General features: G+C 35.9%; 1 pseudogene; it reads right to left on the reverse strand.

Annotated features, from left to right (window-relative positions):
* Positions 1–26,456: 26,456 nt before the first annotated feature.
* Positions 26,457–55,585, reverse strand: LOC129512858 (glyceraldehyde-3-phosphate dehydrogenase-like; annotated as a pseudogene).
* Between the last annotated feature and the right edge of the window lie 16,504 nt (positions 55,586–72,089).

The following is a 72,089-nucleotide window of genomic DNA, read 5'->3' on the forward strand; positions in this document are numbered from 1 at the left end:
CAGAAATCAAAAAGAAAAGAAAAAAGAAAAAAAAAAAAACAAAAAACACGGGGGAGTATCTTCTGATTCTGTAGACTTTAAGTCCCTTGACTTCCCCTGGAACTGGTCCGTCCAGCTGGTCTTCTGGGGGAGGGGCCTGCTGTGCTGATTTTCAGGTGTTAGCACTTGGGGGATCTGCTCTGCCCCTGCCTGCTGCAGGGCTCAGCGGGGGTTGTTCACCCCGTGAGGCCCCAGGAGGAACAGCCACAGTTGCTATGGCAGCTCTGGAAGCCTGGATTCAGCCCCCGCAGGAACTACGGGGCTCTCCGTCCGCAGGGCCTGGAGGCTCCGGAGCGGGGCCGCTGATCTGCTCAGCTCGGGGCAGGAGCGTCCTCGCTGTCCTGGGCCCTCCCGGCCTCTGCCTGTCCCGGGGGAGGCCGGATCCTGGGCTGTGTCCTGGCGCCCTGAGCTCCGGGGCCTGCGCTGTTGGATTTGCGCTCCCGCCCCGCAGCCCCCTCCGCGGAGCCGCCGCCCGAGCCCCTTCGAGCTGCTCCGGCCCCGCCGTGCGCGCTGCGGCCCTTAGGGAGCTCGGGGCACTCTCCCGGGGCGCAGGTGTCTGTTAGTGTCCCCGGGAGCCCGAGGGCATCCCCGCCCTCCTGGGTCCTGCTCCGCCTCCCTGCGAGCCCCTTTCCGCCCGCCCGGGAAGGTTGGTGCAGCTCCTGCTTCTCCGGGACGGGGCTCTCCGGTCCTGGGGACAGTTGCCTCGGCCTCAGCCCGGCTCCTCGCGGGGCCCCTCCCCCTCGGAGGCCTTTTGTTTCTTTATTTCTTTTTCCCCGTCTTCCTACCTTGATAGAAGCGCGAACTCTTCTCACTGTAGCATTCCAGCTGGTCTCTTTAAATCTCAGGCCGAATTCGTATATTTTCAGGATGATTTGAGGGTTATCTAGGTAATTTGGTGGGGACAGGTGATTTGGGGACCCTACTCTTCCGCCATCTGCCCTTCCCTAGAAACAAATTTTAAATAGACTAATAACCAGCAAAGAAATTGAAGCAATAATTAAAAACTCCAAACAAACAAAAATCCAGGACCAAATGGCTTCACAAGTGAATTCTACCAAAAATCTAAGATTTGATAACTATTCTCAAACTGTTCCAAAAAATAGAAGAGAAAAACTTCCAAATTCATTCAAGGAAGTCAGCATTACCCTGATACCAAAACTAGATTAAGAAATCACTATGAAAGAGAGCTACTGTCCAATATCTCTGACAACACAGATGCAAAAATTCTCAACAAAATACTAGTAAATGGAAACCAACAATACATTAAAAAGATCATTCAGCATGAACATATGGGATTTATTCCTGAGTTGCAAGGATGGTAATATTCACAAATCAATCTACATGATATATCACATCAATAAGAGAGAAATGATAACAACTATATGATCCTTTCAATACATGCAGAAAAAGCTTTAGACAAAGTGAAACATCCATTGATGATAAAAAAAAACCCTCAACAAAATTTAGAGTGAACATATCGAACATATCTCCACATAACAAAGGCCATATATGAAAAATCCACAGCTAACTTCATACCTATTGGGGAAAAAGTTGAGAGTTTTTTTGGTCTAAGGTCAGGAACAAGACAAGAATGTCCACTCCTCTTAATCGCATTCAACTTAGTACTGAAGTCCTAACCATAGCAATTAGACAACATAAAGAAATAAAAGGCTTTCAAATTGGCATGGAAGAAGTAAAATTTTCACTATTTGCAGATGATATGATATTCTACACAGAAAATCTGAATGTCTTCACCAAAAAACTGCTAGAACTGACATACAAATTCAGTAAAACCACAAGATACAAAATCGATGTACAAATTTTTTTTTGCATTTCTATACACAAATAATGAAGCAAAAAAATAGGAAAATAATACCATTTACAATTGCACCAAAAATAATAAGATACCTTGGAATAAATCTAATAAAAGAGCTGAGAGACCACTATTTTGAAAAATATAAAACACTAATGAAAGAAATTGAAGAAGACACAAAGAAAAAGGAAAAACATTCCATGGTCACAAACTGGAAGACCAAATATTGTTAAAACATATATAATACCCAAAACAATACACAGATTTAATGCAATCCCTATCAAAATACCAACATCATTTTTCAAAAAACTAGAACAAGTAATCCTAAAATTTGTAAGGAACTACAAAGACTCCAAATTGCCAAAGCAATCTTGAAAAAGAAAAGCAAAGCTGTACATATTACAATTCTGGATTTCAAGTTATATTACAAAGCTGTAGTAATCAAGTAAGTATGCTACTGGCACAAAAAAAATGGACACATAGATCAATGGAACAAAATAAAGAACCCCACAGCTATGTTCAATAAAGCAGGAAAGAATATACAATGATAAAAAGACAGTCACTTCAACAAATAGTGTTGAGAAAACTGGACGACATGCCAGAGAAAGAAACTGAACTACTTTCTTTCACTATATACAAAACTAAATTCAAAATTAAAGACCTAATATGAAACTTGAAATTATAAAAATCCTAGAAAAGAGAACATGCAGTAATTTCTTTTACATTGGCTATAGCAACTTTTTTTCTAAACAGGTCCCCTGAGACAAGGGAAACCAAAGCAAAAATAAACTGTTGGGACTATATCAAAATAAAAAGCTTCTGCACAGCAAAGGAAATAACAATACTAAAAGGCAACCCTATCCCAACAGAGAAGATATTTGCAAATGACATATCTGATAATGGGTATAGTATCCAAAATAACTTCTAAAGGTCAACACCCAGAGAACAAATAATTCAATTAAAAAATTGGTAAAAGATCTGAGTAGGCATTTCCTAAGGAAGATATCCAAAGGGGCAATAGATACATAAAAATATGTTCATCACTTACCACAAGGGAAATGCAAATCAAAAGTACAATGGGATGATTACTTCACACTTGTCAGAATGGTGAAAATCAACAACACAAGAAACAACAAATGATGAGGTTGTGGAGAAAAAGGAGCACTCGTGCATTGTTGGTCAGAATCCAAACTGGTGTTCCCAACTGTGAAAGACAGTATGAAGGTTCCCTCAAAATTAAAAATAGAGGGACGCCTGAGTGGCTCAGTGGTTGGGCTCTCTACCTTCAGCTCAGGGTGTGATCCCAAGGTCCAGGATCGAGTCCCACATCAGGCTCCTTGCGGGGAGCCTGCTTCTCTCTTTGTCTGTGTCTTTGCCTCTCTCACTCTCTCTCTGTATCTCTCATGAATAAATAAATAAAAATGTTTTAAAGAATTAAAAATAGAACTCTCCTATGATCCAGCAATCTCATTACTGAGTATTTACCCAAAGAATAAAAAAACAAAAAAACAAAAAAACAAAAAAAAAACCAACTCACTAATTCAAAGGGATACACATACCCTATGTTTATAACAGCATAATAGCCAAGTTATGGAAGCAGCCCAAGTGTCCACTGATTGAGGAATGGATAAACAAAGTTATATATATATATAATGAAATCTCATATATATATACATATATATATAATGAAATATCCAGTCATAAAAAAGAGTGAAATTATGCCATTTGTAGAGGCATGAACAGAGTATGTTGCTAAGCAAAATAAGTCAATCAAAGACAAATACCATGTGATTTCACTTATATGTAGAATTTAAGAAACAAAACAAATGACCAAAGGGATAAAGGAGGGGGACAGGGACAAGGACGGGGAGAGGGACAGGGAGACAGAGAAGGAGGGAGAATGAGAGAGAGAGAGAGAGAGAGAGAGATCAAGAACTCAAGAAAGAGACTCCTAATTATAGAAAAGAAACTGATCAAACTAATGGTTACCAGAGGGGAAGTGGGTAGGCAGATGGTGAAATAGGTGATGAGCATTAAGGAATGCACCTGTCATGATGAGCACCAGATGATGTATGTAATCACTGAATCACTATATTATACACTGAAATTACTATAACACTGTATGTTAACTGGAATTAAAATAAAAATGTAAAAAAATGGAACACAAAACATTGTCTCCTGTACTCTAATAGCCATATTTTAAAAAATCATTTTTATATAGAATTAGGTGGTGCACTCAGTGGGGAAACTGTCATGAAAATGTGAGGTTATTTTCTTTTAGAAGGAACAGGTTCTGACAGAAAGAGACCTCGGCACAGAAATGATCTTAAGCTTAGATGAAAATTCCGTGGTAAGCATAGTAGTAAAAAGATAAGCAAAATATACAATTCAAGAAAGAATAAAAAGGTCTAAACATGTATTAAAATATTCTGAAAGCAATCTCATATGTGGATTTTGAAACACTGAGCTTTTTTTTTTCATCCTTTAACTCATAATATGGAAAAGGAAAGATTGGTAATGTCCAGTGATAGAAAAATATGTGGAAAATATAAATTACTATTCCACTATTAGTGGAATTTCACATGAGTCCAATGATTTGGTTTGAAATTAAAATTTCTACCAAATTATAAAGTACAAAATTCATTGATTAGGCAATTTCACTATGGCAAATCAATTCTAACAATATGTTATATATGTGAACAAAAGGGGGGATGTTCATTGCATCTTTATAAAAATATTTAAAACATACATGCTCATAAAATGAGGTTTGCATAATGTCAGTATTATAATATATTATGCAACAAGTAAAAATTGAGATAAGTCTATACATACTAACTTGTAAAAATATTCAAGGTGTATTTTAATTTTAAAAAATTAATTATGCAATGATTTAATTTTTAAAACAACAGTGATGCAATCGATATAGGCAATGTAGGTTTTTTAATTGTTTTAATGTCTAGAAATACACACATTTGCATATATACAGTGATTACAGTAACAAATTGTGAACTGGTATGGAAATATAATTTTATTTTTTTTATCTATATACTTCCATACTTCTTCTTTAAACTACTTTCATTAAAGTATATGTTGTGTAATTTCATACAAAGGATCTGTATCAGTAGGATAATTTCGACCAAGAAAGTTTATACCTGGAAATGTATGGACAGACTGATGGGGAAAGTATCAGATAATCATAGTCTGATCTAAAAGAGCAGGGAGAGGTTGGGGCATCTGGGTGGCTCAATTGCTTAAGCATCTGCCTTTGGCTCAGATAATGATTCCAGAGTTTTGGAATCAAGTCCCACTTTAGACTCCCTGCTCAGTGGGGAGTCTGCTTCTCCCTCTCTCTTTTTCTCTCTCCTTCTGCTCCCCTCCCTGCTTGTGCTCTCTCTCCTAAATAAATGAAATCCTTTAAAAAAAATAGAAATGAATAAAGAGATTAGGGAGAGGTAGCAAAAGGTGGAGTGTTGCCTCAGGGATGATTAGGGGGCACTAGGATGAATTTTAACACTGGGGTAAAGACAAAATTCCTGGCAGACTTGGTCCAGGGATTTGGAGGTGCCTCTGTGCTAATTCATTTGAAGTTTACGTGAGACTATTAAATTACTGTGAGAAATACACATATCTGCATATATACAGTGATTACAGTAACAAATGCATTTAATTCATCTAACCTTTGAAGACGCTTATAATGTCTTGAACTTGCTCTACTGGCTTTCTGTTAAATCCTTCCTTGTACTTGATTCAATGCTCTCCTTCATTCTGATTCCAGATGGACACGTGTCCTGCTTCTAGACTAAAGTGAAAAAATTCTTTCTTTCTTTTCCACCTCTGGATTAAAACATATGAAAACAATGCTAGTTGCTTTCTCAAGTCAGGGAAGTTTATGAAGAGATAAGACAAGTGGGAGAAAAATCCCATGTAACAGAGTAGCAGGAAAATGGGCAGGTGCAAGTTATCTATGCACTAAGATGAGACTGCAGGAAGAATAACCTGCCTGCAGGAAGAAGTTTAGCATGGCATAAGGTTAAGAGGAAATGAAGTATTGTAATAAAGACTCAGCCATAAAAAAATGAATGAAATTTCACCACTTGTGACAACATGGATGAACTGAGTGTTATGATAAGTGAAAATGTTAGCTAGAGAAAGAGAAATAACATGATTTCACTAATATATGGAATCTAAAAAACAAAACAGAAATAGATCCATAAATATAGACAACTGGTGGTTGCCACAGCAGAGAGTGTTGGGGGGTGGGCAAAATAGGTAAAGGTGATTAAGATAGTCTTCCAGTCATAAAATAAATAAGTCATGCGGATGGAATGTACAGTATAGGGTATATAGTCAATAATACTGTAATAACTTTATATGGTGATATATAGTAACTAGATTTCTTGTGGGGATCATTTCACAATGTATAAAAATATCTAATCACTATGATGTACTGAAACTAGTAGGATATTGAATGCCAATTATACTTAAAAAGAGAGAGAGAGACTTCAGTTCTACCACTTCAAAGACAAATTGTGGCGTCCAGATTCCTTACGACTATTTGCACCCTCTGAAAATAAGGTCATCTGTTTCATATTCTCAAAGTTAACCTATACATTTCTCTACCTCTTCTTTTCCTTTCCATTTTCCCCCTTGTTTTGACTGAGGGGTTATAGATAATCTATAGTGCTATATTTAGCTGTGTTCTCCATTCATGTAGAAGTCTTGTTGGTGTAAAATTATTCATTCACTAGGAAACTGGCGAGGTAGTCACTATTTACCCTCTGAGGACTTTTGGTACCTGCTTATCCTCAAGTGTTATGTGGTTTCCATAGTGGATTGTAAAACACTATTTTAATGACACCATAGTCTTCATATTTTCGGTAAGTTGGCCTTACAAACTTGAATTTCCATCAATTTATATTTTAGGATTTAGTCTGGGTTGGAGTGCTGAATAAAAGGAATAGTCATGTTAACACCTTGTCAAAGTTCAAGACATATAGAAATAGGCATGAATTATATTTATTATATTATGAAACTTTTTTTATTCTATCTCTCAAATTTTGTTTGGCATTTTTGGAACAATATATAGAGAGGAACTCTGAATGAAAATGCTGTAGATTAGGTTATTATGAAAATAATGCAAAATAAAAAGAGGATGCATCACATGCAAATGGAAGTAGATGTGGAAATTTTACAGCTAGATAAATCTTAAATGATTAAAGATTTTATTTTGGCTAAATAGAGTTTAAAATTTTCCTCTTAAAGCATAGAAAGTAACCTTATCCTGACTTACAAGAAACTTTCTCCAATGAACAGGACAAATACTATGCTTGGCCTAAAAACACTTCAAAACAGGTGACTTCTACTTTTTGATTCAAAATTCTTTTCAGAAAAGCACTCTAAAATGAGATTTTCTTAAGAGATCATAAATAGAAGCAATGACAAGTGGTGTCATGTCTTTCTTTTAGTGTTCATTGCTATTGTCTGACCTTCAAGCATATGGAGAGAATCTGGATTTGTGGCCTGTACCTTTTGACATAAACTATACTGAACACATGGCTTTTCCAAAAATACTTCAGAGAACAGTCCTCTGAGTATCATTCATCATTTCTTGCCACAATGACACCTCATTGCAAAGAAAAGTGAAAATTGTTGCTATAAGATGGAAAGCTGACAGAGATGGGGAATAGAAAAAGTTTCCTTGGTAGCTAATAAAGGATGTTTAGAGATACTCATCAATGATAGTAATAAATTGTATTTATAATTCAGGCACTAGAGTTTATGTGGAAACAAGCTTTATGAACACAAGTAGAGGGGCATGTATCCTTTCTTTCTTGGGACTTTATCATTTATGTTTGTGATAATGCTTCTGGTGACAGAATATTTTCAAACATATTAAAATTAGTTCTAGCATCCTTTTGTGGGTTTCCATATGTATATAATGTACAGCTCGATTAGATCAATAGTATGTCATATACTACTATCCTTTAGATATTCAGTGGACAAAGTAAGAAAAAAAGTATTATTTCCTTTCAGTTTCAATTAAACACATAAGTTTAGTTTGGATGTACTTGATAAACTAGACTTATTTTTTCTACAAAAGTAAAAATTATTTTCAAGTAATTATTGTGTGATAGATATGTGATATATTTATGTGATATGTATATGTGATAATGTGATATATATATAGTCATTATATGCCTTCAAGTTAGGGATCAAAACATTAAATAGGATCAAAGAGGTTGCCAAAGAACTAACAGGTACTAATGCAGTAGAACTTGAACCTAGGTCTGCCTGGTGCCTAAATCTTTACTCTGTCTATAATACCACAGAGTGGCATAGAGGCTGATCTGTGAAACTCTGTTTTGTGTTTATAATAAATCTGATTCGGAGTAATGTTTTATCCAAGGGACAAAACATAAGAGAAAATATTAGTTCTCATTTTGAAAGAGAATTTAAAATTAGAGAAAATTATAGGTCCAATAACTGTATCCAGAACAATTTTTTCCCGTGATGGACTTGGAACAAAACCATACAATCAGTAGCAATTACAATTGTTGCTTAGGCTTCCTTTCTTCCACCCCCTTTCCCCCATTTGATTATACCCACCAATTTCTTCATACATACTTCTTGATTACATTTGCAAATGAAGTTAAAATACAAACAACTCTGCAATCACATAGACATCAATTTAAACATTTCTTACTGAGGTATCAACATCATATTAGATCCTTAAATGCGAATACATGTTGATGGAGAACTGATTATAGTGTTTTGATATTTTCCATGGTTCAGGAGTTTGCTAGAACTGAGTAGGTAGAAAGATATGCATTTGGAAAGAACGCAAACATCATGCTACCCAATTATTTCCATAAAAAAAAAAAAAACTTATTCTCAGAATACCCTACCTCTCAAGATCAAGCTTTATAGTCATCAGTATAAATGGTAGTGATCCAGGAATCTCACATGTCCTAAAGACTAGTGAGGGAAAAAGTAATATTTACAGACTTTTATCAATAGTGGAAAGGATACATACAGAGTAGCCAAAAATTGCACTTTAAGTGCCAATTCAGGAACTAAAAAAAAAAAAAAGAGTACTGAGCATTGTCATGAGTTTCTCTAAAATCCAAGTTTTTGTATACTAGAGGTCAAACCAAAGATATTTCAAATCTTTTTAAAATAATTTTTTCTTTTAAAATTTTTATACTTATATAATTTTATATTATTGGCTTTTCCTCTTGACCAGTCAATTAATCATTCAACCAAAAAAGAATGACTAAGAGGTGCCTGAGTGGCTCAGTCAGTTAAGCTTCTGACTCTTAATTTTGACTTGAGTCATAATCTCAGGATTGTGAGATTGAGCCCCACACTGGGCTCTGTGCTGTGTGGAACCTGCTTAAGATTCTCTTTCTCCCTCTACCACCTGCTCCCCCTACCACCTGCTCTCATGCTCTTCTAAAATCAATCAATCAGTCACCAAAAACTAGAAAAGTCTGAGAAACTACCAGTCTAGTGGAACATAAGAGAAAATGACAACCAAATATAATATAGTGTCTGGATAGAATCCTGGGACAGAAAATGGACATTGGTAAAAACTAAAAAATATATAAGAAAAAAAAATACAAGTAAATTGTGAAACTTTGTTAATAATAATGCATCAATATTGGTTCATTTGTTGTGACAAGTGAACCATAGTTATGTAAGATATTAATAATGGGAAAATTGAGTGCAGGGATATAGAACTCTATGTTTTCTTTATAATTTCATCTAAATCTAAAACTATTCTAAAATTAAAATTTTACTATAAAGAATGACTAGTCCAAGTAGGGAGATATAGTGGGAGAAAGAAAGTCTATCTAGATAGAGCAAAACTAAAAATGTTGCAGTAAATCTTTCCTCCTCTTAAGTTTCCCTCTCTCCACCCTTTCAAATTACACTGCCTTTCAAATTAATCTGCTGACTCAGGTCAAAAAATGGTACATGTTTAATTTTTTCCCCTACTCATAGATATAGTTTGATAATGATCCAATTGTTCCCTTACTCAAATTGCGATAGTTTGCACAGCCAATGCTCCTCAGATGGACATGGAGTCAAGTGGGTCAAAAGACTGGAAATAAAGGGCTACTATGTGGAAGTCATTTTTGAGTTCTCAGCATGAAAAGCAAACAGCTCTAAAAGGCTAAGCTAACAAAGGGTCCATTCCAACTTCTCACCCTCACAATTAACAGGTAGAAACATCCAAGTTCAAACTTGAAAAGGCTGAAAGAAAAAGTGAGTAGCAAAATTACTTCTTTTAAATCTATAGCCTTCTACCTCCAATCAACAACTTTACTCTGAAAAATGGCATACTTTCACAAAACTAATTTGACCTTTTAAAAAATCTATAAACATACAGGAAAAAAAGCAAAAAGCAAAGTGTTTGGGCAAGCATTGTTTTAGGAAGTAGTCACTCAGAGTATTTCCTAAATATAATTTGGCATAAATTGATATTCTGAATAAGGGAATATGGGGAAAAGAGGAAAACTAGATTCTCCTCATCTTTTGTTCAAGATGTTTTTTTCTTTACTAAGTAGGCTCCATGACCTACCAAGTAGGAACTCACAACCCTGAGATCAAGACCTGAGCTGAGATTGAGTCAGATGCTTAACTGACAGAGCCAACCGTGTGTCCCTATTCAAAATTATTTTTTAGGGCACCTGGGTGGCTCAGTGGTTGAGCATCTGCCTTTGGCTCAAGGCATGGGGTCCTGGGATCGAGTCCCACATCAGGCTCCCTGCATGGAGCCTGCTCCTCCCTCTGCCTATGTCTCCGCCTGTGTCTCTCATTAATAAATAAATAAAATATTTTAAAAAATTATTTTTTACTGTTTTCTTCTTAAAAGGAAGAAATGATTCACTATCAGTCTGTGTCACTTAATTTGGAATGATTTCATATTACTTACAAGTGTTACTTATAACATGATTCAATATAGACAATGCTATTTCTTTCTTTCTTTGTTTTTTTTTTTTTTTGCTTTTTTGTTTTTTTGTTTTTTTGTTTTTTTTTTTGAGAGCGAAAGAGACAGTGAGAGGAGACGCAGAAGGAGAAGGAAAGAGAATCTTAAGCAGACTCCATGCTCAGCATTGAGCCCAATGTGGGGCTTGATTTCATGACCCTGAGATCATAACCTGAGCTGAAATCAAGAGTTGGATGCTTAACTGACTGAGCCACCTGGGTAAGACTATTTCTGATGCCTTCTGACCTCCAGTCAGTCAGTTTAAGCATGGTAATGTCTATCTTCCAAAGTCCCCAATTCTGTTTTTCTCCTTGCCTTCTGCTCAAATATTACCCTTCCTCATTACTCACCTTCTCTGAATTTACCCATTAGCAACACTAAACATTTTTCTCTCGCTTTAGGACCTTTTGTTTTAGGATGACTTATGTAAACCAGAAAGTGGTTCGTGATGTATTTTTTCCCCTCATAATTGTTTTCAGTTCCATCAAAGCACATTAGACCTCAACTCAAGTTTCACACAATGGATTGAAAATTTCATGACACGAGTCTTTTTTCATATTATTATATGTTCAAAAGGATTATTTTATAACATCCTAAACCCCATTATTAACCATTTGGGTAAGAAGGTCCTGACATTTTGATTTGTAGCATTCCTAATTAGGGTGTTTGAAAATCCAGGTTCATTAAGTGCTCTGATATTTTTAAAAATACATTATATACATCTCATACAGGAAAATTATAAAGCATATCTTTACCTATTTCCTATTCTATGGGGTTGAAACCAGTATTCTGCCTAATAATCACCTCGAAAAGCTTATTAAAAATATAGATACTATGAACACACCCATGGGGATTTTGATTAGATTAGGGTAGGGTGGAGGAAATCTGGATTTTTATAAGCATCCGAGGAAATTACAAAGCAGACAGTCAATGGAATCAGCTTTTGGGTTTTTCCTCCTTTCTGATGTCTTACATCCAAGGTAAAAGAAAATTTAAAATGTTTCCCAAATAGTTTTACTTTTTTAAGGCCATGATACAGTAAAAAGCATACTTAACCTTTCCAATGAGCAACTAAAAAAATTGGGGAAAATGCTAAGAAATATATTTGTTCAGAGTTTTGACGATAGGTAAAGTAAGACTATAAATACTAAGATAATAGAAATAAACCCTATGATATTTTGTTTTCTTCCTGGAAGCAATTTTTGGATGATGGATCAAGGGAGGAGGGACACAACCAGACCTGACCTTCTGGAATCTCAAGAGATATAAATTGAAGTTTGGAATGACTGGGCATTGTGGAATGGAGTTCCAGAAACAAAGGGGCTATTCAGAAAATATATCCCCAGAAATCTGTATAGAATCTCTTTTAGATTCTGCTAAATTAAAGAACGCATATTTGTCGTATTAACCTGCACAAAGCTAGGTAGATACTCAAGTGAATGAGCCATCCAAATGGCCCTTTTTAAAATTATTTTTAATTCTTTTATGTTTCAGTATCTTTTAAGGGTCCAATATACTTTTATTCTCATTTTTATTTATTTATTTTTTTAGTCTCTGGTGTTACAAATGTTCAAGCTTCATATTTACTCTTTAGATTTCCTTAGGTTCCCTTAACATCTACTTGAATATACTTAGAAATACTACTTAAAAACTTAAACCTGCCTGTTCTAAGTTTACTCTACTAGGTCATAGATTCCACATTCTGAAAGATTTACAAGGTATCTGATGCCGTGAAGACTAGAGATACTATTGAATCTATGTATTTTCCTCTTTAGGTTTGGTAGAAGTGTGACCCTGAGGCCAATATTTCATGATCACCTTACCTTTTGGCCTGGTCTCCATCTCAGGATGTGATGGGGCCAGCTCAATGCTGAAGCTATGGGGTTGTGATAGAGTTCTGCTGCATTAGGGAGAATAAACTCAATATCCATGCCCTCCACACACTTTTATAATTTGTGCACTCACAGTTTTTCTTTGGGGTCCCAATATAGCTCCTTTCAAGTGCTATTGATTTACAGTGGCAAAAGCTGTTACATGTGTCTCCCTAATAGATGATCATGAGTTTCTAGAGGGCATGCATCATGTCTGTTTATTCCTTGAATACTTACCCACTAGCATATTGCCCTACATGGAGAAAAAAATTATGTGTCTGCTAAATGGTGACTGCTGAAATAAACACATTTTTCCTATAGAATTGAGAATTTAATGTTTCTTAGTAGTGTTGAGAGTAAAATCAATACGAGTCAGCCAGTTGGTGCTGAGGCTGTTCTTGTTTTTTGTTTTCTTTTTTTCATTGTATGTTTTCCTTTGTTGTTTTTTAGTTTGTTTTTAGTTTTGTTTCTCCTGGGTAGTCCAGTCCATCACAATTGTTATTAAAAGTATTAGAACTGAAACTAAGTGAATATATTAAAGTGTATGTTTTTAAAGGTAGCCTATAGCTTCCTAAACCTTAATACTTGTAAATAGCCAGAATTTGATATGAATCCTTTTTTATTGATCCTTAATATTCATTGTTTCCTGAGTTCAGCAAAATTAATTGCTAAATATGTAGATGTTCATACCCAATAAAAGTATTTTACTGCCTTTGAAATATTATTGTATTGTCACATAACTGAGGGCCAAAATTGGAACAAAACATCCAATTAATTCCATGTCAGTTCAGCCTAAAATATATTGGTGACTTGCTATAATACATCTGGCATCCCAAAGGGAATGAGAAGAAAATATTCATGGTATACCTGCAGAGAGAGGAAAGGTTATGAATAAGCTGACTAATGACTTGTCTGTAATTCTCTCAAAAACATCTTAAAGTTATGCACTTATATTATTCCTAACTTTGTATGCCAAATAGTAACAATTTCCAGAGTATAGAGAGATTTACCATTTAAATATACTGAATGCAGAAAGTTCTTAATAGTAATTTTACTACTGCAAAATATGAAACTATTCTATGTCTGTTGAAAGAAAGCAATTTCAAAATATTCCCCTTATAATCCTCTTTAATGATAGTTTGTTACCATAGGAATTTAATCAAATTTACTATATTAAATTATTTTATAAATAAAATAGTTAAATATTGATAACTTCTTGAATTGAATACTTCTCATTTAGTACCCTGAATATATCCTGCCAGCCCTTTCTGGCCTGCCAGGTCTCTGTGGAGAGGTCTGCTATTAATCTGATATTTCTCCCCATATTGGTTAAGAATCCCTTGTCTCCTGCTGCTTTAAGAATTTTATCTTTGAAATTTGCAAGTTTCACTATTAAATTTTGAGGTGTTGAATTATTTTTATTGATTTTGGGGGGATCCTCTCCATCTCTGGATCTGAATGCTTGTTTCCTTCTCCAGATTTGGGAAGTTCTCAGCTATGATTTGTTCAAATATACTTTGTGGTCCTCTCTCTGTCTCTCAGCCTCTTTTGGAATCCCAATTAGACATGTATTCCTCCTTCTCAAGCTATCATTTATTTCCCTAAGCCTTCCCTCATGGGCTCTTAAAGTTTTTCTCTTTTTTCCTCAGCTTCCTTCCTTACCATCAACTTATCTTCTATGTCACTCAGTCTCTCTTCCACCTCATTAACCCTAGCAGTTAGAGCACCCAGTTTGGATTAGATTTCATTTAATCTATTTTTAATTTTGGCCTGATTAGATCTCAATCTTCAGTGACAAAGTCCTTTATGCTTTTTTTCCAGAGCCAACAGTAGCTTTATAATTGTACTTCTGAATTGAATTTTTGACATCATACTTAAATCCAAATTCTGTAACTCTGTGGCAGGGTACTATTTACAATTCTTTCTTTTGTGGTGAATTCTTCCTTCTAGTCATTTTGTCCGGTGCAGAGTGGTTGTATGAGGAGGGTGGGTCAAAAATATCAATCACGACCTAAATAAAATACTTCTTGGATTCTGAAGAGGCCTGAGATCAGAAAATAAAAGAAAAAGAAGAACAGAACAAAATAAAACAAAAGGACCACTAAAGTGAAAAACAAATTTTAAAACAAAGTAGAAAAAATAAAAATCCAGAAACCAAAAACAAAGAAGAAGAAGAAAGAAAAAGATGAAAAAAAAAAATAAAGTAAAGAGGAAAAAGAAATAAAGGGGGGGGGGGGGAATGGTGGTGTTGAAAAAGTTGTAGTGGAGAGAGAATGCACTCTACCTGTAGGGTCCTAGAGGGTGATCCTCTTGGTTCTGTGTGTATTTTGTTCTGTGTGTTAGAAGATGCTCAATCCCACATTTATATAAAGCAGCAACACTTATAGAAAGCCCCAACATTGACCACAGAAAGATAAACCAGATAAAATAATGGGGCAGAATGGGAAGGAAGAAAGAATATAATCTCACAGAATGAACCAACATGGTATTCCACGTGGTTCTGGGTGCATGCTGGTCATGTTTTAGAAGGTACTAACTTCTGCCATTGTAAAACAAAATGAGGCAGAAAAAACAAAAGACAAATACAAAAACCCATATCTCGTATATCTACTAAAACTAAACTGAATACAATGTATGGAATCCAGGAGTGAAAAATATATCTAAGACATGTAATTGTAGAAATATGGAAGTCATAAAGGAAAAAAATTAAAAATGAAGGGCTAGTACAATATTGTAGCTAAGGTGGGAAAAGAGAAAGAGTACTGAAAAATTTTAGTCTGATATAAAAACGAGTCATAATGGAAAAAGAAAAAAAAGGACCCTCTAGTTCTATATACTATTTACCCTCATTCCTATAGCTTTCCAGCGCTGCTTGGTCACTAAATTTGCTGTTCCCCTGTTCTTCCAGCGGTTCTTCTGGAGGAGGGGACTGCTGTGCTGATTCTCAGGTGTGTGTACCTGAGGGAGCTGCCCTGCCCACACTGGTGTTTACCCCATAAGGCCTCTGTTCCCTGGCGGCCCCACCCCTCCCAGGCACAAGGTGAAACAAAGAGGAACAACACTGGCAGTGGCCAGCTCTCCAGCTCTAGGGTCAGCTCCCCTTGAGTAACTGCAGTTTCCCAGTCCACACTGGCCTAGATGCTCCTGGGAGCAGGCACAGGTGCAGTGATCTGCACAGCTTGCAGTGCGCCCAGCAGCAGGACAGTTCTCGCTTCCCTGTGCTCTCCCTACTTCTGCCTCTCCTGGGGGGAATGCAGGATCACTGGCTTTGTCTGCTTGGGCTCCCTGGGATCTGGGGCTCTGCACGGCTGGGCCTGTGTTCCCAGGGACGCCTCTCCGGAAAGGAATGGGGCACAGCCCCCTCGTCCAGAGCGGTGCTCTAGGGTAAAGGCCGCTCCGGAGTCTGCCCACCTAACTGACTGGCTTCTTCCAAATGCCCCAGAGGGCTGTGGCCCTCCGGCCCTTTACCCACAGCAGACCTTGGTTTGTAGTAAGCTTTCCTCCCTGGCACCCCTCCTCTTACAGTGACTCTGGGGATCTTGAGGCGTCACTGCCCCTCCTGCAATTCTGCTTGATTTCCCTGCTGAGAACTTTTCTGTCAGGGAAAACTTTGCTGTGGATTTTTAAAGTTCCCACTTCTCCAGGGCAGGGCTTTCCTGCCCTGGAGGCTCTTGCCGTTTCCACTTTAGCTTATTTATTTTCTGGCTTCCTACCTTGTTAAAAGTGAAAAATTTTCTCTCTGTAGCATTTCAGCTGTTTTCTCTTTAAATCTCAGGTCAAATTCATAGGTGTTCAGGATGTTTTGAAAGTTATCTAGGTAACTTTGTGGGGCCAGGTGAGATGAAACCCTACTTTTCCGCCATCTTGGCGCGCCCTCCTATAAATTTTACTTAAAATAAATTCTGATAAAAGGAAACCAAGTTAAATATCTTTTTTTCTCCTATGATTTATAGTCAATTGATTTTATGCAATGACCTATCACCATTACCACCACACATTCACAAATTTACCTTCTTTGATAAATTGGGAAGTGTGGTTCCCTTGCATTGCATTTTGGGCAAGTGATATCTGGTACAAGGTAGGTTGCAATTAAATGAGAATCACAGAAATAGTCACACACACACAAAAAAAAAATGTCAGGAACCTACAAGACTAAGGCATCAAATAGAAGTTCACATCTGACATTAGACCAATTGAATAGTTTATGAAGGACTGGAGATATAATTAATAATAAACAAAAGGAAGAACTGGGGAAATAGAAAAAAGAATCTTTGTCCTATATTAGTAAGTGTTTGTAACAAAGTTATATGAGACAGAAGATAAAGAACACACGTTTGCTGCAGGAACAGATAGTGGTTTAGTGCTAGTGGAAAGTGATATATAATGTGAAATAACAAATGCTCAATTCCCAGTTTGCATTATATGAGAGAAAAATTAAAATAGATTCTAGTATGATGAAACATGCTTTCTCACCTTTACTTATAAGAATTTGAGGCACAGGTAACCTAGATGATCACCCAAATACAACATAATTAACTAAAAACTGCTATACGGAAATATATCACTAGAATACCTCAGTCTGGAACTCTTTCTAAAAAGAAGAAGTCTTTTCTTCCCTAAAGAATTTTGGTAGAAGTTTCAGATGTTGATAGAGTTTAAGACTCTATAAATGACCCTGTGACACCAGACTGCTGACCTCCAGGGATGAGGTTTTTTTTATTTTGATCAAAGCCTACAGAAAGCTGAATTTCATGGTCTATTTGTAACACTTCTGGAAATACTTGGGAGTCATTACAGTTCAATGTGCCTGTAGTTTTGAGACCCCATCTATTATTGCCATAACTTCTATTCAAGTATATTGCTTTCTGATCTTGTCAGTAAAGACTTGAACTGTAGTCTAATCAAAGCAGTATTTGAAGAAAGGGTAGGTGATGCTTGACCTGAGTAACAATGACACTCAGCTGTGGCCATCTCAGATATGCCTTTTAGATTTACTAATCTAGGTGATGTAGAGTCATACAAATCTTATGACAACTTCAGGAACTGAAATTATGCTCTCAAAAAAACTAGAATCCAAAAAAAAAAAAAAAAACTTTGCATACAGGCACTTGAATTGATATATATCTCTTTAACTTCAAATAAAGTTAAATGTCTCCAAATGATTCTCTGCTTGTCTCTTAAATTTTGGTTCTCCTCTGAATAAAACCACAATGTACAGTAGTCTGAATTGAGTGAATGTCTCATTCTTGATATATGAAAACACCTGGACAGGGAGTGAAGAACCCCCTTGTTCTAGAGTCAATTTGGTATGCAGAAATGAAGATGACCCTCAAGATTCTCATTCCTGATGTGCATACCTTATATAATTTTCTCCCTTTGAGAGTGGGTAGCTCTGACCTAATCAAGTAAGCCTTTTTAAAAGCAGGTCCAGAGGTCACAGTAGGCAGTCTAGAAACTGTCATGTTCTGGAGAGAACCACATGTTTGGGAATCACAGGCAATTGTTAAGAGCTGATAATGGCCTCTGATAGTCAGCAAGAAAGTACTGATCAAATAAATACTGATATAAAAGAATCAATGCTGGCAATAATCCATGAACTTGGAAGAGAATTTAAACCTCAGATAAGATTGAATTCCTGTTCAGTCCCTTGATTTCAGACTTTGGACACCTTGAACAGAGAACCTAGTCATATGTTGTTCCCTTATTTCTGATCTATAGAAATTGTCAGATAATACATGGTTAGTATTTTGACCCACTAAGTTTTTGGTAATTTGTTACACAGCAGCAGAAAACTACAATTAACTGCTAATTAGATATCAAGGGAGTTTTGCATTAAAATTCCAGGAGACTTTTCGGTCAAAAAGAGATGAGAAAAGTGTTTATATTTTGATCCATTAAAATTTCATTTTATTAACAGTGTGCTCTGGCATAGATCTTCTTTGTAAGACACATATTTCATTTTTATTTTTTTAAAGATTGTATTTATTTATTCAAGAGAGACACAGGGAGAGAGGCAGAGACATAGGCAGAGAGAGAAACAGTCTCCCTGTGGGGATCCTGATACAGGACTTAATCCCTGGACTCTGGGATCACAAACTGAGCCAAAGACAGACACTCAACCACTGAGTCACCCAGGTGCCCTTCATTTTTATATTTTACTGTGCTCATTGGGTTGGTAATTTTTTTAAGTAGCCATGTTTATGCACACTAGTGTGTTTTTTAGTATTATATGTAATAAATGCTATATACAAATTAGGGTTTTTGTCAACTTTTTGATGTAAAAATCTTACTAAGTGTGTGAGCTTTGTTATTATTTCATATGCAATAAACTATCAATGATAACAGGAAAATCTTTATCTTGGAATAAGCCCAAAGTCATTGCTATGACATCAGATAAACGAGTTGGGTCACTGAATCAGAGCAGCTGAATTGATGGAGCAAGACTTTCTAGGATCAAGATATATTAGCAATAGAATAGATATGAAATTTGGTAATTGCCATTTTGCCATGAAATATACAATGACCCAGACACATTTGTGTGACACATATAACAAAAATATTGTTTATTCTTCTAGTGTGGGATTGATTAATCACATATTAGCCTTATGAACATGCCACTGACTGGGATTTTTTAAGTTACTTAATAATTAAATTAAATTTTCTCCAAAAATAATGACATACAAAAGCTGGCATAATGAAAAGAGTTTTAAGCCTATGAGAGATGAGATATTCATTATGAAATCCATCAACTATAGCTATTTCACTTTCAATAAATAAATATTTTAAAAATATTAGTCATTCATGAATAATTAATTATTAATTATTAATTTATTTATCCATGAGAGACACAGACTGAGAGAGAGAGGCAGAGACATAGGCAGAGGGAGAAGCAGGCTCCTCGCAGGGAGCCCAGTGTGGGACTCCATCCCTGATCCCAGGTTCATGACCTGAGTCAAAGATAGATGCTCAACTGCTGAGCCACCCAGGTGTCCCTGGATAAATAAATATTTATTTTACTTTAATTCCATAGGATATGGTCTGAGTCCTCATAGAATTCACAATGCCCTTACAAATGAGCAAATATTTGATTGATGCATAGAAAGCATAACAGATAATTATTAATAAGTGACAACTTACATACCTCATTGTTAATTCAATTAATGCCCATTTGTTGTCTGTAATATGTTTTGGAGAACATACAATTAACACAAAGTACATTTTTTTCCATGTACAACATATGGTATAAGTGGGGACGGACTAGTTGGGGAAACGTGGAGAAATGACAGTTCATTTTTATGAATTAATAAAATACATTTTGATTAAATGTTAAAAAAAAGCAGAAACCTCTCTAACTTTTATTCACTAAATTGATTGCTAATCCCAGCTAAGTTGACTTGCAAGAAGTGGGGAATCTGAGACCAGAATTGACATGAACATTTGGTCCTCAAAATAACTTGTAAATCATTAAAAGAGTCATAAAAGATGCCACTATAAGATACATCACCTTAAAACAAATTATCATTAAGTGTTTAAAACATGGAATGTAAAAAAAAAATAAGTACTTGTTGATAGGACTATTGTCAGGCACAGGAGGAAGAAAAGGAAACCATATTTAAAATATCATTAAGGATTATAAGGAAGAGAAAGATTCCAGAATAATCTGGAATTCAAGACTTTTTTTTAAGAAAAATCTGGTCAAAAGTAACCAAATTTTGCAGAAAAAATAAAAAAAAGATTGCAAAAAGTCAATAATTTAGAAGAAAGAAGCATGGAAAACAAGGCAGTCATATTATCTTCCCAGATGAGTTACAGTAGACTGAAAGCTGATTAAAGTTTAGAGGAGAGGTTAAAATGGAAATGATGTGAAAGCTGGACAGGGGGTTGAATGAGTTCCTCTCCTGTGAAAGCTGGACAGGGGGTTGAATGAGTTCCTCTCCTCTTCCCCATGCCAAGTGTGGAAGGTGTGAATAAATTGCAAATCAGAGGTATCACAAAGTAAGAAATTATATATAATAGAGAAAAGGAAGAAGAGTCATGATAATATTTTTGTGTGTGAATGATATGAAAATAGGATTTTCTGGCTGTATTACAATATTGGCTATTGCTAGAATTAAGTAAAATAAGCAATAAAAAGCAGCACAGTTCCCAACACAGAGAAGTCATCTAATAAATGATAACTTAGATTATTACTCTTATTTATTTATTCTGATCCTTTAATACTTAAATCCTATGTCTCACATTATTTGATACCATGTTGTAATCTCCAACTATTGTCCATTTCATGAGTGGTAACCAGAGACAATGAAAATAAAACTTATGCATCTACCCCAACAGTAATACTCCATCACCAACAAAATTGGTTCACAGTCTTTCATTAAAATATTCTTAAATCTAAAAAATTCAAAATTGCCACCTATGCAGAATAAGGAAGGGCTCAACAAGTGGGATGGAATCAGTAAAAACCCATCTGTGGAAAATCTATAAGAATCTCGATTTCACCCAATTTATTTCACCAAGAATTGAGTTTTCAAACTAATGTTTTCCAGAGATTCCAGGAATCTTGACAAGAAATGAAAACATAATAATCCTATTGCTAATGCCTAAAAACCTGGTGAACAGAACAAAATAAAAACAAAAGCCTTCAGTTAAAAAATGGTTCAAAATTGATGGATTTTTAAGTTTAATTTTCCAGTCTTCTAAAATATGACTGCTAATTTCGAGTATATTTCCTCATACTGCACAGAATTTTGAAACTTATACTTTTATTTACAACATCTCTAATTCATAAAAAAAGCTATGACTAAGATCATAGACAAAGTGAATCTAAAATATAAATTATAACTGTAATCATTTTAACACTAATATACACCCAGTTGAATATTTTGACAAGCATTTCCTGATGGAATGACTACATGTCCAAAACTGAATTCATCCCTTTTTTTTTTAATCCCTTCTTTAAAAACACAATCTTTTCTCATTTCTTTATAATTTTTCTAGCAAACTAGTTCTAATTGGAGCAATTTTAATTATTTGTCTTTGTTCCCTACATTCAACTGACTACAAAAACTGATTATTCCACATTCACAATATCTCTTCACTTACTCTACTTTCTCTTCTTTTTACTGACATGATCCTATTTTGAGTCCCTGATCCCTTTGGCTAATGCTGTTCAATAAACTTCTATACAACATTGGAATTCCAACTATAGAAGTGAACTCTTCTTGAATGTAGAGTTTTGCAAGATTAGTATCTCATTTTTCCTATTCCTCTCATTCTGTTGCCTCAGAAGAGCCAATTGACAATAAATGACAAAAAATAATAGAGGTCAAAGCCTGGTAAAGTTTTCCGAATCATCTATTCAGCTTTTTCAAATTACCCATTAAATTTGCTTTCTTACCAACATATGTTATATAAAATATTACCAAAATGAGATGTTGATGAAACCACCATTTGAGAGATTAGTGAAAACATTTTATTGCAACCATGATTACATACATCTTTTACACAATCTTCTAACTCAATTCTTAGTCATAAAGAATGAGCAATTCATGAAATTTCTACAAAGCTTTTATATCCCATATGAGTTAAATATTATGATAAGACAATATAATATTGTTTTCATATTTAATGTTTTCATCATTCTGGCTAGCTCTAAATCTGTTTTTTTTTCCAGATAAATTGATTTTTTCATTCTCAAAGAATGATAAATAAAAAAAACTATAAATGAAGCTTTGAAGTTTGATTCTATAGTCAAATGTTACATAAAATTTGACAAATGTCTCCATTAAACCAGGGATATTTAATAACGGTAACAGTCTAATTTATTAAGAATATATCAGAGTCTTAAATATATATGTGCCTAACATATATGAGAGAATCCTGAGAAAAATAAAAGGAGAAATTAGTTCAACGACAATGGCAGTAACATATATCAAAGCAGAGTTAATGCAGCTAGAGCAGAGCTTAAAGAAAAAAATATATTTTAAATGACTATATCAGAAAAGAAGCTGTATCAACAATGATGTGAATTGTGAAAAGTTTATATTTAGGAAATGTAAATTAAAATCTAAAGCAGAAAGCAGAAAAAAACTACATAAGTGTAAAACATTAAATAGAATATGGATAAGCAATTTTAAAAAGTCAAAATACTAGTGAAAACACTAAACTAATATATAAACCCAAGCAGACATGATCAAAGAGGAGAGAAATTTCATTTCATCAATATCAGTTAAAATGAGATATCTCTTAAATCCCACAAAGACTTAGAAGACTGTAAGAGGATACTATAGGATACCTTATACAAATAAATTTAACAGAGAAACAAATTCCCTGAGAAACACAACAGAAAACTGATAACAAAGTGAATATAAAATAACCTTATAGCTATTTGAAAATTTAATACTGTAAGTCAAAATGATTTCCACCAAAAACTCTAGGCTCAGATGCCTTTAACATTTCTCACACACACACCCCACCCCCACACATACACGATAAATATTTAAGTCAATGGATATGTTAACTAACTAGATGGTGAGAATCTTTTCAGTATATACATATCTTATGACTTTGTCAATTATACTTCAATAAAACTTAAAAAAATTAAAAATTGATTGCTATCAAACCTATAAGAAAGAACACCATTACTACCTAAACACTTTCAAAAAACATTTCTCAAGTTACCTTTTATAAGATCAGCATGATATTTATATTTTTCTTCAGCATTTTAAGCTATAATTAGAATATATAAATTAACATGGAATATTGTAATACTCTACATGCATAAACACAAAATTCCTTAACATATTACCAACTTATTCCTCAAAATGCAATTTTTTTAAAGATTTTATTTATTTATGCATGAGAGACAGAGAGAGAGAGAGAGAGAGAGAGGCAGAGATACAGGCAGAAGGAGAAGCAAGCTCCATGCAGGGAGCCCGACATGGGACTCGATCCGGTGTCTCCAGGATCAGGCCCTGGGCTGAAGGCGGCGCTAAACCGCTGAGCCACCAGGGCTGCCCTGCAATGTTTATTTATGATTCAAAAGTAAAATAATATCATTTGCCACATCAAAAGAATAAAGGACTAAAATTATGTGATAATCAAAGTAGATAAACAGTGGAATACTTAATAATAAAATAAATACAATAACATCATTGATAAAATTCAATCGCCCTTCGTGATTTAAAAAATAATTTTCTCAATACATTAGGATTGGAAATACTTTTCTATATGATAAAGAACACCTGGAAAACCAAAAGCTAAAAATTATAATAGAGAATTGTTGAATCTCTTTTCCTACAACTAGGAACAAGACACACGTATGTATTTTTACCACTTACTTTCCACATTTGACTTAAAATTCTAGACACCACAATAAGTAAAATAATGAAGATTAGAAAGACAAGTAAAACTGATTTCAGAGTATGCAACTGCACACATTTTTAAATCTACAGAAATTATTCAAATGAACATGTGCATTTAGCACTATGGCCAGCTACAGGGTCAATATTCAATAGAAATTATATTTATGATGATGGCAATTATAAATTTGTACAAAAACTTCAAAAGCACTTTTTAAAGATGTGAAATATCCCTAAAAAACATAAATGATACTTAAATAAATGCAGAAACATGCCATGTCCATGTATGAGAAAATTGAACATAGAATCAATCCTCTGGAAACTATTAGTTATCTTCACATTTCTGTAGTTTGAAGGTAATATGAGTAGATATAGCTTTTTCAGCTTTTATTCTGTGTGGTGTTCTTTAAATTCCCTAATCTGTGATTTGGCCTGAAACTTGGAGAAATTTTTAGTCATTATTTCAAATATTCTGTTCCTTTCTTTCTTCTTTCTGTAGTTCTCCCATTATGCATGCTACACCCTTTATAGTTGTCCCATAGTTTTTGGATATTCTGTTTTTCTTTTTGTTTTCTTGCCTTTTGCATTTTGAGGATTCTGATGATATATCCCCTAGCTAGTGATTCTTTCATGGACCTTGTTCAGTTTACTAAATGAGCTCACCAAAGGTATTCACTTCTGTTACAGTGTTGTTTTTTTGGTTTTTGTTTTTTAATCAGTAGCCTTACCTTCTGGTTCTTTCAAAGGATTTTTACCTCTGCTTCCATTGTCCACCTGTTTTTCCATGCTGTTTGCTTCATCCATTAGAGCACATAGCACATGAATCAGAGTTGTTTTGAATTCCTGTTCTGATAATTCCAGTATCTCTGCCCTCTCTGGTTATGATATTTGTTCTTTGTCTTCAGGTTGTGGGATTGACTGATTTTATTCATTTATTTTGTCTTTTAGTATGCTTTGTAATTTTTTCTTGCTATTCAGAAATAACATACTGCATAAAAGGAACTACTGTGAACAGGCGTTTACTAATATGGTGGTGGTTGTGGGGGGAAGAGAAGTGTTCTATAGTTCTATCCTTAGGTCTGAGTCTTTTAGTGAACTGTGCCTGGACTTCACAAGTGTTTCTATTTTTTTCCCTCCTTCTTTATTTGGGACAGTTAGTCTAGAACTAGCTAGAATTGAGTATTTCTTTTCCCCCAGTCACTTACTCTGTCATAATACTTCAGCAGTTTAGGTTCTGGTTAACTAGTTTCCCTTGGAGGCAGGATTGTTAAGAATAAGAGTGCTCTAGCATATTTCAAAAGGGTTCCTTTTCCTCTCCTCGTGCCAGAAACCAAAGGAGATCTTTCTCTCAAATTTACTTTAGGGATCTGGTCAATCTCTTGGAGTTAAATCTCATGTATTGAGTCCTTCTGGAGTTTTTAACTTTCAGGTTTCTCTATAATGAGCCTGTGGCAATTTTTCAGTTACAGTTCTGATTTTCTCAACTGGACACTATAACAGAAGGTTTTAACTTGTTACTTTCTGTTCTGTGTGGTCATGACTCACTGTTTTTGCCTGCCTCTCCAATTTGGGAAGCTACTATTTGCCCTATGTCTTCCACTCTTTTGGGGACCCAAGAAGAGCTGTTGATTTTTTCATCTGTTAAGTTTTTCACTTGTTGTCTGGATGGGATGACAATTTCCAAGCTACTTACATGTAGAACTGGGGACTGGAAGTCTTGATTCAGCATATTTTATACAAGGTTAACTTATCAAATAAACGCTGTTTTAAGCAGAGATGGTAAAATAACTGGATATCCAAATGAAAAATGATGATTCTATTTAACTCTGTATATGAAAGATATTTTGAGATTACTCATAGGCTTGTATCTCAAAGTAAAAATTATAAAGTTTTTAGAAGAAACAGGAAATTTTAATTGTGACCTTGGCAGGTAGCCAAGTTTAATAAAAGACTATGTCAAAACAGGTAGTATTAAAGAAATAAATAAAATAGATAAGAATAAATTGGACTCCATACAAATTAAAAATTTATTCTTTTAGGGCAGCCCAGGTGGCTCAGCAGTTTAGTGCTGCCTTCAGCCCAGGGCATGATCCTGGAGGCCTGGGATCAAGTCCCACATTGGGTTCCCTGCATGAAGCCTGCTTCTCCCTCTGTGCCTCGGCCTCTCTCTCTGTGTGTCTCTCATAAATAAATAAAATCTTTAAAAAAATTTATTCTTTTTAAAAAATGTAATGAAAATGAATTAGTAACCCACAAACTGGCTAATATATATATATATGTTTGATAATCAAGGATATGTCAAGTATAGGCATAGAGAGGTTAAGTAACTAGCCCAAGGTCACAAGACTAGTAAATAGTAGAACCTAGATTTTGTTTGTTTGTTAGGGTACAGTACACTTTATTGGTGGTACATGACAATGTAGGGCTCCCCAAACCCCTCCCCTTCTTCGGGGGATGGAAACTGTGAAGGTCCAGAGATTCTCAAAGTGCTGGAGGATGAGTTGGGGCAAGGACTCCCCAGCATCTGAGGGCCTCTCTCTTCCTTTTCCTGGGGCTGGTGCTCCAGGGGCCTCTTTCTCCTTGGATACCATGTGAACCACAAAGTCTACCACCTGGTTGCTATAGCTAAATTCATTATCATACTAAGAATTAAGCTTGACAAAATGGTCATTATACCAGGAATTAAGCTTGACAGAATGAGAGCAATGCCAGCTCCAGCATCAAAGCTGGAAGGTGGGTATCACTGTTAAATTTGCAGGAGACAACCTGGTCCTCAGTGTAGCCCAGGATGCCCTTGAGAGTTCTCTCCAATGCCTGCTTCACCATCTTCTTGATTTCATTGTATTTGGCAGCTTTATCCAGGAGGTCGGTTAGATCCATGACTGACATGTTGGGGGTGAGGACACCAAAGGCCATGCCAGTGAGCTTCCCATTCAGCTCAGGGATAACATTGCCTACAGACTTGGTAACACTAGTAGAGGCAAGGATAATGTTCTGGGCAGCCCCTCAGCCATCACACTATAGATTCCCAGAAAGGTTGTCCACGATCTTCTAGGTGATAGCGATGGCATGGACTATAGTCCTGAGTTCCTCCACATTGCTGAAGTTGTCAGGGATGACCTTGGCCAGAGGGCCCAAATAATTAGTGGTGCAGGAGGCATTGTGGACAATCTTGAGGGAGTTGTCAAGCTTCTCATGATTCACACTGATCACAAAGGTGGGGACATTAGTAGAAGGGGCAGAGATGATGATACTCTTGGACCTTCCTTTCAAGTGAGCCCCAGCCTTCTCCATGGTGGTGAAGACCCCAATGGAGTCCACAACATACTCAGCTCCAGCAAGACACCATTTGAGGTTGGCAGAATCTTGTTCCTGGAAGATGGAGATGGACTTTCCATCGATGACACATTTCCCATTCTCAGTCTTGACTGTGATGTGGAATTTGTCATAGGTGGAATCATACTGAAACATGTGAATCATGCAGTAGAGGTCAATGAAAGGGTCATTGAGGGTGAGAATATCCACTTTGCCAAAGTTAAAATCAGCCAAATAGCCTGATTAAATCTAGGTTCTACTAGGCTCTCTTCCTCCCTATTGGACAGATAGCTGCATCTTCTAGTGCAGGGTCAGCTGTATCCCAAAACACAATGGTGAAGGTTGAAGTAAATATATTGGACTTTATTGAATGCCTCATCACCAGGTTGGTACCAACCCTGACAATTAAAGTAGAGGACTGAATTAAAGTAAACCATTATCCCCAGGCACAGTATTAAAAAATTTTCTGACTCATTAATGTGTTAATGGGTTTTCAGAGATCATAGCTTATCTATCAAGGAACAAACTACAAACTGAAAAATCATTTGTTAGAGTGGGCAGCAAACTTGAACCAAAGATCACTCAAATGGAGAAAAACAAAATATCTTCTGGTTCATGAGCCTAACTATGATGACCTTGAGCCAGGCACAGAGAGATGGAATTGCCAAGCAACTGAGGGGAACAAAACGAGAATTTTAATTCCAGAAGACATGAACAAAGCCTTCTAGAATATCTACAAGTATTTTGGGAGTGAATGTTTCAGAAGTGATTTGATCATTATTATGTTTTATTATGGGTTGGAAAACTCAGTTTATGGGCCAGGTTCAGTCTGCAACATATTTTTGTAAATGGAGTTTTCTGGAACATGAAAAAAGTCAAGTATGTTGAGCAAGAATGTATAACTTAATAGTGAAAATGAGATATAAAACTCAATTAAAGAAAAATAGGTCAAATACATGAGCAGTTCTCAAAGGAAAATAGGTGAATGGCCACCAAGTACCTGAAAAAGTGTACAACATCTTTAATCATCAATGAAATAAAAATAAAATCCATATGAGACACAATTTAGAACTATCAGAATGAACAAAATACCTCAAAAATAATATCAAAATATCCCAAAATACTAGATGTTGATGAGGGTATTAGCTAATTATAACTTACTATTTTATCCTGACAGTTTAAAATGGCTTATTTGGAAATTTTACTATTTTCTTTTTTTTATTTTTTTATTTTTTTATAAATTAATTTTTCTTGGTGTTCAATTTACCAACATACAGAAAACACCCAGTGCTCATCCCGTCAAGTGTCCCCCTCAGTGCCCGTCACCCATTCACCCCCACCCCCCGCCCTCCTCCCCCTCCACCACCCCTAGTTCATTTCCCAGAGTTAGAAGTCTTTATGTTCTGTCTCCCTTTCTGATATTTCTCACACATTTCTTCTCCCTTCCCTTATATTCCCTTTCACTATTATTCATATTCCCCAAATGAATGAGAACATACACTGTTTGTCCTTCTCCGGTTACTGTGGCCAAGTTCAAAAAGGGTGTTGCCTGAGTTCTCCTCTGGGATTTTGATGGAATCTTGTCTCACATTTAGATCTTTCATCTATTTTGAGTTTATCTTTGTGTATGGTGCAAGAGAGTGGTCCAGTTTCATACTTCTGTATGTGGATGTCCAATTTTCCCAGCACCATTTATTGAAGAGACTGTCTTTCTTCCAGTGGATCGTCTTTCCTCCTTTATCATATATTAGTTGACCATAAAGTTCAGGGTCCACTTCTGGGTTCTCTATTCTATTCCATTGATCTATGTGTCTGTTTTTGTGCCAGTACCACACTGTCTTGATGACCACAGCTTTGTAGTACAACCTGAAATCTGGCATTGTGATGCCCCCAGATATGGTTTTCTTTTTTAAAATTCCCCTGGCTATTCGGGGTCTTTTCTGATTCCACACAAATCTTAAAATAATTTGTTCCAACTCTCTGAAGAAAGTCCATGGTATTTTGATAGGGATTGCATTAAATGTGTAAATTGCCCTGGGTAACATTGACATTTTCACAATATTAAGTCTTCCAATCTATGAGCATGGAATATTTTTCCATCTCTTTGTGTCTTCCTCAATTCCTTTCAGAAGTGTTCTGTAGTTTTTAGGGTATAAATCCTTTACCTCTTTGGTTAGGTTTATTCCTAGGTATCTTATGCTTTTGGGTGCAATTGTAAATGGGATTGACTCCTTAATTTCTCTTTCTTCAGTCTCATTGTTAGTGTATAGAAATGCCACTGACTTCTGGGCATTGATTTTGTATCCTGCCATGCTACCAAATTGCTATATGAGTTCTAGTAATCTTGGGGTGGAGGCTTTTGGGTTTTCTATGTAGAGTATCATGTCATCAGCGAAGAGGGAGAGTTTGACTTCTTCTTTGCTGATTCGAATGCCTTTAATGTCTTTTTGTTGTCTGATTGCTGAGGCTAGGACTTCCAGTACTATGTTGACTAGCAGTGGTGAGAGTGGACATCCCTGTCTTGTTCCTGATCTTAGGGGAAAGGCTCCCAGTGCTTCCCCATTGAGAATGATATTTGCTGTGGGCTTTTCGTAGATGGCTTTTAAGATGTTGAGGAAAATTGCCTCTATCCCTACACTCTGAAGAGTTTTGATCAGGAATGGATGCTGTATTTTGTCAAATGCTTTCTCTGCATCTAATGAGAGGATCATATGGTTTTTGGTTTTTCTCTTGCTGATATGATGAATCATATTGAATGTTTTACGAGTGTTGAACCAGCCTTGTGTCCCAGGGATAAATCCTACTCGGTCATGGTGAATAATTTTCTTTTTTTTTTTTTTGGTGAATAATTTTCTTAATGTGTTGTTGGATCCTATTGGCTAGTATCTTGTTGAGAATTTTTGCATCCATGTTCATCAGGGATATTGGTCTGTAATTCTCCTTTTTGGTGGGGTCTTTGTCTGGTTTTGGAATTAAGGTGATGCTGGCCTCATAGAATGAATTTGGAAGTACTCCATCTCTTTCTATCTTTCCAAACAGCTTTAGTAGAATAGGTATTATTTCTTCTTTAAACGTTTGATAGAATTCCCCTGGGAAGCCATCTGGCCCTGGACTCTTGTGTCTTGGGAGGTTTTTGAAGACTTCTTCAATTTCCTCCCTGGTTATTGGCCTGTTCAGGTTTTCTATTTCTTCCTGCTCCAGTTTTGGTAGTTTGTGGCTTTCCAGGAATGCGTCCATTTCCTCTAGATTGCCTAATTTATTGGCGTAGAGCTGTTCATAATATGTTTTTAAAATCTTTTGTATTTCCTTGGTGTTGGTAGTGATCTCTCCTTTCTCATTCATGATTTTATTAATTTGAGTCTTCTCTCTCTTCTTTTTAATAAGGTTGGCTAATGGTTTATCTATCCTATTAATTCTTTCAGAGAACCAACTCCTGGTTCTATTGATCTGTTCCACAGTTCTTCTGGTCTCAATTTCGTTGAGTTCTGCTCGAATTTTAATTAACTCTCTTCTTCTGCTGGGCTTCGGGTCCATTTCCTGTTTTTTTTTCTAGCTCCTTTATGTGTAAGGTTAGCTTTTGTATTTGAGTTCTTTCCAGTTTTTGAATGGATGCTTGTATTGCGATGTATTTCCCCCTCAGGACTGCTTTTGCTGCATCCCAAAGATTTTGAATGGTTGTATCTTCATTCTCATTAGTTTCCATGAATCTTTTTAATTCTTCCTTAATTTCCTGGTTGACCCTTTTATCTTTTAGCAGGATGGTCCTTAACCTCCACGTGTTTGATGTCCTTCCAAACTTCTTGTTGTGATTGAGTTCTAATTTCAAGGCGTTATGGTCTGAGAATATGCAGGGGACGATCCCAATCTTTTGGTATCGGTTCAGACCCCATTTGTGACCCAGTATGTGGTCTATTCTGGAGAAAGTTCCATGTGCACTTGAGAAGAATGTGTATTCAGTTGAGTTTGGATGTAAAGTTCTGTAGATATCTGTGAAATCCATCTGGTCCAGTGTATCATTTAAAGCTCTCGTTTCTTTGGAGATGTTGTTCTTAGAAGACCTATCGAGGGTAGAAAGAGCTAGATTGAAGTCACCAAGTATAAGTGTATTATTATCTAAGTATTTCTTCACTTTGGTTAATAATTGGTTTAAGTATTTGGCAGCTCCCACATTCGGGGCATATATATTGAGGATTGTTAAGTCCTCTTGTTGGATAGATCCTTTAAGCATGAGATAGTGTCCCTCTTCATCTCTCACTACTGTCTTCGGGGTAAATTTTAGTTTATCTGATATAAGGATGGCTACCCCTGCTTTCTTTTGAGAACCATTTGAATGGTAAATGGTTCTACAACCTTTTATTTTCAGGTTGTAGGTGTCCTTCTGTCTAAAATGAGTCTCTTGTAGACAGCAAATAGATGGGTCCTGCTTTTTTATCCAGTCTGAAACCCTGCGCCTTTTGATGGGGTCATTGAGCCCGTTTACGTTCAGAGTTACTATTGACAGATATGAGTTTAGTGTCAATTTAGTCATTGTTTTTGTGGATTGTTCCACTGAACTTCTTCTTAAAGGGGAATTTTAAGAGTCCCCCTTAAAATTTCTTGCAGAGCTGGTTTGGAGGTCACATATTCTTTCAGTTCCTGCCTGTCTTGGAAGCTCTTTATCTCTCCTTCCATTTTGAATGAGAGCCTTGCTGGATAAAGTATTCTTGGTTGCATGTTCTTCTCATTTAGGACCCTGAATATATCCTGCCAGCCCTTTCTGGCCTGCCAGGTCTCTGTGGAGAGGTCTGCTGTTACCCTAATATTCCTCCCCATGAAAGTCAGGGACTTCTTGTCTCTTGCTGCTTTAAGGATCTTCTCTTTATCTTTGGAATTTGCAAGCTTCACTATTAGATGTCGAGGTGTTGAACGGTTTTTATTGATTTTAGGGGGGGATCTCTCTATTCCCTGGATCTGAATGCCTGTTTCCCTTCCCAGATTGGGAAAGGTTTCAGCTAGGATTTGTTCAAATACATATTCTGGCCCTCTGTCCCTTTCGGCGCCCTCGGGAACCCCAATTAAACGTAGGTTTTTCTTCCTTAGACTGTCATTTATTTGCCTTAATCTGTCTTCATGGTCCCTTAATTGTTTGTCTCTTTTTTCCTCTGTTTCCCTCTTTGCCATTAACTTGTCTTCTATGTCACTCACTCGTTCTTCCACCTCGTTAACCCTCGTCGTTAGGACTTCTAGTTTGGATTGCATCTCATTCAATTGATTTTTAATTTCTGCCTGATTGGATCTAAATTCTGCAGTCGTGAAGTCTCGTGAGTCCTTAATGCTTTTTTCTAGAGCCACCAGTAGCTGTAGAATAGTGCTTCTGAATTGGCTTTGTGACATTGAATTGGAATCCAGATTTTGTAACTCTGTGGGAGAGAGGGTTGTTTCTGATTCTTTCTTTTGAGGTGAGGTTTTCCTTCTAGTCATTTTGCTCAGTGCAGAGTGGCCAAAAACAAGTTGTATTGGAACACGGGGGAGTATCACTGGTCCGTCCAGCTGGTCTTCTGGGGGAGGGGCCTGCTGTGCTGATTTTCAGGTGTTAGCACTTGGGGGAGCTGCTCTGCCCCTGCCTGCTGCAGGGCTCAGCGGGGGTTGTTTACCCCGTGGGACCCCAGGAGGAACAGCCGCAGTTGCTATGGCAACTCTGGAAGCCTGGATTCAGCCTCCGCAGGAACTACGGGGCTCTCCGTCCGCAGGGCCTGGAGGCTCCGGGGCGGGGCCGCTGATCTTCTCAGCTGGGCAGGAGCGTCCTCGCTGTCCTGGGCCTTCCCGGCCTCTGCCTGTCCCGGGGGAGGCCGGATCCTGGGCTGTGTCCCGGCGCCCTGTGCTCCGGGGCCTGCGCTGTTGGATTCGCGCTCCCGCCCCGCAGCCCCGTCCCTGGAGCCGCTCCCGAGCCCCTCCGAGCTGCTCCGGTCGGTCCCGCCGTGCGCGCTGCAGCCCTTAGGGAGCTCGGAGCACTCTCCCGGGGCGCAGGTGTCTGTTAGTGTCCCCGGGAGCCCGAGGGCATCCCCGCCCTCCTGGGTCCTGCTCCAGCTCCCTGCGAGCCCCTTTCCGCCCGCCCGGGAAGGTTGGTGCAGCTCCTGCTCCTCCGGGACGGGGCTCTCCTGTCCTGGGGACACTCGCTCCGGCCTCAGCCCGGCTCCTCGCGGGCCCCTCCCCCTCGGAGGCCTTTTGTTTCTTTATTTCTTTTTCCCCGTCTTCCTACCTTGATAGAAGCGCGGACTCTTCTCACTGTAGCATTCCAGCTGGTCTCTCTTTACATCTCAGGCCGAATTCGTAGATTTTCAGGATGGTTTGAAGGTTATCTAGGTAATTTGGTGGGGACAGGTGACTTGGGGACCCTGCTCTTACGCCATCTTGCCCCTCCTCCGAAATTTTACTATTTTCTTATGAAAATTCAACATTCAACCATCTCATGACCTGGCAATTCACTTCTAGGTGTTTACCCAAGAGAAATGACATGTACAATAATGTTCATGGCAACCTTATCATGATAGTCCTAAACTAGAAAAACAAATCCATCAAAATATGAATGGATTAAAAAATACATAATATTTTATTTAATGTACCTTATATGTAATCTTAGTAAATAATTAAAGATTACTGATAGATGAAAAAAATTAGTAGAGCTGAGAAATGTTATGTGGAAAGAAAGAATCCAGTTAATATTACCTATTGTATAATTGTATATGATAATTTCAAGAATAGGAAAATCTAATGTTTGCCTCTGGAGTACAAGGGTTTTGACTGGAAAGGTATACCAGGGACTCCCTGGTAAGATGGAAATGTTTTTTATCCTTTTATGGGGATTATTACAAAGGTATTTATAATTGTCAAATTTCATAGAATGAAATACTTAAAATTTGTATATTACAGATAAATTATGGCTTGATTTTTTTAAAGTTTTGACACATCTGTCTGTTATAGATTATCTTTAGGTTGCACTTTCCTACATGGGAATACAAACTAGAATATCCAGATGAAAATGATAAAAATGTTCAAATGGTGTATTACTTTTCTTATAGGCTGCTTTAGCTGGAGTGTGAAATAGTGAAAAAAGGTTTAAAACTAATCTCTAGTCGCAAATGAACTTTCCTTAACGTCTGACATATATATATTTCTTCTTGATTACAAATACATTATCAGATCCAAAAACCTATAGTTTTTCCACCCCCAGCCCACTATTTTTTGTTGTTGTTTTGGGGAATATCAGTTTATGTTGCCTGATAAAGTCACCTCATAGAAGAGGCAATGGAGGAGAGCTAAATAAATATTTATAGCTTTAAATTTTATTCCTTCAGGGATTTACTATATTAAAAGCTACAAGTTCTGTCCTAAGTAGTTATTGATAAGTGAAGAAAATGCTTTACTTAGTTTACCACTGCAATAAATCTGCTCCTAGTAAACCAGGAGATTTCTTGGACTGTTATTTATTTTGTGAATGTCATATACACAAGCCTTTGATAATCAGATATGACTGTTGTTTATTACATATGTGTACTTAAGTCTCCCTAGGAATATTTTTTTCTATGTATAAACATCATAAAGAATATTATTTTATATTCCCCTTGTGATATATAAGTATACTTTGTTTCTTCTCCTGCTCCTTCTCTTTCTTTTTGTGCTTTGTAGATTTTCTTTATGAATATGTCACATTTAATGATAAACTTGTGTTGAACAATTCCATAGGTGCCATTTTTCCAATAGTATTTTCTCACTTCATGTCTCTGTCACAGTGTGGTAATTTTTGGAATATTTCAAAATTTTCATTATTATTTTGTTATGGTGATCTGTGATCAGTGGCTTTTGATGTTACTATTGTAATTGTTTTGTGGCACCATGAATCCCAGCCATGTAAGATGGAAAACTTAACAGATAAATATATGTGTTCTGACTCCTCCACTGACACTCTATTTCCCTATCTCTCTCTCTTCCCACCACCCCCAGGCCTCCCTATTCCCTGAGACACAACAATATTAAAATTAGGTCAATTAATAACCATACAATGGCTTTTAAGTTTTCAAGTGAAAGAAAGAGTTGCACTCTCTCATTTTAAATCAAAGGCTAGAAATGACTACACTTAGTGAGGAAGGCATATCAAAAGTTTAGAGAGGCTGAAAGCTAGACTTTTTGTACCAGTTAGCTGAGTTGTGAAGTCAATGGACCAGTTCTTAAAGGAAATTAAAAGTGCTGCTTCTTGAACACATGAATGGTAAGGAAGTGAAACAGCTTTATTGCATATATCGAGAAAGTTTCAACAGTCTGAAGAGAAGATAAAGCCAGCCACATTCCCATAAACCAAAGCCTAATCCAGAGAAGACTCTAATTCTCTTCAATTCTATGAAGGCTGAAGGAAGTGAGGAAGTCAGAGAAGAAATGCTTGAATCTAGTAGAGGTTGGTTCATAAGGTTTAAGGAAAGAGGTCATCTCCATAACATAAGAGGGCAAGGTGAAGCAGCAAGTGTTGATGTAGAAGCTGCAGCAAGCCACCCAGAAGATCTAGCTAAGGAGAATTAATGAATGTGGCTACACTAAACATCAGATTTTCACTGTAGATGAAACAGCCTTCTATGGGAAGAAGATACCATCCAGGATCTTCACAGATAGAGGAAAAGTCGGTGTCCAGCTTCAAAGCTTTGAAAGATAGGCTGACTCTCTTATTAGGACTAATGGAGCTGGTGATTTTTAGTTGAAGCCAATGCTATTTTACCATTATTAAAATCCTCAGGCCCTTAAGGATTATGTTAAACCTACTCTACCTATGTTCTATCAAAGGAACAACAAAGCCTGGATGACAGCACATCTGTTTTCAATATAGCTTACTGAATATTTTAAGCCTGCTGTTGAGACTGTTACTCCAAAAAAAAATTAAGATTACTGTCAAAATATTAATGTGCATTGACAATGCACCTAAGATCTCTGATGGAGATGTACCACCAGCTTAATATTGTTTTGATGCCTGCTAACACAACATCCATTTTGCGTCCTATGAAAAAAATGGTAATTTAAATTTTCAAGTCTTATTATTTAAGAAATGCATTTTGTAAGGCTCCTACAAATAGTGATGCCACTGATGGACCTGGCCAAAGTAAATTTAAAATCTTCTGGAATGGATTCATCATTCTAAATGCCATTACAATATTCATGATTGATGGGAAGAAGTCAAAATATCAACATTAACAGGAGTTTGGAAGAAGTTGAGTCCAACTAAACTTTGAAGAGTTCAAGACTTCAGTGCAGGAAGTAACTGCGGATGGGGTGGAAACAGTAAGAAAATAATTAAAAGTGGAGCCTGAATTGTGCAATCTTATGATAAAACTTGAGTGGATGAGGAGTTGCTTCTTATGGATGAAGCAAAAAGTGTTTTCTTGGATGAAATCTACACCTGGTGAAGATATTATGATTGTTGAAATGACAAAAAAGGATTTAGAATATTATGTAAATGCACTTGATAAAGCTGAGGAGACTGAAAGAAATTCAAGTTTGAATGATGTTGAAAAAATTTTTTTTTGAGATTTTATTTATTTATTCATGAGAGACACAGAGAGAGAGACAGAGAGACAGAGAGACAGAGGCACAGGCAGAGGGAGAGGCAGGCTCCATGCAGGGAGCCCAATGTGGGACTTGATCCCAGGACTCCGGGATCAGGCTCTGGGCTGAAGGTAGCGCTAAACCACTGAGCCACCCAGGCTGCCCTGATGTTGAAAAATTTTTTAAAGAAGTTCTACTTGAGTAAAATGCTATCAAACAACATCATATACAGTAGAGACATAGTTTGTAAAATTGATTTGTCAAATTTCATTGCTGTCTTATTTTAAGAAGTTTCCACAGCCTCCTCAATCTTCAGCAACCACCACCCTGATCAATCAGCAGCCATCAGCTTCTAGGCAACACCATCCACCAGCAAAAAGATTATGACTTGCTGAAAGCTGAGAATGATCAGCATTTTTAGCAATAAAGTATTTTTTAATTAAGATATATAATTGGTTTTTTTAGACATAATGCTATTGCACACTTAATCAACTACTGTATACCACAAACAGAACTTGTATATGCACTGGGAAACAAAAAAAAAATGTATTTGACATGTTTCATTGTGATGTTTTGCTTTATTGAGGTGATTTGGAACCAAACCCACAATTTTTCTTATAGGCCTGTAATCATCTTTTTCTTCAAATTGTTTATGTTTTTAAGAAAAATTTGATAATTTCACTTAGTACACAACTAAAGCCACGAGCTTTAGTTTTCAACATTTATATAATGAGGAGAACTAAGTCTACTTTTCTGGTGTTGCAATTAAATTTGATCCTTCTGATAAGTTGCTGGGTATATAATCGGTAATCAATAAAAATGAAGCCACCATCCGTTTTTCTATCAAGATACTTCAGTGTTGTACTGTTGTTTTTATGTGTGATTTTGTAATTTTTCAGTTTTGTGGTTTCCAGTATACACATAGTATAATCAAAATTATGTGTACATAATTACCTCATAATTACATAATTGGGGTGGTTGTGGCAAAGTATTAAGGGCTAAGTCAATCTTAGACCCTAATCATGCCTAAAATAAATGATATACTGTAATAATTTCTAACTCTTACCTCTATAAGAAATGTATATCAGCAATTTCAACCTGGATTATTCTAACTCTACGTTATTAGTTTATGGTTAATTCCAAAATAACTATTTGCTCTTTAGAACTTTGAAAAAGAATGTCTTGTAACTGAAGTAGAATGGGATAAAATAGTAATATGAGATAAGAATAGCAATTACTGTATTATGCCAAGCATTATTATAGAAGTGCTATATGCATTAGCTAATTTAATCTTCATATATACAAATTATATACTTGAATTATATATTTGACACAAGACAGATATTGTACAAAGAAGAATATTTTACTTATACACAAGTGTAATGATTAGTACAAATAACTGGGATGTATGACTTTTTTTCATCCTTCCACTATCCTACTGTCTGGAATATGCTGCTGCTCCTCATTCTGAGGAGGAAAGCTATTTCTTGGCAATAGAAGCACAGTGAGCTGGCATGAGTTAGAACTTCAGGTGTCCTCACTGAGTAAAATTATTCCACTGGTCCTGGACTGCATACTTCTGCATCCTGGCCTTTATAGAGCAAATAAAAAAAATTCCATTTTGCTTAAATCTTTAATGTTTCTGTGTTCTTCTGTTACCAAGTAAATCTTAGCATGAGTGATAGTAAGAGAATCATGCTATTTTATCCTGCATTTATTGACTATTAGTGATAGTAAGAACATTTCATGTGTTTTTAGGCCACTTATATCTCTATTGTCAATTATTGATTCCTGTATTTTATCCTTGTTTTGTATTTGTCTTATACTTTAGGATATAAAAGTATTTTTTTTTAATTTTAAGCAAGCCTGTGCTGTTTGTTTTTTCTTTTAGGGTGTTTAGTTTTGATGTTTCTATAGTCTTTGAGTGAGGATTATATCTGATTAGAAAACAAGAAGAATGGAAAGTCTGACTTTAGAACCCATTTATTTGTGTGTGTGTGTGTGTGTGTGTGTGTGTGTGTGTTTTCCTTCTTTTTTAATCAAGCTTCTATTTTGGATGTCCCTACACAATATGTCCTATCATGATACTTGGCTTTGTTGGCAAGGCTGAAGGTGTTGTGCAGCACAAAAATCTTTTACATTTAAGATGTCCGTGGTTCCTTCTATACAATGCTTAATTTTTTTTTCGCTCTGTGTCATGTGGAGAGTGTTACACATGTGCATAGTTTATTGGCCATGTCCTCAAAGCTCTCCCCATCTTTGGTCTACTAGTGAAAATAAATGTAAAAACAAGTGTTCAAGGGAGATGAGCAACATTTTCACATCCTCCCTAAATTTCTTCTATTTAAAAAAAGAGAAATGAGAGTTATGCATTCTAAAAATATTGGTATTTTATAGGAAACCTGAAGAAGCAACTGGGGACTCATGCATGACTTCTATGTAGATGGAGTTAGGGTATTACAAGAAATGACTACAGAGACATAGGAAGCCTTAATAAGATCTACTTTGATTAGCTAAAAACCTAATGTTCTGTGTCACCATCACTGATATTTGATGATAAATCCTTCCTTCTAGATCTATGTTCTACATTTTTCTTGTTTTCTTCTTCTCGTCTTTACCTACATTCTCTGCCTACCTGAGCTTATCCTGTTCCACTGATATGATGATCATGGGCATTTTTCCATTCCTATGCCTAGATTCTTTCCTGAGCTCCACACTCACGGCCAATTGCCTCAGTAATAACTTTTAAATATTGAATAAATATATCAAACAACTTGATCAAAACAAGTGATGTGGTCTTGCAAAGTCTATTTGTATTTTGAACAAATAGTACCATCATTTTTGTCTTTTTTCTATACTACATTTTACCATACACCTGTCTACTCTATAAGTCTTGTCTACTCCAATGTTAAAAATATTTCAAACATTATCACTTACAACCATCTCCACTGCTAATACCATAGCTATAGTCACCATTAGCTCTTGATTGCATTAATAAGTAGCTTTCATTTACAATTTTCTGTTACCACAATTGTCCCTTACATTTCAATCTCCACAGAGTAAAGTAGTATTTAAAATGTATCAAACAGAGCATATTGATCCTTTGCTTATAACACTTGAAATACCTCTAGCACACTTAAAATATATTCCTAATATAATCCTAGAGCCAGCAAGAACCAAAGGATTTGGACCCTGCCTACCTCACCTCATGCCTCACTGATCTTATTCTTTTCACTGCCCCTTTGATAACTTTGCTTCAGTCCCACTGGTTTTCCATATGTCCATTGAATATGCTGTTTATTCCACTCTCAAGGTCTTTAATTTCACTACTTAGGGGTTGGGGAGAACTATTTCAAGCAGAAGGAAGAAAACTATGGTTAAAGCAATTCTACAGACATATTTCTTGGCCAAAACAAATCACCTGACTGTGTCTAACTTTATGGAAGAGGGGAAATACACTGTTACCATTAAGTCTTAAGGAAAGAAAAGCTATATATCAACAAACATTTTAATGGCTTTTATGCAAGATTGGAGAAGTATGGGTACATATAAAGTCTAAAAGCAGAAATTAAAAAATTTATAAAATTAAGTATTATTTGAATGAAGGACCTATGTTGGTGAAGAGTCTCCAGAATGAAAGATTATCTAAAACTCCCTCAAATTGGGCTTAACAATCATCAATATATATGCCCCTAATGTGGGAGCTGCCAAATATATCAATCAATTAATAATCAAAGTTAAGACATATTTAGATAATAATACACTTATACTTGGTGACTTCAATCTAGTGCTTTCTACACTCGATAGGTATTCTAAGCACAACATCTCCAAAGAAACAAGAGCTTTAAATGATACACTGGACCAGATGGATTTCACAGATATCTACAGAACTTTACGTCCAAACACAACTGAATACACATTCTTCTCAAGTGCATATGGGACTTTCTCCAGAATAGACCACATACTGGGTCACAAATGGGGTCTGAACTGATACCAAAAGATTGGGATCGTCCCCTGCATATTCTTAGACCATAATGCCTTGAAATTAGAACTCAATCACAACAAGAAGTTTGGAAGGACTTCAAACACATGGAAGTTAAGAACCATCCTGCTAAAAGATGAAAGGATAAACCAGGAAATTAAGGAAGAATTAAAAAGATTCATGGAAACTAATGAGAATGAAGATACAACCGTTCAAAATCTTTGGGATGCAGCAAAAGCTGTCCTAAGGAGGAAATACATCGCAATATAAGTATCCATCCAAAAACTGGAAAGAACTCAAATACAAAAGCTAACCTTACACCTAAAGGAGCTAGAGAAAAAACAGCAAATAGATCCTACACTCAGCAGAAGAAGAGAGTTAATAAAGATTCGAGCAGAACTCAAAGAAATCGAGACCAGAAACTGCGGAACAGATCAACAAAACCAGGAGTTGGTTCTTTGAATTAATAAGATAGATAAACCACTAGCCAACCTTATTAAAAAGAAGAGAGAGAAGACTCAAATTAATAAAATCATGAATGAGAAAGGAGAGATCACTACCAACACCAAGGAAATACAAACGATTTTAAAAACATATTACGAACAGCTAAACACCACTAAATTAGGCAATCTAGAAGAAGTGGACGCATTCCTGGAAAGCCACAAAATACCAAAACTGGAACAGGAAGAAATAGAAAACCTTTACAGGCCAGTAACCAGAGACGAAATTGAAGCAGTCATCAAAAACCTCCCAAGACACAAGAGTCCAGGGCCAGATGGCTTCCCAGGGGAATTCTATCAAACGTTTAAAGAAGAAACCATACCTATTCTACTAAAGCTGTTTGGAAAGATAGAAAGAGATGGAGTACTTCCAAACTCGTTCTATGAGGCCAGCATCACCTTAATTCCAAAACCAGACAAAGACCCCACCAAAAAGGAGAAATATAGTCCAATATCCCTGATGAACATGGATGCAAAAATTCTCAACAAGATACTAGCCAATAGGATACAACAACACATTAAGAAGATTATTCACCATAACCAAGTAGGATTTATCCCCGAGATGCAAAGCTGGTTCAACACTCATAAAACAATCAACGTGATTCATCATATCAGCAAGAGAAAAAACAAGAACCATATGATCCTCTCAATAGATGCAGAGAAAGCATTTGACAAAATACAACATCCATTCCTGATCAAAACTCTTCAGAGTGTAGGGAGAGAGGGAACATTCCTCAACATCTTAAAAGCCATCTACGAAAAGCCCACAGCAAATATCATTCTCAATGGGGAAGCACTGGGAGCCTTTCCCCTAAGATCAGGAACAAGACAGCGATGTCCAATCTCACCACTGCTATTCAACATAGTACTAGAAGTCCTAGCCTCAGCAATCAGACAACAACAACAACAACAACAAAAATAAAAGGCATTCAAATTGGCAAGAAGAAGTCAAATTCTCCCCCTACACCGATGACATGATACTCTACATAGAAAACCCTAAAGACTCCAGCCAAAATTGCTAGAACTCATACAGCAATTTGGCAGTGTGGCAGGATACAAAATCAATGCCCAGAAGTCAGTGGCATTTCTATACACTAACCATGAGACTGAAGAAAGAGAAATTAAGGAGTCAATCCCATTTACAATTGCACCCAAAAACATAAGATACCTAGGAATAAGCCTAACCAAAGAGGTAAAGGATCTATACCCTCAAAACTACAGAACACTTCTGAAAGAAATTGAGGAAGACACAAAGAGATGGAAAAATATTCCATGCTCATGGATTGGCAGAATTAATATTGTGAAAATGTCAATGTTACCCAGGGCAATTTACACATTTAATGCAATCCCTATCAAAATACCACAGCCTTTCTTCAGAGAGTTGGAACAAATTATTTTAAGATTTGTATGGAATCAGAAAAGACCCCAAATAGCCAGGGGAATTTTAAAAAACAAAACCATAGCTGGGGGCATCACAATGCGATTTCAGGTTGTACTACAAAGCTGTGGTCATCAAGACAGTGTGGTACTGGCACAAAAACAGACACATAGATCAATGGAACAGACTAGAGAACCCAGAAGTGGACCCTCAACTTATGCTCAACTAATATTCGATAAAGGAGGAAAGATGATCCACTGGAAGAAAGACAGTCTCTTCAATAAATGGTGCTGGGAAAATTGGACATCCACATGCAGTAGAATGAAACTTGACCACTCTCTTGCACCATACACAAAGATAAACTCAAAATGGATTAAAGTTCTAAATGTGAGACAAGATTCCATCAAAATCCTAGAGGAGAACACAGGCATCACCCTTTTTGAACTTGGCCACAGTAACTTCTTGCAAGATACATCCGCGAAGGCAAAAGAAACAAAAGCAAAAATGAACTATTGGGATTTCATCAAGATAAGAAGCTTTTGCACAGCAAAGGATACAGTCAACAAAACTCAAAGACAACCTACAGAATGGGAGAAGATATTTGCAAATAACATATCAGATAAAGGGCTAGTTTCCAAAATCTATAAAGAACTTATTAAACTCAACAGCAAAGAAACAAACAATCCAATCATGAAATGGGCAAAAGACACGAACAGAAATCTCACAGAGGAAGACATAGACATGGCCAACATGCACATGAGAAAATGCTCTGCATCACTTGCCATCAGGGAAATACAAATCAAAACCACAATGAGATACCACCTCACACCAGTGAGAATGGGGAAAATTAACAAGGCAGGAAACCACAAATGTTGGAGAGGATGTGGAGAAAAGGGAACCCTCTTACACTGTTGGTGGGAATGTGAACTGGTGCAGCCACTCTGGAAAACTGTGTGGAGGTTCCTCAAAGAGTTAAAAATAGATCTGCCCTGACCCAGCAATTGCACTGCTGGGTTTACCCCAAATATACAGATGCAATGAAATGCCGGGACACCTGCATCCCAATGTTTATAGCAGCAATGTCCACAATAGCCAAACTGTGTAAGGAGCCTCGGTGTCCATAGAAAGATGAATGGGTAAAGAAGATGTGGTCTATGTATACAATGGGATATTACTCAGCCATTAGAAACGACCAATACCCACCATTTGCTTCAACGTGGATGGAACTGGAGGGTATTATGCTGAGTGAAATAAGTCAGTCAGAGAAGGACAAACATTATATGGTCTCATTCATTTGGGGAATATAAAAAATAGTGAAAGGGAATAAAGGAGAAAGAAGAAAAAATAAGTGGGAAATATCAGAAAGGGAAACAGAACATGAAAGACTCCTAACTCTGGGTAATGAACTGGGGTGGTGGAAGGGGAGGTTGGCGGGGGGTGGGGGTGACTGGGTGGCGGACACTGAGGTGGGCACGTGACGGGATGAGCACTGGGTGTTAATCTGTATGTTGACAAATTGAACACCAATAAAAAATAAATTTATTAAAAAAAAGAAAAAATAAAACTCAAAATTAATATGGAATAATAAATATATAGAGATCATTTATTTAAAGTAGTTATAATTACCAAATTAAATATAAATTTAAGGAAAATAAAACTATTTTGTTTATTTCTACTTAATGATCTTTCTTTATTTGGAGGAATTATATTTATTGGAAAAATGTAATGATGACAGAGTCAAAACAAGAGAAGTCAATTTTGAGATGCATAAATAGGAGGGATGCAAAACAGAAAAAGCTTTTCAAATTTGTTTGACATCCACATTCATGGTCTAAATTTATGTCACTATTGTAGAAGAGCCTATATAACAGTTCATTTGTATCCATTTAAGGAAATCATATAATCCACGGGACCCTATCTAGGTATTTGTCTGTGGTTAATAAATGGCATTTTGAAGGGACTTGATTTCCAACTACAGAATAATTTTGAAACTCTAATGTAAAAATGTGCTTTGAAAAAAAAAAACAAAAACCAAACTCTGTTATTTAATAATGACATTGAACTTAAATGCTATTTGCAGTGAAACCAAATTTGCTTAATGCATTTACCTCCTTACCAGGAAACTTGACTCTTGTCATCTTTTGGTTTGGACTTTGAACAATTTTTTCTAATTTTTAAAGGATTGTTAAAAACAATAAAAAGAAAAAACAAGATAAAAGAGAATATACAACAAAGACAGTATGACCTATAAAGCCTAAAGCATTTGATAAATAGTAATTTACAGAAAAGGTTTCACCTCTTCCTCTAGTTTATCATTTAGTGATACATAATGATTTTCATTTATGTTTACAGTATCATATTTTTGTATACAACACAAATATATACAGTTGTTAGACTCCCATATGCAAACTCATGGAATTTCAGTCAACTTATTACTGATGGTCACACAGGCATGCAAGGGAACAGACACTCAAATATCAAATTCAAGCTAACGTGCTGGCAGAAATGTAGTTATTTCACCTGGCAATGGAGATGAAGTTCTTAGCAATGCTAAAGGCTCACTATTTAGTTTCTAGTCACAAATTAATCCTTAATAAATATATAATTATACATTTACTTAATGTTTTCCTTCCCCACCCAAATTGCCCATAACATCTCCCTCGATGAAAGAAGCATTAGCTTATGAGGATGAGATGTCTGCATTTTCTTTGCTTGTTTAGGATAAGAAATGAAATGCTGCCTCTTTAATTGGCAGAAGCATGCAGGAGGAGCTTGTATTTCTTTTAGAGCTGGGCTACCTCACTTGTACCTTGGCTGTTGTCACGCACCCTGGCTGAGATCCTTTAGTACTGAAATATGATCATCCAGTGCATTTCTCAGACTGATGGATCTCCGTGACAGATGAGAAAAAAAGTATAATTATAGCCCTTGTGGTTCACCTTCATTTCCAGCACAGCTCGGTGGGTCTGCAGGATCCCCTCAGCCTGGAGCAAAATATTGTCCCTGGGCGGGGAGGGAGGATCACCCTGCCCAGGGGTGTGTAAGTCCGAATCGAGCTGGCTTTTGGACTGGTCCAGGGGGAAACGGCTGCTAGCCAGGCTGCGCTCGATCTTGGCCAGGCTGTGGCTGGGAGCGACCAGGCTGGAAGCGGTTGAGCGCCCTGAGGCTGAAAGTGATGGTCAGGACTGGGGCATCTGCTGCAGCAATACTCCACCAGATCTAGTACACTAATAGGTGTAACACCAGACCACCCCCCCCCCGCCACCCCCTGCACTCCTCAGGGTCACCTGTCCTCCTGATAGCCTCTTTGCTGTTGCTATTGTTGGGACACGTGAGAGGTCTACACCCCCTCCCTTTTCACTGTCCTTTCATCTCACACAATCACTTTGGCAGGTGCTTCCCTGCTCTTCTCACTTTTCAAACACTGCAGCAGGTACTAAAACACAGCAAATACTGAAAGCAGGTAACTTCTCTGTCTGTCACCCTCTCCCCACCCCTCAGTCTGGATTCCACTGCTCTCCAGGCTGGTGCAGCTGGTGAATCTCTTCTCTAAGCCTTTCTGTTGGTGTGCAGCACCCATGCCCTGTCCACCTGACCCCCCAGCCTGCTCTGAGGAGACCTTCCATCTGTGTGCATTTCCTTTTTGCTCTGAAGAATAGTGGTATCTAACTGGAACTCTGCAAAAAATGAGATTATGTTGTTTTGTGCTACACTAGAGGAGTCAGAGTGGGATGCATGGTGAAAAAGGAGAAATACTTTCTTTAAGGCAGAGTCATTTTGTTGTTGTTGTTCTTCCCACACTTCCTTCAGTAAGAGAAGGAAGGAGGTTGTCAGGTGAAGACACTGATGACTCAATAAACTGGGGTCTGACTAGAGCCGAAAAAGCTGGGAATGTGGACTTGAGAAGAAATCTTTATACGTGCAATATTCTTCTACTTACTAATTTTGTTTTGGTTTAGGGAGACAAAGCAGAGAGGTCTCTGGTGCATTTTCACCAAATCACTGTCCATGGGCTCTTTGCAACATATCACTCTAAACCTGCTGCTGTAGGCTGCAGAGTAGCAGGATCTCTTCTTCTTCCTAGAGGAGAGAGGAGCCAGTAGCAGCGTGGGCTGTCTGTGCTGCCTAACCACCCTCTCCCAACATGCAAATTAAAAAAAAAAAAAGTTTTTCAAGTTGGACAGTATCCTGCCATGCACAATGCTACCTCAATGAGTTTTACCCCCAACTCCCAATCTGTTTGGCTCCCTGGAGGTGGGTAGACAAATGTACCCGAGTGACTGTGCTACTTTCCTTCTCTAAGCTGAAATCCAGCAGCAAGCTGACTACATTCTGATTATCCGTATAGGCTTTTTCCTTGAGACAAGGGGGGAGAGGGTAGTGAAAAGGAGGCTTATAGTTGTATTTCACTGTTGTGGGAAACATGAGATGCATTTATTTTATGAGAAAAGAAAAAACAAAACGTCCAGAGAGTTCAGTCATTTCAACCTTGGCAGAACTACTTCTAAAGCATTGGAAGTGTATACTCTGGGCATTTGTAGATTCAGAAAGATCTTAACAATTTTAAGTGTTCTGAGGTACACAGTGTTCACTTTCCTATTCTGTTTAAATATTTGAAATTTCTCATAATAAAAGTTAAAGAAAATAAGGGATATATATGTTTCTACATATATAGAAAAAGGCATATATATTCAAAAGATATATAAATGTAAGCAAACATATATATATATATACATGCATGTATACAATGCACATATATGTTCACAAACACATTCACACACACACACACTTACACAACGTATTATAATGCAGTCCTTAGAAACTTTCACAAGCTCATGCTATGACAAAATAGGAAGATAAATTGAGAGCCAATCTAAGATAAGAAATGAGCTGAACTCTGTAATTAGCTCTTTTTGAAGTTTCATACTAATCTCATTAATTTACAAGGTATAGACCATTATCTGATAATAGTGCATTATTGAATTTAAATATATGAAGTACCTGAAAAACATTATATGTGGAAGTTCTCAAATGCAGCTTTAGATTTTGTCTCCCTAATTTGTTACTTTAATCTGCATGCCCCCAAATCGAATCCAAACATGTTTATTATTCTAAAAGTTTTACAGTATACATTGTATTTGAAAAAGAAGAAAAAGTGTATACTGACACTTGTTTATGTCTGCTTTCTGAATGAAAGATTCTAGGCAGTGTCTGTATTGTTTAATTTTGTGTTGTTGGCTCTTTGTATAATACTCAGCAATATATCTGTAAAGTAAAATAAATTCCAAGCCAGATCCATCCTGCCACAGAAGAGTACAGCTATCGAGGATATCTCAACCATAGGGTGCTCTTCATGGCTGTTTCTTTTCCTGTTTGCCTTGTACCCATTCCTCTTTGGGTTCTATCACCTCTGGAAATCTGACTCTTGTCCATCCCTCTTTGCCAGGTCTCTCCTCTTTACCTTTTCGGCCACTTGCAGACAGCCCAGCACTTCTCATTCTGCCTTCCACTCCTGCACTTGGTGGAATTTTTTATGGTTTTTCTCTTCTTAATTCTTTTTAGGAACTGATGCCTCAGAGGTTGGAAGGGCATGTGTGAAAACAAAGAAATGGTTGTAAAAATAAAGGGCCATGAAAAGCATGCTTCTTTAAGATATCCAACAAATATGTGTGTTACCATTCACACACTGTGTAGGAAGCCTTGGAAACCGGAGAAGTAGTCCATATCATCAAGGAGTTTATAATAACGTTAAATTTGGGGCTTTGTCTGATGGCCTACATGGAGAAAGTGAAGAAGTCTAAGTATGAGGGACATGGTACAATTTACATTCTAGAAAGAAAAGGTGTGCTGCAAAAACGGAACAATCTAGAAGATGCAAAACAGGAGATGGGAGTGTCAATGTGGAGGCTTCTGAGTTAGTTCGAAAAAGCTATGATGGTTCAAGGAATTAGAGAGGAAACAGACTTGAAAGGATTTGGGGGTTATATACAAGCAACATGTACACAATTCAGGGATGACTAAATGTGAATGTGTGCACTAAAAGTGAGCCATGGTAATTCTTAAGTGTTCCACTTGTATACTTAAGAATAAAAACAGTATTGTTGACATTCTAGCTTTGATTTCAGTCATAGCAGTAAACAGAGATATAAGATTAGACAGCTCTATGGGGTGCCTGGATGTCTCAGACTCTTGATTTTGGCTCAGGTCATGATCTCAAGGTCATGAGATTGAGCCGCACATCAAACTCTGCCCTCAGTGGGGAATCTGCTTAGAGATTCTCTCTCCCTCTCCATCTGCTTCTCCCCTGTTCCCTCTCTCTTGCTTTCAAACAATAAAATAGCGTGTGCTTCAGATCTGTATCTATTTTTAATTTTTCATAGCTTTAAAAAAATAATTATAAACTTAATGCCTCTTCCTTGCTTAAAGTTTTAGAAAAGGGTAGGTAAATACTATTATGAAAATAATGATCATCATTTCTTGGCACTTTGTATGTTCGAAGTTTGAAATGAGTGCTTCACAGACATTTTTCACTTTAGCCTTAAACATGTGAGACTCAAAAAAAAAAGGAATTTCCTTTCCTGGAGGCTTTGGGATATTAAGGTACTCATTCAACTGCTGGTTAAACAATGGAATCAATATGAAAACATTTCTTTCTGACTCCAGGTTCTGGATGCTAAATTTCCAAACTCTACAAGTGCTGAACAAAAGCAAAAAGAGGAAAGTAAACATGAATTATTCTTGAACCAACCGGAGGAAATGTCCTAACACTTTATATAACCTCCTATGCTTATGCTTTTTTTTCTATGCATAAAAAAGAGAGCAGGCATGGTGTAGCCTGTTTTTCACACAAAAATACATACTGAACAATTCTTCATGTTGATACATTATTTCACATTTTTATATGCAATAGCCACACATTACCTTTCAATTTATGGGTGTGCCCTAATTTATCTATTATCTCATTTGGGAATATTTTTTTTCTATTTTCTGTAGTAATAAAAAAAATGCTGAGTGACTTTAATTCTAGCTAAATCCACACACATCTATAAATAATTCTCTCAGATAAATTACTGGAAGTGGTACTGCTTTATCAACACACAGGCATGTTATATATTGCCAAACTGAAGTATTGCACCGTTGTACACTTTCACTAATAGGATATTTTAATATAATTTTTTAACATAACCTCAGATCTGGATTAGAGCCACTAAGCATTCCCATTACTCTTTTATTAAACACATTTCACTGTAGCAATATCTGGGAAAAAGTGTGATTTGGCAGAGAGAAAGAGAGAGGGAGGGATCGAGGATGGTCACAATATATCTTTCAAGTTTTTATGACTATCCTGTGTAACGAAAGCCTAAGAATTTTGCATCTAATTTCAGTGGTGTGCAGTCAGGTCAAGGATATAAAAGGAGTATTTGGAATACTTTTTCCTTCTAAGCTTTTACTCTTTTGTAACAAAGTGTGGATTTATAGGGGGCTCACACTCTGTTGCACACACAGTGCTCTCTCTCTCTCTCACACACACACACACACACACATTCTCTTTAAAGACTCAGGAGTCATCTAGTCCTAGTGCATGAATATCTTGAAATAAGATTTTTTTTGTATTTTTTATTGTTGTTTGCTGATTTCCCTGCCTTGCTTCTCTCTTTTAGCTTCTCTGATATCATCAGGAGTTGTATCATTCTGTTTGTTCTTCCCTCCTCTTTCTAGCTTTATCCATTTCAGACATTCTCTGTGTTGATGAAGGTCATCAAAACCTGTGACCACTAGTTGTGTTGGACCTGGGCACTTAGAAAGTACCCTCACTGCTTCCTTTGTCTGTCCTTGGCATATGGGTTCCTCTTGCCTTTCCAGCTCCCAGAGGCTGTTACAAGGACCTAGCTTTGAGATAGTGAGGTGGTGTTGAAAATGCCTGAATGGTCTATGCGACTGAACCCAGTCAAGGCCTCTATATAAACTTTTACTATTTGGCTGGTGGAGGGATCTACTCCTTTTGCTGCACCCAAGACAATCATGATACGTAAGTTCCCTTTGCTTACTCATACTGCTGTGGATCAACCTGGCATAGCCTGCTTCTTTCTTCTGTCTATCATCTGAGTACAGGGGCTGGCTTCAGATTTCACCAGGAAAGCTCCCAAGAGTGCTGCTAACCAACACTGCTCCCACATGTGTAACATAGCTAATCCCATGATGTGGATGGTGTAGTTAAAATAGTAGCTACCTTTAAGAAATGATACTAGGAAAAAGTATTCAACATACTGTTATCAGAAGAATGAAAATTAAAACAGCATACTATTACACACCTACCAGAATGACTCAGATCCAAAGCACTGACAGCAGCAAATGCTCATGAGGATATGAAACAATAGACAATCTCATTCATTGTTATTGGGAATGAAAATAGTAGAGTTACATTAGAAGACAGTAAGTTGGATCCCTGGGTGGCGCAGCGGTTTGGCGCCTGCCTTTGGCCCAGGGCGCGATCCTGGAGACCCGGGATCGAATCCCACGTCGAGCTCCCGGTGCATGGAGCCTGCTTCTCCCTCTGCCTGTGTCTCTGCCTCTCTCTCTCTCTCTCTCTCTCTCTCTCTCTCTCTCTCTCTCATTCTGTGTGACTATCATAAATAAATAAAAATTAAAAAAATTAAAGAAAAAGAAGACAGTAAGTTCTTACAAACCTTACATAGCTTACAAAGCTTACATAAGCTTACAAAGCTAACATAGGCTTACTATATGATCTACCAATCCTTTTTTTTTTTAAGATTTATTTATTTTAGAGGGAAAGACCATGTGAGCAAGCGCACATGCTGGAGGAGGAGCAGGTGGAGAGAAAGTCCTCAAGCAGACTCTCTGCTGAATGCAGAGCCTGACACAGGGCTTGATCCCAGGACCTGGAGTTCATGTCCTAAGCCAAAATCAACTTATATCCACTCAAGTACCTGAACACAAATGTTTGTAGGAAGTTTTTTATAATTGCAAACATCAGAAGCAACCTAGGTTACTTTAACAAGTGATGGATAAACAAATTGTGACACACCCATGCAATGGGTCATCATTCAATGACAAAAAGTAATGCACTGCCTAGCCATGAAAAGACATGAAGGAACCTACATTGCATATTGCTAAGTGAAAGAAGTCAGTCTGAAGAAGCTTCATTCTATATGATTCCAACATAGGACATTCTGGGAAAGACAAAACTATAGAAATTGTAAAAGGATCAGTGCTTGCCAGGCATTGGATGACAGAAGAGAGTGATGAATAGTCGACACAGGACATTTTAGGGACAATGAAACTGCTCTATATAATATTGAATACATTATGTTATGCATTTGTCAAAACTTAGAGAAATGTACAACACAGAGTGAACCCTAATGTAAACTGTGGACTTTAGTTAATAATAATGTATCAACAATGGTTCATCATTTATAAAAAAATGTGCCATACTGATGAAAGGTAGTAATAAGAGAAACAATGAAGAGGGAGGGTGGGAGAGAGGGAGTATATGAGAATTCTCTTTAGTTTCTGCTCAATTCTCTATAAAGCTAAAGTGTTCAAAGAAATAAATCTATTAATTAAAAAATATGATGAAGTTGATAATGTTGGTAATGATGATAACCTAACATGCAACAAGTTTCTATAGTATAGGGTAGGAAATTAAAATGAATATTTTATTATTATTATTCCATTATCAATGTTTATACTGAAATTCAAGATAGGATGCATAACTTACCTAAAGCCATAAACTAGTAGTTGGTAAAGCCTGGATTTAAATCAGATCTATTTTTATCAAACTCCATAAACTTTTAATCTTACAAAAATCCACCTCACTTGTTTTTTTTAACTGAACTAAAACCAACATCTTCCCTTTGATGCCTCACTTTTTAATAATAAAAGTACAAGGGGATGTTGGACTAAAAAGTACCTCAAGAGGAATCTAAATTTTATCTCTTGTACTCTACATCTGGGCATCCATGAAATAAAACCCTCAGGCTAAAATCTAACTTTAACATGAACTTACCTCTAGGATTTTTGCTCTTTTTGTCTTTGTCCTTTACTGATTTCTTACTATTACAGCAATTCATACCCTACCCCCTGACACACACATGCATACACACACACACACACACACACACACACACACACAAGCACTGCTATAATGGTGCCCTACTCAGCTCAGGCTGCTACAAGAAACTATTAAAGAATAGTCTGGGTGGCTTAAACAATATACATTTATTTCCCACAATTCTTGAGGCTGAGAAGTCTAAGACAGGTGCAGATTCACTTCTCAGTGAGAGGCCTTTTAGCTTGTGGATGACTACCTTCTTCCTGTGTCCTCTTAAGGTGTAAAGAACATGGAAGAGTGATCAAGCTAGTTCTGATTTTTCTTCCTCTTCTTATAAGGGCCCTTATTCCTTCATGAGGCCCCATGCTAATGACCTCACTTGAATCTAATTGCCTCCTAAAGTCCCCACATCCAAATACCCTCACATTAGTGCTTCAACATATAGATTTGGGGGACTGGGGCACAAACATTTAGTCCATAACAAATAGTATTTTATATTCAGTGCTTGCACTGGAAATATTTTTTTTAATAATATCTCCTATAACACCATGAAACATAACATGAAATAGGGTCACTTATGTCAAAGTGTTTTAAAATTGAGTCAGGAGGCCATTAAGGAAATGAAACTTATGCACATTGCCATCAGATGGAACCATGAACTTGTGAACTGGGCCAAATTGCAAATACTTCAAGGACTCCTCCTAGATACCAACAACTTGCTAGAGTAAGAGACTTTGCTTAGTGACAGCCTTAGTAACTGATTATACTCAACCAAGATTCATTTTCTGCCACTAACAACAATCACATTCTTCGTAAACAACATATGTAAGCATTCCCTCTTGTGTTTAAAAAACCCTTGATTTTTGTTTCCTGGTGAGGGCACTATTTGGGTTGCTTTCCAAATCCGCCCCTTGAATTGCAATTCTGAGACCCTAAATAAATGCTTTTGTTTTAATTCTAGCTCATCCTCTTTTCTCAATTGACAAAATCTTGCTAGAAACACAAGTCATAATAAATTTTATATTAAATTCTCCAAAATCAGACATATAGTGGATTTTTAATTTCTTACTTTAAAATAAATTGAATTTTCTTTTCTAGTCTGTGACTTCCATTAAGCAAATTGATTTCTTAAAAATGTGTAAAATATAAATAATTTTTATGAGTAGCTTATCCACAACTGTTATTTTAATATTTGTGATAATACTTCCATTCTTGTCCCACAAATTTTAACATATTTTTCTCTTTTCTTTAGAAATTACTTCAGACATTAAAAAATATAGCCCAAATAGCATTTAAAATTTCCATATAGGGATCCCTGGGTGGCGCAGCGGTTTGGCGCCTGCCTTTGGCCCAGGGCGCGATCCTGGAGACCCAGGATCGAATCCCACGTCGGGCTCCCGGTGCATGGAGCCTGCTTCTCCCTCTGCCTATGTCTCTGCCTTGTCTCTGCCTCTCTCTCTCTCTATCATAAATAAATAATTTTTAAAAATTAAAAAAAAATAAATAAAATAAAATTTCCATATACACTTTCTGCGGATTCCCAAACATCAACATTTTACTACCCTTAACTTGTGTTATTATTCTGTACATGTATGATCACATACAGATGTACATGTGTAGGTACACATCTCTATATAACTAAAGATTTAGATGTAGGTAAACAGATACACACACACACACATACACACATATTTGAGATGTTTGAGTAAGAAGCAGACAAAAGTTTACAAAAGTAAACTTCCAAATACTTCATTGTATATTGTCTAAAATCTAGGACATTCTTCCATAAACACATGACACTTAGCAAAATCAGGAAATCTACATTGATATAATACTATTATCTAATAGAGACTGTTGAAATTTTATTAATTTTTCCACTAAGGTCCTTTTTATGGTTTGAGATTCAATTCTGGATTACATGTTTTATTTAGCTGTCATGACTCATTACTCTCCTTTAATCTAGAACAGTTCCTAAATTGTTCTTTATCTTTTATAATTTAAATAATTTTAAAGATTACTGAGTTGTATAGACAGTTGCCTAATTTGGGTTTTCTCATGACAAAATATTGGAAGTAAAAAAATTGCAGTTTTTAAATTACATTTTTTATTTCAAATCTCAAAACGGTATACTGAGTAGTCACTATAAATCATAAAGCTCCAGGGATGCCTGAATGGCTTAGTGGTTGAATGTCTGCCTTTGGCTCAGGGTATGATCCCAGAGTCCTGGGACAGAGTCCCATATCGGGCTTCCTGCAGGGAGCCTGCTTCTCCATCTCCCTGTGTCTCTGCCATTTTCTGTCTCTCATGAATAAATAAATACATCTTTTTTAAAAAGTCATAAAACTCCAAAGAGTTTTATCCCCCTATTATCTCATGTTAATACCCCTAACTCCCAGAAGCAACAACTTCTGATCTTTTCCCACAACAGATGATTTTTTTCTGTAACAGAATTTCTCCTTGAATAAAGCTTCATTTCTATCTGTATTTTCTTCCATGAGAACTAGAAAAATTTTAAGGTGTTCATATGCATGTTATCAATCTCTGGTTTTTAATAGAAGGGATTAGATGGAATAGATGGAATGGACTTTCCATCTACTCCAATTCCCTTCTTGGCTCAAAATATTCTTACCTTTTAGTAAAATATTCTTACTTTCAGGTTGGTCCTGAACACAGGTAAAACTCAAGATGGCAGCGACCATGGCTATCCTCAGGCCAAGCACTTTTACAATATGTTTCATTAAATAAAAATAGTTTCTGAAACTAGTATAAAACCTTTCATCCTTGAATCTTAAATTATTTTACAAACCTTAATTCTTTCAGTAAAACTTATGTAAGACACATATTATTGAATCACAGGTTTATAGGGTCTTGGAGATAAATGGGACTTCAGTAGGTATCTAGTTCAATTTCTAGATTTTAAAGATAACAAAACTAAGGGCAAGTCAGGTGAAATAGCCTGCCCAAATCAACCCTTACAATCTTGGCTTAAACCTAATAAAACAAAAATACTAATACATAGAAAATACTTCTGATTTAACTATAAATTAACTTTATGTGCCACTTTCCAGTTTTAAGGGTAAGTCGACATACTTTGGAAGCAGGGCCCAATAATTAGACTGGGAATAGGGGCAAACTGGTTTGTGATGTGATGGGTCTGGGATAGGCATCCTTTAGAGCAGGTCAAATCTAAGAGTTGATATATCAGGAGAGATTAATGATTAAGTCCATGTTCTTCCTTATAAAACTTGGTGATAGAAAATTTATTCAGACATGTCTCTTTATCAAATCTGACTCTCTCCTCTCATTCTCAAATTGATATCTGAACCTCCTCTTTTCTTTCTTTCTTCCCTTATCCACACACGTAAGTCATACAACATTTAAAATGTATATGAAAGAAGAAATCAAGGAAAACTGTGGAATAATAGGGAAAATAGTCAACAAACAGTTGTGACAGTGGTTAGGACATATTGGAGTCTTTTTATCTCTTGAGAGTAAGAAACATAAATATTTCTGAAAAGATCATCTTTATTGTACTTTTATTTCAATTTAGTAATGTATGGGTACTATAGTCAAGGTACTCATGATCTTCCAGAAAAAACCATCCTAGTAACAAGCAGAGTGTACTGAGTGCCAGAATCATGGTGATAGTGGTAGTGGTGGGAAATTGATGCATGAATTTATTTGGAACAATATCAAAGCAAGAGTTTATCTAAAGGGCACAATGGAGTCCTCTAAAATCAAATAATACCAGACTGAATAGAATATTAAATGTCTCACTGCAAAAATATTTAAATTGTAGAGATTAATAAAATGATTTATATTTTCTAAATTCTGGTACATTCTTTCTATATCTCTTTGTGTGTCTTTATTCCAAGGGATCTAATTAACCTGAGAAAAGCCACAAAAATGAATAAAAGTGGTTAATAAGGTGGAAATATGAAGGGTTACAATAACATGACAAATTATGTACATGAAGAACCAAATACCTCATAATATCTTCTTCTGAAAATACTATCATGCAAAAGCTAGAATTGTTTTAGAGTAACAAATCCAACCACTTGAGATACAGATGAGAAAACAGTCCCACAGAGATTGAGTGACCTGCTTAATGTCACAAGTAAAATATTCCATCTTGAATTTCTCTCTTCTGCACAAAAAAACCCAAGGTATTACAGAACCCTCATATCTAGCTACTCTAACAGATATCTCTGAATGGAAGGCAATAGTCTCCAAGAACAACATGCCCACACCTAACTTATTATCTTTCCAACCTTTGTAAAAACTAGAATTTGTCTAGAAAATTCCCAAAGTATATCATAAATTCAAACTTTAAAAACCATACAGACTTTTCCCCAAATAATATTAAAAACTAATTTTATATTTTTATATAAAGTCAAACTAAAAATTTAAAAACTTTCTCTTTTTGTACACAAATAGGAAAAGGACTAAACTTCTATTTTTATCAGTTAGAAGAACTCACACTTGAACATTAATATGTGACAAGTTGCCAAAACATGAGATAGATACTCTATGATTTAAAAGATAATGAAAATGAAGCTCACAGAGTTCAAGCCATAATATGTGCATATACTTGAGGTTAGGAATTAAACTCAAACTCTATGACTCTAAGTCTCACACTCTTTCTGCTGTACTGAATAATTCACCAATTAAAAAGCCATTAGTAAGGTATAATTAATCTGATGGCCTTTAGAGCATGTGGATCTTTGAATCATTCAATTTAACAAACATTTATTGACTCCCGTCAACGTACTAGGTGCTGTTTAAGATAAAAAATGTAATCAATTCGGTATGTACCCTCTGGGTGCTCACATTCTAGCAAGAAAAGTGGATTCATGACAGGAAACTATTATAACAGCGAATAGAGACTGAAAGTATAGTGTCAGAGGAAAGAAGCGATAAGCTAAAGTTGAAAATTATTAAGATTTAAAGCTTTGTTGACTTTAAATTTAACAGCACAAATTTCTGTAAATCTTTAAACAGGAATAGTCATTCTGAATCAACCCTGAGGCAGGAAGGTAAAGGTTTCTAGTGGACATTTCTAAGTACTGAGAAATGAAGAGCAGTAACCATGTAACATTAAGTGCCCAACTGGAAGCTGAGGTCCTGAACAGCATCCATCTGAAGAGAGGGGCCAAATACACAGGTCATCCCTGACCGGAATGCCCTAATTCTATTTGGGGAAGTTAACCATGCATAATTTACCCTCTAGTTAGTATTTCACAAAATTATGGGCAAGTACAGAAAGAAAATCAAAAAAAAAAAAAAAAAACCCGAGAAATTAAAATAAGTGATGTTTTAGATCAAAGAAAGCACTAAAATGGGAACAAGCTAAATCGATAGAGGGAAGTAAATGGAAATCTTTCAACTGTGAAATTGCCATCCTTTATCCAAAATATAGTAGCCTGTAGAACTGTAAATTGCTACCTCATACTAACTGAAAAATGAATTGTCTTAACAAAAACCAGTCCCTCTCTTCTTCACTCACTTTGCTTCTGTCCAAATATTCAGAGCCTGAATAGCTCTGAGGCCAGAAGAGGTTTTTATTTATTTTTAAGATTTTATTTATTTGTTCATGAGAGACACAGAGAGAGAGAGGCAGAGAGAGAGAGGCAGAGACACAGGCAGAGGGAGAAGCAAGCTCCCTGTGGGGAGCCTGATGTGGGGGACTAGGATCCCAGAACCCCGGGATCGTGACCTGAGCCAAAGACAGATGCTCAACCACTGAGCCACCCAGGTGTCCCTGGAAGATGTTTTTAAATAGTAGGAATAAAACATGCCTTCAATATAAACTATGTGTGAACATTAGGAGTTAAACTAAGGACTCTGGCAAAAATGGGTCATGAGGTTGCTTTGGAATGATAGAATATGTTTATAGTCCCATTATGGTTGGTGAATACAGATTTTTTTCAACAAACAAACAATACATTTTAATGTAATTTTTTTCCTCCCCCAAAAAAGAACATTTTCAGCTATTTTTAGTTCTCAAGTAACTTGAGGAGCAAAGACTCTCTCTCTTTCACTTGAGAGAATGTTTCCTTCCTGGCAACAATGAGGTGAGTGTAGCTAAGGTATATGGAGGTCTCACTCACAATGCTCACTTGTGAGGGCTCTGCAAGCCCTACATTCCCATAAATGTAGTACCAGTTCACTCAGGACCAGCCAAAATGGTCAGGGTTTTCAGGCCCGATGGGAGTTTGGTGGGCATTTGGTCAGGGATCTTTTGATGAAGATATTCTTTGCAGAGTATATATTACCACAATAACTAAAATTTCTGCCAACTTTGCCACCTCACCATGGCTTTTCTCAAAGATGTCCCAAATTAGCTCTTTTTCTTCCTTTCCAAGTCATGGACGCAGGGCACAAATTTCTGGTACCTTTTACACAACAACAGAAACATGTCATTTTTTATGAGAGACAATCTAGAGGAGTAGAAAGAGAATAGGACTGAAGATGTGGAGAAATAAACTAGTCCATTTTCCACCATTTGCTCAGATCTTTGGTGCAAAGAATCTCCCCTCCCCCACCCCTTCACCTGACAGAGGAATTATGCTGCTAGATATGGAGTTTAGGAATCAAGTGTAATAAAAGAAGCATCCATTTCAAGTGATGAATAAGGATGTGGAGTCATGGGACTGCTATGTGTCATCACAAATGGCATCTGTGACTGTATGCAAATACCTTTGCTTTACTTGCCTCACCAAAAAATGAAGACAAAGATAATTCCAAGGTACTGTTTACTTAGAAAATGATAGTTATCTATTTTTAAGGATATGTAAGGATCAGAGAGTCAATGCATCTAAACTATACAGATTTTATGATGAAAAATTCTTAGCAAATTGTATTTGTTTTAATATGAAAAAAACACATATGATTGAGTTACACTACATTCCACTGTTACAGTTATAATAAAATGCTTTTTAAACTGTGATTATGGTACTTCATGAATTCTACAAATTCTGATAATGTTCATGCAGATTTCCTAGAAATGACTCCAATAATGGGCTTTTTTGAGAAAACAAAATGGAAGCTTCAGTTTGAATATACTCAGAATCATACATGAAGTCACATAACCAAAACTAAACTGCCCTGATTTTCCTGAAATGCTAACTCAGATAATACTTCCAGCAGATATTTTTTGGAGATTCATTGGCTAACTCAGATAATACTTCCAGCAGATATTTTTTGAGTATAATTTTCCCTAGATTAGTTATATCACCTGAAACTTGTACTTCTTCCTTTATTTCTTCTTTCCCAGACTTTATGCCTTTTATTTTTCTTGCTTTAATCCACTGGCTAAGAACTCCAATAAAACATTAAATAGAAATAATTGGAATGTATATCACTGTATAATTCCAAACAGGGGGAAACTTTTATTTTTTCACCATTAAATACTAGCTCTAGGTTTTTCATAGATACCACTTACCTTAATAAGAAATATTCCCCATAACACAGACTTAGCAATAATTTTTAAATATGAATTGGTGTGAATTTTGCTAAATCACACCACAAAACATATCTTTTATTTCCTTTTTATTAAGAAGCTGAATAACAGAAATTGATGTTCAAACATTAGATCAACATTCAGTTTTATGTTGCTAGGATAAAACCCAACTGGCGATGATATATTACATTTAGATAAATGTATTTTGATTTGCTAATATTTTGTTAATGATAATTAGTCTTTTCTTGAGGAATATTTCTTTTAATTTTCTTGTAAAGTCATATTTTAGTATCAGAATTGAGCTAGACTCAAAAGATGAGGTGATGAATTTTCTCTTTGGCTGTTATCAAAAAGAATGTGTGGAAATTTTGTATTTTTCCTTATTTAAATATTGATATCCTTCTAAGAAACAGATTCTTTCATTATTATGAAATGCCTCTCATAAAATCTCTCAATGCACATTAAATTTTATTTTGTTGGGTATTAACAAAGCTATATTAGTTTTACTGTGTTTCTACTTGGAAGGTATAACTTTTTCCTGTCTACTTTTAACCTTCCTGAGAACATAAAGTGTATCTCTTGCAGATAACAACGTTGGGATTTGCTATTTTTCAGTGTGAAAATTTCTAAAAATATCCCAATATTTTAACCACTTTTTTTTAAAAATTTTATTTATTTATTCATGAGAGACACAGAGAGAGAGACAGAGACAGAGACAGAGACACAGGCAGAGGGAGAAGCAGGCTCCATGCAGGGAGCCTGATGCAGAACTCTGATCCTGGGTCTCCAAGATCAGGCCCTGGGCTGAAGGCGGCGCTAAACTGCTGAGCCACCTGGGCTGCCCAACCACTTACATTTAATATAATCACTGATACGGTTGCGTTTAAATTCACCAGTGTGCTGATAATATTTTATTACTCCAGCTGTTTGTTGTGCTGTTTCCTCCCAAACTTTCAATATTCTGGTGTTTTTTTTTCTTTCAGCTTTTCATTTAAATTAGTCTATTAACTTTTTAGCTCTACCTACCTATTTATGTTATTTTTAAGAGGTTTCTCTAGGAATTGCAATATTCATCTTCAGCATGCTTACTCTATTTAGAGGTACTATCCTACAACTTAATTAAAATGCAATAAATTTACAACAGCATAATCACATTTATTCTTTCATCCTCTGTAAAGATGTTATCATAAATTCCTTTATATGCATTATAAACTCAATTAGTTTTGCTTGTCTTCTCTATACACTTATTTTATGAGAAGAAATGAAGAAAAATAGTCGTGCTTATAAAAATGTTATTTTTTAAAAGTTTAGTGTTTCTGATGCTCTTTATTTCATTTTTTAGATTTGAATTTTCAAATAGCATTATTTTATTCAGCTTGAATATTTATTTTAGAGTGCACCTGCTGTCAACAAATTCTTACAGCTTTTTTTTCTAAAACAAAGTATTCCACCCACATTTTGAAAGAAAATTTCAGAGGATATATAATTCCAGGCTGATTTTTTTTTAGCTCTTTAAATATTTTTTTTTCCATTTTTATCCGACTCTTCTTTTTTCCTGATGAGAAATTAGATAACATGCATATCCTTTTTCCCCCTCTAGTTTGTAATGTGTCTTTACCCATCTTGTTGCTTTCAACACTTTCTCTTTATTTTTGGTTTTCTTCAGTTTGTATATACCTAAGTGAGGTTTTCAACATATTGATTTTTTTAATTTTTCTGAACTTCATCGGTAAGTATATTGATATTTTCAACAAATTTTGTAAGTTTTAAACTGTTACTATTCTCCAATACATATACTTTTTTCCCCTAACCTGGAACTCCAGTTGCATCATTACACCACAGATTATTGAGATAGCTCATTTATTTTTTCTTCCTGATTTTCAGAAAATTTCTATTAATATTTATTTAGGTTTACTGGCCTTTTTTCTCTATAATTTCCAATCTGTTAATTATGTCAATCTAGCACAATTTTCGTGTCTGATATTGTATGTTTTAGTAGCAGAGTTCCCATTTGGTTCTTCTTTGCCTTTCCCAATTATCTGCTGAGATTCCCCCATGCTTTACCATTATGTCTGTCTTTCTTCTTGGTGTATTTATTGTCCTTAATGTATTCATAGTTGTTTTGTAGTCCTTGTTTGTTATTTCCAAAACCTTGGTCATTGCATGGTCAATTACAATTGACCAGGTTTTACTTAATTTTGTAGTCATATTTTCTAGGTTTTTTTTCACATTTGGTGATTTTTATTGCATAGTGGAAATTGTGAATATACAGAGTAGGAAGTTTGGATAATGTTATCTTTAATGTATGCTAAATGTATTCCTGGATGCCTGTTAAACTACTTGTGTATGCTTTCAATCTTAGTAAGCCCAATTTTATTCCTTGTTAGGATACATCTATTTCACTTTTGTTTCAAGCTTAAGGCATATATCTTACTCTGTAGCATAGTGATTACTTTCAAACTGTGAACTTACAGGGCTTTCAGCTGACAGCAGAAATACACAGCACAGTGTCTCTACTGGACTTGTTGACACTGCAGTTTCCCTGCACTGCAAGTCTTTTCACATAATGGCCATGAAGCAGATACTCTCTGCTACAGTTTCCAAAGTGTTGTCCTGCACATCTATAACTTAGCCCTGTCTAAGCATGGCTGGGGAAACTACATGCAGATTCTAACCCCCTACTTTGTTCCTTCCATTCTTTTATTTTGCTCTGCAACATCTAGTTTTTAGTATCCCTAAAGCATCAAAAACTCATAGTATTCATTATAAATGTATAGGAAAATGGAAAAAAATAGTAAAACTAATATTTATTTAGAATGTAACTTAAACCACTAGAAATACTGACAAGTTTTTTTATTCTTTTTGAAGTTAGCATAAGTTGTGAGCCTTTTTCTATGCCTTTATGAATTATCACTGTCATACTCCTTTTTAAATTGGTGCAATAGACTGAATGTCCATGTCCCACCAAAATATATGTTGAAATCTTACTACCACTGTTACTGGGTTTCAAAGTGGGGCCTTCAGGGGATAATTAGGTCATAGTCATGAGGGTGGAGCCCTCTTGAATAGGATTAATGCCTTTATAAGAAGAGGCCGAAGAGCTCCCTTAGTTCTTTTTTTTTTGCCATGTACAATAAATGGCTCATTTGCAGCCCAAAATCAGATACTTACCATGCTGTTACCCTGGTCTTGGACTTCCAGCCTCCAGAACTATGAAAAATTAATTACTGTTGTTTATAAACCACGTAAGCTATGGTACTTTATCAGGAAAACCCAAGCTAAGACAGTTGGGATCAACTTCTAATATTTTATCTTTTGCAATTTTAATGTTGTAAAATATCTCTCAGAGTTCCTTTAATTATGAGGATTTTCACCAGTAACATTTTCTTAGAAAACCTTTTGCCTTGAATCATGACCACTTTCCTCATTTATCTGGATAAATTCATATTTACTAATTTGTCTGAATGTCTAGTGTCTTTCAAAGGAAAGAAAAGTGCATCAACATTCCCTCTGTCAGTTATTTCTTCTCTAATTCCATTGATGTGCAGTTTGAGTTTCACTTCCAGCATTATCACTTTTTGCTTTTCAGCACTTTTTCTTTGTTGGCCAACCTCTTTGAATTATACATTTTTGTAAAGTACCATGTGGGTTTATCACTGGGGCCAAGGAAGCAGTATAATTCTATGCTTTTCTGTCTATACATGTACTGAATAACAGATATGTAATGACCAATCACTGACAGACTTTAGAAAAAAAACAGCCATATCTGTTATTCACCTAGTGGTTTGTGAATTAAAGACTTAGCAGCAATGTTTGTACTTTATGTAATTCTTCACAGTTAATACATAGTAATAATAGCTGAAACTTAAACCATGATTTTGGGGGACTGGAATTATCTATTTTCAGTGATAACTGAAATTTCTGCATAGCAAAACTGTGAGAAATGAGGACTGCTACTACTAGATTCCGTGTTTGTAAAGATTTAGTTCCTGCCTTCAGAAGGAAAGAAGCAAATATTAAGTAAAACAGGAACAAAAACAAATAAACAATTAAACAACTAATTATGTAGTGTAGCAAGTTCTCTAAAGGAAAAATTAAAGGAGGTAGAAAGAGCTTCCAGTACTGGGAAATTATGTATTTAAAGAGAAGATCAGGGCAGCCCTGGAGGCTCAGCGGTTTAATGCCGCCTTCAGCCCAGGGTGTGATCCTGGAGACCTGGGATAGAGTCCCATGTCAGGCTCTCTGCATGGAGCCTGTTTCTCCCTCTGTCTGAGTCTGTGCCTCTCTCTCTCTCTTTCTCTCTGTCTCTCATGAATAAATAAAATCTTTTAAAAAAATAAAATAAAGAGAAGATCAGGAAAAAGTTTACTGATGAAGAGGTATTTGAGTTTTTATCTGAAGATGAATTTTAATTAACATGTCAAACAGAGTATATGCATATGGATAAGTCAAGAACATACAATAGTAAGAATGATTTTGAAAATGAAGGAAAAAAGGAAGACCTATTTTACCAGACTTCAAAACATAAAGTTACAGTAATCAAGACAGTGTGGCATTAGAGTAAGGACAAATACATAGATCAAAGTATAGAATGGCCTAGAAATACACATTTATATTATTAATTGAAATTTAACAAAGGTAGTAAGGCAATTCAATGAGATAAGGTTATAGCCTTGTTTAAAAAAGATACTGATACATAAAATAAGATAAAAACAAAGAGAAGGGCAAACCATAAAACACTCTTGACTATAGAGAACAAACTGAGAGTTGATGGAGTGGTGGTGGATGGGGTGTTAGGCTAAATGTGTGATGGGCATTAAGGAGAGCACATGTTGTGATGAGCACTAGGTATTACATATAAGTGATGTATCATTAAATTCTACTCCAGAAATCAACACTACACTATATGTTAACTAACCTGAATTTAAATAAAAACTTGAAAAAAAAGATACTGATTCCAAAGAAATAAGCTTCAACCCCAGCACTATATATATATATATATATATATATATATATATATATATAACTAAACATGGATCACACAGTATATTCATACAATTTAAGAGTTACACATATGAAATTTCTAGAAATAATTAGAAACTAGTAAAGCTCTCAGTAACCATTTTCTTGCCAAAAATCCTTAAGTACTAACTAAAACAAAATAAATCAATAAATTGAACTTGATCAAAATTAAAATTTTGTTCTTTAAAAGATTATAACAATATGATTATATTTCACATAATATATTAAAAAGATCGCAGACTGGTAGCAAGTATTTACAAAACACATATTTGTCAGAGGAAATCTATTTAGAGTATACTAAAAAATTCCTAAAATTCAATATTAAGAAACGTAGAATCAACTTTTAAAAAGCAGGCAAAAGACTTGATATTCCACTAAAAAGAAGATGGATGGAAAACAATCACATGAAAAGAGTTCAATGTTATCATTAGAGGAATACAAATTTAAAGCACAGTAAAATATTAAATCACAACCACAATAATATTTAAGATTAAAAAGATTGAGTGGATCCCTGGGTGGCTCAGCAGTTTAGTGCTTGCCTTTGGCCCAGGATCGGTCCCGCATTGGGCTCCTGGCATGGAGCCTGCTTCTCTGCCTGTGTCTCTGCCTCTCTCTTTCTTTCTACCATGACTAAATAAATAAATAAATATTTTTAAAAAACATTTAAAAAAAAGGTTGAGCATATTAAGTGTTGGTGAGGATGTGAAGCAGTGGGGATTTCACATCTTGGCGTTTTGAATGTATCATACAATTACACTGGAAACACTTTTGCAGGTTATGTTTTTGTGTTTTGAGAAACAAAGAGATCTTGAGCAGGGGAAAGGTAGAAGGAGATGAAGAGAAAGAATCCAAAGAAGACTCCACATTGAGGATGGAACCTGACTTGGAGCTCAATCTCACGACCCTGATCATGACCTAAGCCAAAATTGGGAGTCAGATACTTAGCCAACCTAGCCACCTAGATGCCTCCCAAAATGTTTTGCAGTTTCTTAAAAAGTAAAATGTAATGCTACCATATGGCCCTTCCATTCTATTTATCTAGGTATTATTTACCCAGATAAATGTATATTCATTCAGAATTTTACACAGTGCTCATAGCAGATGAACTTATAATAGCTCCAAACTGGAAGCAACTCAAATATCCATCAACAGGTAAACACTTCATGTTGTATCCATATAATTGAATGTTACTCATCAATACAAGGAGTAAAGTATTATTTTATGAAACATAGATAATCAAAATAATTATGCTAAATAAAGCCAAACAGAAAAGAGTATGCAATTCATAGTTCCAGATATATGCCATTCTAGAAAATCCAAATGAATTTGTAGTGACAGAAAGCAGCTGTAGTTGCCTAGATCAAGGAGAATAGCAATTCCTTTATCACACAGAACATCTCACTCTACCAAACCATTGGTCATAGTTCAGCTCTCTGGAGCAAAACAACACAAGTGTGTTCTCCCTTAGAGCTCTTCAGATATCTGAATCTGACTTTTAAAAATCTTGACTTTTTTTCTTTTTCTGATTTGATAGCTCTAGTTCCTCAATACTTATTCATACATCCTAGATTTCAGATCACCATTTGAAATGTAACACATTCCATTAAAATAATGTGCCTTGAATCTAAATCAAGCCTCCATATTTGGTTACCCTTGCAAAACACTGGAGAGCAATTAGTTTTACTGATCTAGTGAGTGTACCCTTATTAAAGCAGTCTAGAAATCACATGTTGGTTTTGATAAGTTCTGACTCAATGTTGGCTTCAGTGGTATTTCTGGTCAATAAAATCTCCTGGCTACATTAATGTGGATACTGAAGGCAGATCACCACAATCATCTGGGCAACTGCTTTTATTTTAATCTAAAGGCAATCCTTAATTTTTATAGCTGATAAAACCCTAATGTTAGCATTTACTCTATTTGAAACACTATATTTTAAAAGCATACTATTTTTCCTTCCCAGTTTATATCAATTCTGTATTTGAATATTATCCTTTTTAACACTTCTATTAATATAACTGACAATATTCTTAAAGATGACAAAGTCAAATGACATTTTAGTATATCCATAGTAAAAATCAATATTTTTCCTAATAACTTTCTTGTACTATACATTTAAATATGGGGAATATTCAATTTTACATAAAGAAAGCTTTAATGTGAATTTGTGTTGATTAAGGAGTTGTATGGCTACAGTTTGCTAGGAAACCAGTATCTCCTTAAAACATCTGAAACCTTACAGTAAATGGATATGCTGTTAACAAAACACTGTCTCGTATGGACATTTGCTTTATGGAATTTTGAAATATATTCATATTATCATCTAACAATTCTGAATGTATTTATGTTTTGGTTTTCCACTTTTAAAGTGAAATTCAAAATTATTGCATTAAACTAACCCCTTGGCTCAAGGACATTTTTTTTTTTACAATTGCATTAAAGCTTTTCTTATAGATTACATCATATGGCTTTGTTTCAAGAGAATTAAGAGAATAAATGCTTCCAGATTTTTCTTGGATTCTGGTTTCCTTCACTAAATCTCACCTTGTTACTCCCCTCTCCTCCTAAAACTCCCTTATTTATAACTAACCAATTGATTATATAATTGTCCTAAGATCTTTTTATAACACTGTCCCAGAGCCATCTCCAGTTTGAATAAATGTTCTTGATGCTGCATAGATTTTCTCATCAGTATGCAACCTCACTGACTATGACAGAGAAAAATCAAGACATAAAAGGTGGGGAAAACTAAATGAAAGAAGTGGATTTTCCTACACTAACAGAGGATCAAGTTAACTGCCTAGGTATCTGCTTATGCTTTTCTTCCAGGAAATTTTGAAGCAGTTGAGAAAAGCAACTGATTTTATTTAAAGACATATTTAAAAGACATACACATGGAGATCACCTGTCTTTGAAGAGTATATATTGAATTTATCTTTAGCATATGAAAAAGAAAATATATGGAGTTTTGGGAAAAGCTAAGTGCTACAAGTAATACTTAATACCCCACCGTTAATCCATAATTAACCTTGGGGTTTATATATCAATAGATACAGAAGGAGACCTAAGATGAGAAACGAAAAGTTACTTATTAATTAAGTTGGTATCTTAGGGCTCTCAAGATTCATTTTTATTTTTTTTATTATATTTGTTTGGGTGTTTGATTTTTCTAGCATATAGATGAAGCTAATATGTTTTATTGTAACATTCATTTCTTTGTTGAGATTATTATTGGTAGTGTTCTAAGTTTTCATGGGGAGATAAAAACAGAAGGTTTTAATAGGATCAATCTGATAAAAAGATGTGAAAAAATAAGAGCAGAAAAACATTTGTAAAGCTTAGAAAAGGAGATTAATTTTGTCTATATAAGATGTGCCTGTGTATGTCTCTTAAATAACACTCAAATCTCTAGAACAAACTGGAGATTCTCCCTTATAACAACTTATAAAAAATACAAAACTGGTGCAGAGCACAAGATGATATAGGTGGTTTCAATTTCATCTATCCAATGGATCACTTACATTCTAATAATTTCCAAACATAACTGTCATTGCCTCTTTTATGATCTTGCATTAAAATTCATTGAAAAAATAATCTGACTACCCACATACTGTTTTAAAATCAATAAAGACCTAACAATTCTAACTATGAAATAGAAACAAAAAAAGATCATTCTAAATAAAATAAGTCAAACAGAGAAAGATCATCTCATAAGCAATAGGAGTCCACAAAATGAACAAAATGTCTATGCCAGGATCCTTTGAGAACCACTGGCTTATAGGGTCACCATGCGAGTCTCTTTATAACATATGAATGATCTTTAATTTTTTTTCTAAGCAAGGGAAACATACTTCAAAGCCAATCTACAGCACTGTTTCTACATGAGAACAAGGTAATGGCAGAGTCCCTCTCCATTGGGAATAAAGGTCGAGAAGTCCACCTTTTTGCTCCCTCATTGTGCACAACTGTCTATCTTCTCAATCAATGCTGCCAAACAGTGATAGGCCAACTGGGAATGGCCTGCTAATATTGGTCACTCTCTGAGATGATGTACAAAATTCAAGAGTAATCAGAGTAATTTAGAAATTGTCTAGCAATTGAGGGAAGTGTTGCATCTATTTTTATTTCTTAAAAAATTATTATTTAAAAAATTATTATTTATTTATTCATGAGAGACACACAGAGAGGTAGAGACATAGGCAAAGGGAGAAGCAGGATCACTGTGGAGATCCTGATGTGGGACTTCATCCCAGGATTGGATCATAACCTGAGCCAAAGGCAGATGCTGAATCACTAAGCCACCCAGGTGACCCCCTGTTGTATCTATTGGTAACAAAGTGGGAATTGAATTTTGTGTCTTTTCATTTCATTTTTTTCTCCTAATTCATTTTTATTGTATTTTACAAATGCGTTGGTCCATGACAGATTGTGAAATATAAAAAGTTCATCCTTCACCCCCAGATAATTGAAATGCATTCTCCTAGAGAATACCTGTGGCTGTGTTTCAAGAAAGAACTTCTAGATAGCTGGGAAGATGCAAAACTGCTGCCCTAGTTTTTTATGCAATTTAAATTTTCCTTATGTCAATGGGGAAAACACAAATACAAAAATCTCTAGAGATATAACTCCATTATGGTTAAAAGTAAGTCTTGGAAAATTACAGAGGCAAAAGACAACCTCTGTTCTCTCTACCTCTTTTAGATTTCTTAAGCCCTGAGGATTCCCCTCTTCCTCTGTGTGTAGAATTAGCCATCTCTTATCCCCATTTTATGTCTTACTCAGATTTCTGCTCACTAGTAATTTAACATATTCCATAATTAGTCTTCAATATTCACTACCTATTTAATTGATTTTGTGTTCAGGGCTGGTATCTCCTTATAAATTATGGGGTGATTATAGGAAATAAGTAAATGTAAAGTTACAAATGAAAATGTGTTTACACTTCTAGGGGCCCTTTCTGTTAAAAAAGAAATCTCAGCAGCCTACAATATTGTATCTTTATTGGAATAGCATAGTGGGGGGCTATAAACTAGTAGGAACACTATATTGTGAAAGTGCCCTTAAATGACACTATTCTTAAATTCCCACATTATCCTCTGTCCTCTCTCCCTACATTTATATCCAAACCTGCTTCACTTCTCTTTACGCAAAAATACTAGGACTGTAGTATTAGCAGATATACTGCAAGAAATATTCTCATTTTCTTTTCAAATGTGAGGGCATTGGGAAAGATATACTATGCTATATTACAAAGGGGAATTCAAGATGGTAGTTACTAATGAATTGCTCCTTGTAGACCAGAACACCAGTTCCTGCATTATATTGGAACTTCCCTGGGGAGCCATGAACATTTTAGAATTTTTGGACCCTGTGAAAAAAATCGTGTGTGAGAGGAAGAGAAAAGAGAGAAAGAGAGAGAGAGAGAGAAACAAAATGCCAACTCCCAACATTTCATAGTTTTAGGTGATTTTTGGGCCTTTGACATCCACATGCTACACTACTTTTATTAAATCCTCATGACTAAGAATTCCTTTTTTATATTACTAAAAGGAGGACATTGGCCTTGAGGAGAGAATGCAATGGGAAAAGAAATTGTCATCTATACAGAACACTTTTAAAATCATTGAAATGTGAGTATGTTGTCATTAATAACATGCACAAAAGACCCACCTTCCATAAAGTTTTGTTACTGAAGAAATTAGGGTATGATAAAAATAACCTTATCAATTGGTACCATTTAGCAGTAGTGATGTGAAATGGATACAGGTAAATATATATAAGAAAAAACATGATTTAGGAAAATAGATTTTATGCTTTTAAACTACCTTGTTTTTTTTCAATAAAATACAGAAACACTATGAAGAAAATCCTTGTACACTGATTAGCATAACAATGATTGGATATAGCATTCCACTTTAATAAGCTTTACTGAGAGTGACACAGATAGAGCTCTGGGGAAAAACAACAAGATGCATCTTAAAAGCTAAAGATTAAAAAGAATAAAGATGGTATAATATAGAATCCTTACACCTTTATTTCTCTGTTTATAAGGTATATTATGATATGGCTCCTGTGAATTCACTAACCCACTGTTACACATTTTTTACTCTATGAAGTGCTTCCATCATTTCTGTAAGATACAGTAAATGATAGACTTAAAACACCTCAGATTCCATAAGTTTGGGAGTTTCACATTGAAAATGTTGCAAACCTATGCTGAAAGATGACGTCCCACCTAAAGATTTATCTGTGTATTCAGTAAGGAAATATGCCTTTAGTAACACATTAAACCAAATAGACATAACAAATACATATAGAACATTCCATGCAAAAATAACAGAATGCACATTTTTTTCAGGTGCACCTGGAACATTCTCCAGAATAGGTCACCTATTAGTCCATAAAAGAAACCTCCATAAATTTAAAAAGATTAGAATCATACCATGCATCTTTTCTGATCACAAGATGAAACAAAAAATAAATCGTGAGAAAAATGGGGAAAAACACAAACAAGTGGAGACTAAACAATATGATACTAAACAACAAATGGACCAATGAAGAAATCAAAGAAAAAATAAAAAATACCTAGAGACAAATGAAAATGAAAACACAATGGTCTCAAATTGCTGTGACAGTAAAAGCAGTCTAAACCAAGAGCTGTTTTTTTGAAAATATAAACAGAATTGACAATCCTTTAAGAGAGAAAAGACAAAAATAAA

This window comes from Nyctereutes procyonoides, unplaced genomic scaffold (assembly GCF_905146905.1).
Source record: "Nyctereutes procyonoides isolate TBG_1078 unplaced genomic scaffold, NYPRO_anot_genome, whole genome shotgun sequence".
NCBI classification, from domain to species: domain Eukaryota; kingdom Metazoa; phylum Chordata; class Mammalia; order Carnivora; family Canidae; genus Nyctereutes; species Nyctereutes procyonoides.